The sequence below is a fragment of the Prosopis cineraria genome, unplaced genomic scaffold, assembly GCF_029017545.1.
Source record: "Prosopis cineraria cultivar Desert tree isolate PC_DT_omini unplaced genomic scaffold, ASM2901754v1 PC10, whole genome shotgun sequence".
Lineage (NCBI taxonomy): Eukaryota > Viridiplantae > Streptophyta > Magnoliopsida > Fabales > Fabaceae > Prosopis > Prosopis cineraria.
In genome coordinates this window covers 1458821-1515196 of record NW_026555341.1, presented here as the reverse complement: position 1 = coordinate 1515196, position 56376 = coordinate 1458821, and the positions used below count along the sequence as shown (strand labels likewise).

General features: G+C 33.9%; 3 protein-coding genes and 1 long non-coding RNA gene across 9 annotated transcripts; 3 read left to right on the top strand and 1 right to left on the bottom strand.

Moving 5' to 3' along the window:
- The first annotated feature begins 4180 nt into the window (after positions 1-4180).
- Positions 4181-6020, top strand: LOC129321767 (uncharacterized). Its single transcript, XR_008596095.1, has 3 exons — positions 4181-4311; positions 4884-4972; positions 5796-6020. It is a non-coding gene; the product is annotated as an uncharacterized LOC129321767 (long non-coding RNA).
- A 5351-nt stretch (positions 6021-11371) lies between these two features.
- LOC129322197 (protein MICRORCHIDIA 2-like) lies at positions 11372-26964 on the bottom strand. 4 transcript variants are annotated; one of them, XR_008596219.1, is made up of 18 exons: positions 26389-26964; positions 25738-25772; positions 23871-23949; positions 23687-23776; positions 23113-23188; positions 22525-22603; positions 22317-22445; positions 21674-21772; positions 17007-17114; positions 16780-16929; positions 15893-15985; positions 15591-15642; positions 15392-15503; positions 14208-14433; positions 12171-12238; positions 12029-12060; positions 11927-11969; positions 11767-11851 (listed from the first exon to the last, which is right to left on the bottom strand). XR_008596219.1 is itself a non-coding variant. In XM_054968340.1 (17 exons), the coding sequence occupies exons 1-17, from the start codon at positions 26723-26725 to the stop codon at positions 11741-11743; spliced, it is 1887 nt and encodes a 628-aa protein (XP_054824315.1). In that variant the 5' UTR covers positions 26726-26964; the 3' UTR covers positions 11372-11740. The 4 variants fall into 4 exon arrangements, 2 of the variants coding, with proteins under 2 accessions (XP_054824315.1, XP_054824316.1); XM_054968340.1 differs by lacking the exon at positions 12029-12060 and having other exon boundaries at positions 11372-11851; XM_054968341.1 differs by lacking the exon at positions 12029-12060 and having other exon boundaries at positions 11372-11851; positions 22525-22600.
- An 11924-nt stretch (positions 26965-38888) lies between these two features.
- Positions 38889-41912, top strand: LOC129322704 (protein WALLS ARE THIN 1-like). The gene is made up of 6 exons (XM_054969040.1): positions 38889-39352; positions 39461-39523; positions 39620-39736; positions 39998-40400; positions 40730-40881; positions 41469-41912. Exons 1-6 carry the CDS (start codon positions 39174-39176, stop codon positions 41671-41673), a joined length of 1119 nt encoding a protein of 372 aa, XP_054825015.1. The 5' UTR covers positions 38889-39173; the 3' UTR covers positions 41674-41912.
- A 1966-nt stretch (positions 41913-43878) lies between these two features.
- On the top strand, positions 43879-54566 carry LOC129322117 (protein RTE1-HOMOLOG). 3 transcript variants are annotated; one of them, XM_054968187.1, is made up of 3 exons: positions 43879-44030; positions 53410-53705; positions 54071-54566. In XM_054968187.1, the coding sequence occupies exons 2-3, from the start codon at positions 53436-53438 to the stop codon at positions 54491-54493; spliced, it is 693 nt and encodes a 230-aa protein (XP_054824162.1). In that variant the 5' UTR covers positions 43879-44030; positions 53410-53435; the 3' UTR covers positions 54494-54566. The 3 variants fall into 3 exon arrangements, with proteins under 3 accessions (XP_054824162.1, XP_054824161.1, XP_054824163.1); XM_054968186.1 differs by having other exon boundaries at positions 54068-54566; XM_054968188.1 differs by having other exon boundaries at positions 43880-44030; positions 53446-53705; positions 54068-54566.
- The last annotated feature ends 1810 nt before the right edge of the window (positions 54567-56376 follow it).

Below are 56376 nucleotides of genomic sequence, written 5' to 3'. Positions count from 1 at the left end.
AGCTCAACTTGGGCTTTGCTAGGGCTTGTTGTTGGAGTATATTGGTGATAAATTGAAACTCCTAAACACTCAAAGTAAGTAATCCATGTCCTTTTCTTCCATTCTCTCCCTCATTTATGAAGATTTAAGTTAGGGTTGAAGTTGGAAAGTTTATTTTCAGTCCATAAGAGTATGTGTCCGATTCCATTGATTAAAATGGATATAATGGGAGTTATTTAAGGTATTGGAATATCACATTAATGATTGTTGAAATAGTTGGTTTATGGGAGTAATAAATATCCAAAAATCAACATAAATGAGGTAGTTGGGAGAGTTTTATATCCATTAATGGTGATTTAATGACTCATTAGTGGTAATGTATGAGTCATTGAAACCTAATGAACCTATTGGGTATGGTTGGGTAGTGATTTTTGGATTGATAAAATAGAGTGTGTGGATATTTTTGTTGGTAAATCCTTAAAAAAATGAAATAATGATGGTATTATAACCTCCTTGAGGTTAAACCACAAAATAACTCAAAATCATAGTTATCCGAGGTTTTGAAAGAAGAATTTCTCAAAAGTCATTTCATAAGAATCCCAATTTGCTATTTCAAATCCCATATATAAATTTAAAGACTCCAAATCAGAGTTTTTAAAAACAAAGCGGAAGCTTGGAAACCAATTGAAACCTAAAAAGTGAGTTTTAAAACTCAAAAACTATTTCTGTGCAGAAAATGACACGTGCGCCGCGGCTTATGGCTCATGCGTCATAGCATGTTTTCTTTATACCATGCGCTGCGGTGCATTACATGAAATTTGACAGATCAGTGCTGTCATTTGACAGCACAGGAAACAAACTGCTGACACGTCTTCCAACACGTCCTAAATCTCCATCTAACGTTTGATTGAGGTGGTTTCAATGTTTACATAGAGCTTTCTCCTAGCTCTAGCTAATAGCACCAGTTTTACACTCAAATTCATTTTCTATCAAAAGTTAGACGCTAAAACCTATTTCGACACATTTTCACAAAATTTCTCAAATAAGGTGTCCAATTTAACCACACGTGCCAATAGCCTACACCAACCCTCCGACCACACTCAATGGACTCTTGCGGAATCGTGCAACACACCACGCACAACTAAAAATACTTATTTCACAAAATTACCACTCAACCCTAATTTTCACAAAGCATATAAGGGGAGGAAAAGTTGTAGAAAATCAACCATTTCATTTATATTTCTTAAAACTACATATGTTCCTACTTACACAAGTATTTTGGCCCTATCCTCGGATTCATAACAAAAACTCATTAACCGAGGACAAAATATACTAGTTAAACATAAAATTGTACAAGTAGTACACCATTCATGACAATTAATCCTAGTTGGCAATTACATTAGCAAATACACATGACAATAACTAAAGAGAGACATAAAGAGGATTTACTCCATAAATCTTAAGCCTCTGTATGTTTTTCCTAACTTGGATCCGATGAGCTAGTCCCTGAAAGTATTGAGAATTGAGGGATGAGTACAACCACTCAGTAACCAAGTTTTACTTAACCCTTACAATTATATATTAATTGTAAATAGATGAAAATAGGCACATAAACATATATTTCATATAGCATTAGGCCACGATTCACAAAACTAACAACTATGTGACCGAGCTTATCACAAAATACTATATCAGATTGTTTTCAAAACATAACTTAGGGTCATAAAAATAACAACTATGCGCACTTAACACGTGTCGGACCACAAAACTAACAACCATGTGGTCAGACTTATATACATGATCATATGCCAACCTTATATCGTCATGTTACATCTGACACAAAACTGGTAGCTGTCATGTGGCTACATCCTTCACGAACTAACACAGCCTTTTACTTGTGAGGAGTTACCGGGCCAGGGTTAACTCACTCACTTATATAATTCGATTTCTCCCAATACTAACAACTATAGGGTGTCGTACCTCTAATCTAGTCTCTTCATGAATCAGTAAAGACTAGTTAGGTTTGAGTTCCTTGTAGAATAAATGGGATAGTCCTGAATCAATCATGGGACAAGGGCTACCTCCTGATTCGAACGGTCGGTGCTAAGGCTAGTTCCCAATTCTAACAGTCATTGCCAATACCACTTGGATTTCAACCAATCTACTCCTCTCCTTAGGCAACCTCCCGCTAATAATCATGCTATACATATTTCACACATAATATGCATTTTAAGAATCATTTCTCAACACATACACTTACGTAACATAAATACATCACAATTTAACACTTAATTCATCACAATTCTCCACCTATAGTAATAAATCACAGGTAATTTCACAAAACATCAAGGGTGGTAGAATCAAAGTTTTCTCTTCTCTAAAACCATTTCACAATTAAGTATTTTCTAATATGCATCTCATAAATCACATTTCATAAATACAATTAACATTCAACTATAAAAATTAAGTTTTTCCCAGTTACCTTAAACCTTTGAGAGGTCAAAGGTTTACCCCTTACTATGTTAACTTTCCCAAGCATCAACGAACTTGAACGGTGCCAAGACGAACCTCTCTATAATCATATCATAAGTATATCATTATCATCTAGCTCTTTAAGCTTTATCAATATAAAACTCCTCATACACTATTTTACCAACTCATAACCACTACCCGTTCATACCCAATGTGCTCATTAGATTTCATTAATGCACATTATCATTAATAACACCTCAAACTATCATTAATGCACATTAAACTCTCCCAACCACCTTATAAGTACCAAGTTTTAGATATTAAATGCTCCCATGGACCAACCACTTCCAAAATCATCAATGTGATATTCCAATACATTAAATCACTCTTATTAACCTCATTTTAACTAATGAAATCAGACCCATACTCTTATGGACTAAAAATCCATCTCCCAACTTAAATCCTACCATAAATAATTATAAATGAGGGAGAGAAAGGAAGAAGAAGGCACTATGATCTTACCTTGGGTGTTTGGGAGCTCCAATCTATCAACAATAGGACCAAAATTTGTGCCCTAACAGAGCCAAAATTAAGCTTTTTGTTTTCCTTCTCTTTCTCTCTTCTATTTTCAAGCAAAGACGAATCAGATATATCTGATTTTTGGCCATACACCACAACGCACGCTGTCCTCCACCACGGTGTATGGCACAGAGGAGCTCGTTATGTTTAAATTGTGTCCGTGAGCCATGACGGACCAACCACACACCGCGATGTGTGACACAAAACACAACTCTTTACTTTTTTATCCTCTTTCCTTACCCAGGTGGCCCGCCATCAATCCGGATCTACTTCTAGGGTTAAAATCACAGTAATTATGCCAAGTTAAACCCTCTGGCCACACACCTCATTAACTCACTAACTACCTTAATTAAGTTAATAAAATTAGGGTTAAATTTTTTTGGATGTTACAAGTATTATTGTGTTATAAGTGTAATGTGGTTTATTTTGGCACCATTTAAGCTTGGGAGAAGCTTTAGAAGTGGTTTGTGTGAGAGGTAAACCTTTGACCTCTTAAAGGTTTGAGGTAACTGAGGAAAATTTAATTTTTATAGTTAAATGTTAATTGTGTTTGTGAAATATTGTCGATGATTTAAATTAATTATGTATATTGGCAATGTATTTAACTTGTGAAATGGTTTTGGAAAGGAAAACCTTGATTATGGTTTTTCATTATGGGTGGAGAACTTTGATGTGTAATGTATTGAGTATGTGGAGTATTTGAATATGAGTATGTGAGTTTATGTGCCATGAATTGATTGTTTGAAATGCATATTATGTGAAAAATGAGCATAGCATGATCATTGGCGAGAGTTCGCTTAGGGAGAGGAATAGATTGATTTAAATCCACATGGTATTGGTAGTGATTGTTGGAATCGAGAACTTATGTAACATCCTAAAAAATTTTAAAACTCAAATTTATTTAAAAAATAAACAAAAAAATAAAATAAAATATCTATAATTAAATTAAGATTTAGAATAATTTAATAGAGGCCCAGAGTTCGAATTTTACTAAGCAAAAGTTTGGTTTTATTTGATTTTTAACTATGGAAAAAATTACCAAAGTTGACCCAGGCTTTTGTGCAATAATAAAAAATGTTGGGCCCTTTCTTGTAATTTTCCCCAAAGTTTTTGACCAGCATTTTAAGGAGCAAACTGATGCAGAAACGCAGAGAAAATGAGAAAGGAAGCAAACGCACAAACGGGAGAGAGAGAGAGAGAGGAAGAAGAGAAGAGAAAGGGAGGGAGTTAGGCTTGGATCTAGGAGTCTTTGCGACCGTTGCGAGCTCGGCTACACGATAGGTAAACTCCCTACTTCAATCCTCTTCTCTTTCTCTTGATTTTCTTCAATTTTTGGAAGAGGAAATTTTTGGATTTTGATCCCAAAGGCTTTATTCTTGTAAGCTTTTGTTTCTTTGGATTCTAGGGAGCATGTTTTGAGTTTCTATATAGTGATCTAATGTTTTGAGTGAATAATTGGATGAAAAGAGGTGTTTTGGGCATAAAATAAACTTGAGAAATTGGGTTTTTGCTCCTCAATGGTTTAAGCCTATTGATTTAGTTATAATTTTGCTATTTAAGCCCAATAAGATTTAAATTAAGGTTTGGTTTTCATTATAAGGGTTAATGGTGAAAGTTGGTGGCACTAAGTAAAGGTTTTTAATTGATTAAAAAAATTATATAAATTGAAAATTAGCCTAGTGATGGCTAATAAATGGTTTTGGTGGTTAAGTGATACTATGTGAATGGTTGGTTTAATATATGGACCATTAGGGTGGATTATGACTCATTGACCTAAGTTGTGTGGTATAAGTTATAGTCTTCATTAATACTATTTGTCATGATAAGTGATGTGGATCACTTATATGTTGTAGAAAATTGTTGGTGGAACTTATTGAGAAGTAAGGAACAAGCCGAGCCCTATTTTGTACAAGGGGAACCCTTTTAGTACCAAAGGGTTGAGGTAACAGGGGAATTTATATTTCTTATTACTTTGTTTTAGCTATTTTTGAATAAATATTACTAGTTATCATGCATTACATGTTTTAAAAGATTAAATGTGCTTTATAAAGGGTTATGGGGTACTACTTTGATTATAGTGCAAATATGTTTTCTAATTGTTTAATAACAATGTTTTTATGGAAATGAGATTTATAAATATTATACTACTTTAGAGTGTTGAATGGTCAATACTCAGGAAAGGTAGACAAAAGTAAAAGGCATGATCTCGGTGGGAGTTCACCAATGAGAAGGTGTGGATTTTTGATATTCTATGGCACACTGTCAGTACTCAGTGTTGTCTTACGTATTGTGGGCTCAGTGCACTAAAGTGGTTAGTGTATTGAGTGTTCGACACCTCTCAGTGGGGGAGGGAATCCGACATATGAAGTGTGAGGTTGAGTGCCTAGGCCAAGGTAGCCCTCACATGGAGAGTAAGTCGGGCTGGCTCTGGGAGGGAGTTAGCTTTGACTGCTCAGGATTCACGTCGAAGGGGCATAGGCGGTTCGGTGGATTAGATCATGCCTTAGATTATGTTTTGTGCCTGTGGAGGTACAAGTAGGTATAAGGTTTACCTGCGAGTTAAAGAGTGCCAGGGGGCATTCTGTTGGTCATGAAAGGCCATACCGGCCTAGGTCATGCATTCATGCATTTTAAATGGCTAAATTATATACTATGTTGAATTTATTATTAATTTATTTAATTATGGCTTACTTTGTAATAATCAATATAGATTTCACTGTTACTGAGACTGTGGTTGTCTCACCCCTTTCTTTTTAATATTCTAGGTCCAGGCGAAGGATCCAGTGGTGGACGGGGAAAAGAGCAAAGCTAGGGGTTTGCTTGTGATTTGTAAAGAACTGCAACCCCTTTCTTTTGAGCAAATATATTGTAATGTATTTAAAATTAGGGTGCCAGTAGGATATGATTATGTGTGTGTGTGTGAATATGTGTGGATTGTGTGCTTGTGTATGAATTTTTGTCTGTTTGCAGACTTGTGGCTAGGAAACTTGGTTATGGTGTGTGGTTTTGATGGATTTACTTAGTAGACCAAGTTTCTATTACAAGCAGATCTTTATTTTGATATATATGTGATTTTATAAACAAATGCAAAGTGGTTGCATTGCAAATGGTGTGCTATGGGAAAACATACAGCTTGGATAGAGAGAGTGGGTGCGTGGGCCCCACAAGGAGCTCTGAGCCAAGTGAAAATGTTTAGCATATGTATTTATATAAATACATGGTATTTGGATTGATTTGTGACCACTCTTGTATGATTTGTGCATTTTGGGGGTTTAGGGTCCATTTTAGGAAATGGCACCCGGGTGGTCAAATTTTGATGTATGGGGGTTTTCCATCATTTGAATGTTCTATCAAGTGTTTTTAATCTTATTTGACGTGTCCAAAGTGTTTCCACAGGTTTGTGACCATTAGGATGGGATTTGGACAATTTTGAAAATGGTTTTTACCAAAAAGCTGCACTTTTGCATCCGGGTGTCCAAATCTTAATCCGACCGTTGGATTTCTCTAAAATTTGGGTCACAAGTAAAACCTTTTATAAGCTTCGTGTGGGCTTTAGAATCACGTCGATCGGATATCGGACGGAGAAACGAAGCACTCCAGAATTTGGTCTGGAGGTGCTGTCATAACAGCATTAAATTGCTGTCATGACAGCTACAGTGTTGATTTTGTAACCTGCACAAAATTCAATCCGTCCGTTGGATCTTTTCAAAATTTAGTATGCTAATAGTATTCTTTAAAAGTGACATGTGGGCTTTGGAATCACTCCGATCGGAGGTCAGATGATGAAATGGTGCACTCCGGAAGTTGGTCCGGAAGTGCTGTCATGACAGCTTTTTAGCTGTCATGACAGCAAAAATAGTCAATCTTTTAACGTGTCTAATTTTTAATCCGACCGTTGGATCTTTTTGAAATTTGGTACACTTATAGTACCCTTTGAATGTGACGTGTGAGCTTTAAAATCACTTCAATCGGAGGTCGAATGACGGAACACCGCCTCCTGGAAGTTGGCCCAGGAGGGCTGTCATGACAGCAATAAATTACTGTCATGACAGCATCTTTTTATTTCATTTTCGTCTAACTTGCTTCCGTGCGCTATAGGTAGAACCTATAATTATTTTTAAGGTTTTAAATGATTTATTTCTTAAGTTGGTTAGAGGATCAACTACTTAACCACACTTAGTTTGTTTGAATTATGTGATTTTTGGATAACACTCAAGGCAAGTGTTACAACTTACGTTGATTTAGGACAGTCTCACTTGTTTCATAAGGGACTAGAACCTAATTAATTTCTACCAATTCATGAAGAGGCTAAATTAGGGGTACGACACCCCATGATTATTAGTATTAGGAGAAATTAAATTATATAAGTGAGTGAGTTAACTCTAGCGTGATAGCTCCTCACAAGTAGAAGGTTGGGTTAGTTCGTGAAGGACTTAGTCACATGATAGCCACCGATTTCATGTTGGAGGTAACAAAAGGGTATAAGGTTGGCATATGATCATGCATATAAATCCGACCACATGGTTGTTTGTATTATGGTTCGGCATGTGTTTGAGGTGCATGGTTGGTATTATTGTGACCTTATGATTTGCATTTTAAATCAACATGAATATATGTGTTTTTAGGCTTGGTCACATGATTGTCAGTATTGTGAACCGTTCATCGTACGTGCCATAATTGTGTATTCTTGCCTATTTGCATTTGGTTATAATTGATATGCAACTGTATAGATTAAGTGAAACTTAGTTACTGAGTAGTTGTACTCACCCCTCAATTCTCAATATTTTCAAGGCCTAGCTCATCGGATCCGAGTCGAGAAAAAGACATAGAGGCTTAAGATTGTGGAGTAATCCTTTATGTATATCTCTCTTTGTTGTTTTTATGTGTATATGTTAATGCAATTGCCAATTAGGATCACTTGTCATTATTTTGCACTACTTGCATTAGCTTACTATATAACTTATGTATTTTATGCCCTGAGTTTTGCTTGGAAACTTATGGATATGGTCAAAATACTTGTGCAAATAGAAAACATGTGTATTTTGAAAGACTTGGAATGAAAATGATGATTTTGTGCAAGAATTTCCTCCCCCTTGTGTTTTGTGAATTTTGGGGTTGAGTGGTGATTTCAAGATATATGTGTTTTTGATTGTGTGTAATGCATTGCATGAGTTTGTTAGAGTCTATTGAGTATGATTGAATAGTCGGTATAGGCTTTTGGCACTTATAGTTGAGTTGGGACACTAAAGTGGTGAGATTTTTGTGAAAACTGGTACAAATAGGTGTATCTAACTTTTTATAGAAAAAGAATTTGAATGTGAAACCATGCCATTAGTTGGAGCTAGGAGAAAGCTCCGTGTAGACATCAAAACCACCTCAATTGAATATTGGATGGAGATTTGGGACGTGTCAGAAGTTTACTTCTTGTTCTATTAAATAACAACAACTAATACTATCATTTTTATGTAATGTGCCACAGCGCATGGCACAAAGAAGGTGAGCTGCAGTGCATATGTCTTATGCCACCACATACGTCACATTTTTTATATAAAATACTGTTTTAAGTTTTAAGACTTATTGTTTTGGGTCCAAGTTGGTTTTCAAGCTTTTGCACTATTTTCAAACTCTAATGTCAGCATTTTAAATACTTGTTTGAAATTAAAATTTAAATTTTGGGGATCTCATTGCAAATGATTTGAGAATTGTTCACTTTTATAATTTTACAACTTTGATAATCCTTTGAGAGTTAATCCCTTGATTACCTTAATTTATGGAGTTAAATGTAGTTTAGTAAGGGAGAACTTACAACAAGCATGTGGAAAAAAGCATGAGGAACAGACTCTATCAAATGCACTTTAAAGATTAACAGAAGATAATGAAAAAAATGATCAGCTCGGAGACTCATAGTGCATATCATAGTGAAAAAGAAATGACGAAAAAAGAAAGCTAGAAGATAATGAAAAAGGAACCACACTCATAGTGCAAATCGAAGATGAACAAATCAAAGGAGAAGGAGACAAACAAGGTGGTGGACAAAGACTAGATCAAAGATTGGGTGAGTAGATCAAGGCAATGCTGACCTTCTTTAATTATGGCTAAAGCTTACTGCCACTGGCTGTAGATTGGAGATGGCAAATGGCAACCAGGTCGATAGTAGAAGAGGACGAATCAAGAGGAGATAGAGCACACAACAAAGAGAGCACACCGAAGATTGTTGTTGTTGGCTATGGTCGGAGATGGTGGATGGTGGATGGTGAGAAGCTCGATAGTGGGAGGACAACGGCAGAGGAGAGATTCAAGATGGTAAGAGATGGGAGACTGAGAAACAACTCTGAAGACGTAAATAGAGAGGGTAATATTGGCAGTGGAATTCTTTGATAGCTTATTTATTATTTTAATGGTAAAATTAATTTAGATAAGTTGGCAGAACTCAAAATGTGATTTTTACCTTAATAATTAATTATCCAATTTATATGTTTTTTGGATAACTTTCATGCAAAAATCAATTTTGCCTTAAAAAATTGATTCTGAGCCCTATCCAAACAGGTTGTACCTCATCTAAATCATAATGTAAATCATTGTTAATTAATTTATATTTTTAAAAAAATTGGTTAAAATTTTGATTTTTCAAAAAATTTTATATCTTTTCAATCATATTTGTGTTGAGTATAATAAATATAATATTTGATCTATTCACGTTCATAATACTATCATTAATTACTCAATAAAGTAAAGGTGTGTTTCGTAAAAATATATAACACCTACACAGTATCCTATATTTTGGACTATGCAAAATTTCTAAAAAAATGATTATATTGTGATTATGAAGGAGTATGTGAAATAAATAGACATTTTATTATAAATAAATGGACTTTGAATGCTATTTTTGAAGTTTTTATTGTAAGTTTTATCTAAGTAATTTGTAAATTTCTCCTTCTTCAACAAGTATAAACAATGTGGATTATGGAAAATGAATAGCCATTTTTGTTGTTAATAAATGAATTTTGAATGTTATTTACTAAGTTTCTATTATAAATATCATCTGAATAATTTGTGATTTTTTTTCTCCAAGTATAAACCACATGAATTATGTAAAATAAATGAATGTTTTGTTATCAATAAATGGAGTTTAAATGTTATTTACAGATATTTTGTTATGTATTTCATAAAAAGACAATTTTGTTTTTTCACAACAAAAATTTAATTACAACTAGGCCTTTAAACCTATAAAATTATTTTAGATTTTATTAGACTTTTGATGTACATATGTTGATTCTAGAACCTGCAGTACAATTCTCCCTTTTTTTCTTGCCTCTAAGAATGGGTCGATGACATCCAATGACCCAAAAATAAGTTTATTTAGTTAGATAATATATTAATAAAAAAACTTATATACTTGTTCATATGTTTAAGATGATTGCTTTCAATTAAATTAAGATATTTTATATATAATTTACTCTATGACAAATTTTTATTGTTAATGTTATTAAAACATTGAAATTCACTTATCTTGCTATGATTAAATTGGATAAAGGTATACTTCCTCTATTAAAAAATATAAAACATTTTTTGAGAGGTCGAACGTTCAAAAATATAAGACATTTTTAATCTTTCAAGGTATAATAATTGACTTTTTTTAAAAAAAAATTCTATTAAATAAATCACTTTATATTTATTTTAAGGTGAAATAATATATTAAATAGAGGTAGATATGAAAAAATAAGATTAATTTCAATACAAATGACTGCTTTATTGAGAGTAAAATTCAATTAAAAATATCTTATATTTTTAAATGGAGGACTATTAAATATGTAAGGTTAAGTATTTAATTCTTTCTCATATACTTTTATCTAATTAAATTAAGATAAAATGATAATAGATAAGAAAATTTACTTAAAAAATGACACAATATCAATTGGAAATAAAAAAAATTCTAGTGAGAAATCATGAGAGCTCAATTAAAATTACTATTATTATTCTCATAAAATTCTGAAGTGTCATTTTTTTAAAAAAAATTAATATTGACATTCCCTCACTTATTTGAGTGCACTCATTTCAGCTTTATTGTCGTGAGTTGTGACTTACATAATAAACCCATGTATTAAAAAAAAAATAATTCTCCAATTGAGCTTAATATCTAAAGCAAGATCTCAGATTGAGCATTGTGAGTAGAATAAATTATCCTAGGAGAACTTTTCCCCAATCAAGACCCAGTTCAACTCTTATTTTAGTTAGCTAATACTGACTTATAGCAAAAAGTTGGCCAAAAAAAAAATTGTTTTTATTGAAAATTTTTTGCAAGTATATGAGCCAACTAAGATGATCTCACAGAGGCAGTGGATTGATTTCACAATAATTATTACCACCTTAAATGTAACCTGACAAGCAAACGACAATAAAATTGTACTGGAAATTAAAGATAGAATTTCTTTTCCCAATAAATTGATGGAATTAATGACAGAGCAGCCCAACAGATGAAATTTACAGAAGTTCTTGCGTTCGCGAAGCTCAAAAAAATACTTAGCTGGACTAGCGGTAGTCTAGCTCAATAAAGGAATCCAAAGAAATTTGGATCACTGACTAGTCCCCTCGAACAAAAAGAGGTCATCAAAGAAACCTCAGAAGATCAAAGAAGCAACTTTCAGGCTTCAGCAAAGATTCATCACTAACTCATTCATCCGCCAAAGCCAATCGTTGCTAAAACAGTTTCTCAATTTTTTTTCAGTTCTATTTTCTTCTGCCTCCTCTTAGCCTCCAAGAGCGAAGAAAGTTGAGCACACTTCCCTTGAGCTTCCTCCAACTCCTTTTCCAAGTTCTCAACCTTTTTCATGTTAACAACAGAAGCATGAGTGAAACACAATGATTTATCCAAACTTTCTGATCAAATTACTCTTACCATCTGTTTCAGCTCAGTCTCCTTACGCATGTGTTCCTCACACCTGCAGACAAGGGTCCTGGTGAGTAACAGCAAAATATGCAAACAAGATCCTAGGTGTACCTCAATTCAGCGGTCACTGTGTCTTGGTATTCCTAGGAAAAGGGAAGGAGGGGGGGGGGCGCAAGGGTACCAAACAGATGGAAGTAGAAATTGTTACGACAGCACAAATATTGGCCTGCATACATTTTGATTAAACATTTACCTCCAGAAAAGTCTCAAGTTCTCATCACGGATCTGATCAACAGATTGGGACCCTGGAGCTCCTACTACCTGTTGGAGAAACCAAGAAAGAGAATACTAAGAAACAGCTTTTTGGTGGGTAATAGCATATATAAAATGAAAACACTTGCATTCCTTTGTTGGAGTGGCCGAAATTGTCAAATTAATTATCAACAGGGAAATTACTAGTTACCTTTTATAAGGCCTTAATAAAAGAACAACCCACCCGGGGTTACATAGAACAAAAGATGCTTGTAGACAAGCACAAAGTATTAATTACAGCCTGCATGCAAATGCACGACAACAACCTATAATATGGTTTTTACATGGTAATTCACATTCAGTTTATGCAGAAGCCATCATTTATAAGATTCTACACAAATATCACTGGGTTTGTACATATTGACTGACTGGTCTTAGCTACAAAGAGTCACATGCATCATTCTGCTCTATGCACAGGACGTCCATGTAAAAGAAGGATAGAAAATCACCAAGGAGACACTGCACGCTTTTCAAGCATAATTGACTCTTTCAAATATGTGTACAATCCCAGAACAAAAAAGATTACACAAATGCCCTGACAGTTACAGCTGAATCAAATTAATCAACTTACTATGGATAAAATCTTCACGCAAACTAACTCTTGGTTACGGAACAGAAATGGGTAAGGAGAAGTAGCAAATACAGGAGGAGAATAGACTGCGTGCATTGCTTTTTACAATGCAGGAAAGAAGAGAACTCCACTTTGCCTCACGTAACATACCAAAGAAATTTGCTGTTTCTGATCACTATTGTGCCTTCAAGAAGTGGCTGGTAAGCCAAACTTCTCCACGCCAAATAAAATGAAGAAAAAATGAGGGGCAAAAAAAAAAAATATTGTTTGGGCTAAAGAATATTTTTGCACCTCAATTATTCACTCAAGAGTACTTAGTATTTTAAACTTTCATTAGGTGCAATTTTTTCCTTCAACTTTTGAAAATTATGCATTTAATACCCTACCATTAAAAAATTTAACTTCAACTGCTAGTTGAATGAAAAAATTACAAAAAAAAACTACCAAAAAATCACAGAAAATGATCTATAAAATTGCAAATAAATACTTTATAAGAAAATTAATATCAATTAAGTTCCTAAAATAATAGTTGCTCAAAATCATATTTTGACCTTTCACATGGTTAAGAAATAACATTGGTATCTTATTATTTATATATAATTTAGGTGATTCAATTGATATTAATTTTTTTATAAGGAACTTATGTGTAATTTTATGGGTCATTTTCTCTACATTTTGAGGTCCTTTCCTATAATTTTAAAATCAACTAACGGTCAAAGTTGACTTTTTTAACAGTGCTCAATGCATCATTTTCAAAAATTAAAAGAGAAAATTGCACCACATGAAAGTTTGAGATACTATGTACTCCTAAGCGAATAGTTGAGAAGAAAAAATGTACGTTAACCCATATTGTTTAATAGTTTGCTCATTTGAATAATCTGAATTGCGTATTGTGAAAGGTCATGCAATTAAATTTTTATATGATCAATTACTTGGAATGAAAAAGCTACAGGGCCACTGTTTTATACAAAGCCATGCATCTATAGGAATAGGAGCAAATAAAAACAATTACAGAATGGTCCAATTAGTTGCCTGTTCCATTGAATACACGTATCAAAACCAAATGCGTTCTCCTGAAGCGCTCTGCCATCCAATGCAACCTTAAATTAGTTAGACTTTAATTTTATATATTTTACGCCTTTAAAGTTCCCTCCCTTCGACATTTCTTGATGTTATATATTCACGAGTTCTGATAACTGACCCAGACTACTTTGAAGTCTGAAGCATCATCAACGTCTCTTGTGGGTCTCACAGTAGTATGCATCTACTCGAGTCAAAGTTAGTTATAAGATTAAAAAAACATACATGAGATAATAGTTTAAGAACAATGTATTTGATTACGCATGAAGAAAAAGTAATTCGGCTGCACATCAAACAAAGATTTAGTATATTACTTCAGCTACTTACATGCTGCTCCTGCAAGTACTGCACATTTGCTGGAAGACCTGCAATTGACTGATCTAAACTAGAATCTTCTTGATGCTCTGCCATACCAATAGCTCGTTGAACAGCAAGCGACTCATCTTGAGATTTACTTAAATGTCCAGTTGAATGTTGGACTTCGCTTCCATGTGGCACATTACGTGACTTGAAATTTGGTGGTTGATAGCCAACCAAGTGACAATGACTTTTCCTGCCAAACAAATTTCACCAAAACAATGTCAACATCTTATAATATTGAAAAGATTGATATTCAGGATAAGACCATCCAATTAACAATGGAGCATTAATTGATGGCACTGACGTGTAGATAACTTTTATGCATTGCAAAGATTATACAGCATCATACTGCCAGAAACCAATGCTTCCACTAATATACATTAATTCTATAATTTTCATGCAGGTAAATTTTATGTCCATTTATGCTTGAAATTTGATAATATAGAAGAAATCCCGGCAGACCTAAGGTGTAGAGATATGGATCTAAAATGGTAAACATAATAACATCGTCTGCCAACTTGTTCCACTACATTCTTTTAATGATTTGAACACCTTTGATGGGGCTTTGCCATAGAGTTAAGTAGCTACCACCATTAAAGTCAATTAGAGTACAACTTCCAGGCTCCAGCTGCAATTTAAGGATCCGGAAAATTTTGTAAATTGAACTGAGAATAGCTCCAAGAACATCAATATATCAATATACACTAAAAAGTTGCAGTAGGCCAAACACTTCCGCTTCACTTGCGTATAGTTACCATTTGGGGTTTTGTGCCATTACTTCAATTTTCACCTTTTTCATAATTCAGATATATTTACTGAAAGTCAAATATCCCCGTGCAACATACAGGAGAAAAAATCTGCCTATGAGAAAATTAACACCAAAAGCATCCATTTAAATCAGTCTGATTAGAATAGGTGCAACAACCCAAAAAGTTAAGTAGCCAGTGCATGAATAGTTGTGAAGACACAAATGGTTGGAGAGTGGTAAAAATGAACTAAGAAACTGCTGGGGAAACAAAAAGGACAAGCAAGTTAAATGAGGCATTCCACAAAATATGAACACCAGGCCATGCTCCAGAGGGAAGGCAGTATGGTTACCAGGAAGAGAGAAAAATTATTCAACAAAAAATATAAATCATAGCACAACAAACCAGTATTCCATTGTCATTTGTTTCAGCCTGGATTCCAGCCTAATGAACAGCAATGATCTCTCAAAATCCTGCTTGTCATGGGCTGGTTCTACAAAATTCACTTCAAGAACTCCTACAATGCACCGACAAATCAATAAAAAACAATTTGGAATAGGAATTTGCCAAAGAAACATAACAGTTCAAAAGAATAGGAACATACCTACAACACCGTTCCCTTTAGATGAACCATCTCCTGTTACTTTCCAAAAAGGCTGTAATAACCAAAGTAGATTGAGATATTTTGACTAAAAAAATCAGAAGTTACATTTACTTCAAAATTTTTTAATTAATTCAATTGATTTGATGACTAAAATTGAATGAATGCGCCATGTCCAACACCACATTTCAATTTTCAAAATAATATGCATTGTGAGAGAAAGAAAAGATATGAAAAATGAAAAGACTTGTAATGGCAGTAGGAGTACCTAGTGAGATAAGGCAGTTTAAGCAACCAGAATATACCTTGATCAGGCGATTTTTATGGTACACATTAAATCCAGAAACATTAAGAGAGGGAGCTTCCTTTACAAAACCAATGGTTGTCATCACTGTAACCTAAAGCAGAGCAAAGTCATTATTTTAAAATCTCAACTGTTGTATCGTTGATGAGATAAAAAGTTAAATAACGGAACAACAAACTATATACTTAAATAAGTGCGAGAATACAATGATCAAAGGAGTATATGCATCTCATGGAATTTGGAAAGATCAGAAAGCTCCAGTAAAGTATCTAGAAAAATATATCTTTTGATTTTTATTTTTTTTTTAAAGACCTCCACATACACACATGATAACAACCCCTTAAGCAGCAAAGACTGGAAAAAAATTGGAAAGTCATGAATGCATGATGATGCTATTATTTTAATATAAAACGTAAACAATTTCACAGCACATAAAGTCCTATGCAACTGGTGACTGTATAATCTATTAGGTCATAATTTCCAAAGAAGCCTTTCAAGAAAAATTCGGTAAACAAATATCAATAAATCTGGGAATAAAATCAAAATAGTGCCCACCCCTCCTGCATAAATCGTTCGTTCCAATCTTTTTCATCACTTTTTCCATTTTTGAAAGGGGAAAAAAAGGGTGGATAAGTACATTTTACATTTGATTCCCTATTGTATAGTAGAAAATTGAGTAAACCACTTGACAAGAAATTGGAAACCCTGCAAAGAGCTGCTAATCAATTCTTCATTTCGCAAGTTTTACAACTCAAGCACAATCAGAATTTCATTTGTCTATGAATCCATTTTCCATCCATCAGAAATAAATAGCAATGTCCTGGGTAGTGCCATATAAATTGTTTTAAGTCAAAAGTTGTATTCAAGCCCCCGTATAATGAATCTTGCCTCCTTTGATGCCATGCCAAGCTGGGGCTTATATGTAACTACTTGTGAATGTTTCAGCTCCTCTACAATGTCAAACTGTTCCACGGGTTGTCCCCTTAATATGATTTTGAAGTTGGGAAATTTTCTGAGGTACAGCATTGAAGCATAAGCCTGCAGCAATAAAAGGGTCATTAAGACTAAAAATGATGGCACTCATAATAGTTGAGAGTGGAATTATAAATTAATACCCTTAATGAATAATGGAACAGATAAGAAATATGTGACTGAAGCTGAACAGCTTTTTTGTTCAACTTTTTCACATCCCCACGATTTACTTCATCTCTCAGCCTGATATCCTATGCAAAAGGACAGAGAAACATAACTGCTTCGAGAATCAGTCAATATATAAGTAGCTCCTTCAGCATACACATCCTGATATATATACAAAACTGATGCACTGGCACAATATCTTTGTCAATAGTAACTGAGCTATCAGCAAACTGAATGTGCTACAACTCTAAACAACTCATATGATATTAAAGGAAAAGATAATGGACTTAAAGCAATTGGGAGAATTTTTGCCCAGAAAAAAAAAAGCAATTGCGAGAATTTATTAAAGCAATCAATTACTGCAATTTGTAACTAGTTTCAACCAGTCTCAAAACAATACACCTGGATCAAATCCAGAAAACCTGGCCCAAAAATATCAAATCTAAGTAACATCATATGGGTTGCTAACACACAGCTGACGCATATTTCCTTCATAGCTACTTGTAGTTTTGTGATCACACCCAGAAAGAGGGCTTCAATTATTCTGCCTGGATCGTCTATTTTATTCATTGACACTTGAGTACATTAAATAGAAAAGCCTATCTAGGAGATATATCAACTAAACAAGGTAGCCTCGTACTAGAATCCAGGAACAACTTATTTAAATGATAAAACCACAATCCAAACAGATAAAAAAAAACAAATATCATATCTGCATACATACATGGTTAGCAATGTAACATCCTCCCTCTCCAGGAAGTCCCTTAGAATTATTTTTGTTCGTAAAGATAAGTTGAAGTCACGTTTAAGATAATTTAAGACAATTTGGACTTAAGGAAAAATCATAACGTCTTAAGTTTTAGGATTTAATTATTACTAGGAAGAAATTATCCTATGGTAATTTGAATTTACCATGTAATTATTTGAGTAAGGAGAATTTACTCAAAAGGAGATAAAGATTGAGGATTTAATTTCAAAACATATTTTGGAGGAAGGAGAAATTTATAAGGTTAAGTGAAATTATATAAATAGAATCTTAACTTTTTTATTTAAGAGATTAAACTTATTTAAATATTTTTTTAAATTATATTAAACCCAAATATAGTTAATATTTAATTTTTTTTTGTTAAAGAATCTCGATTAATAGTAAATAAATTATACTAGAGGATTTTGACCCAAAAAAAAAATAACTAGAAGATTTAAAGTGTCTGAAAAAAATGGAGAGAAAGTAAAAACTATATATATATATAAATGATTTGAAAATAAAATGGGGGAAAAGATAAGGGGGAAAAGGAGAAAAGGCAAACTAAAAAAAAACAGAGAAATAAAACAAAAAGCAAAACAAATAACATAATAACCAAAGGGGGGCACGTGGCCCACCATTGGATAGCGAAACAAGGTTATTACATACATTTCCTTGTTTCACTCAACAAGGAATGGAATGCCAATTCATTTTTGGTGGAAGAATCATTGTGAGAGAGAGAGGTCACAGGAGAGAATGAACAAAAGGTGAAGAAAGATCTTAGGGAAGCCATATCAAATATTTCAAGAGTGGATTGAGGCTTTCTAAGACCAGGTAAGTGTCTCAAAATTTTTGTTCTAACTAAGATCACTAAATTTATGTTGATTTAAAGTTGGAGAGAGATTTAAAGGACTAGGAAGAGATGGTAAATGGTGACTCTAGGATTGTTTTGGGATGATAGAAAATTCTAGATAACTCTGAGTAACTCTAAGAATTGTAGACATTATTTTATCACCATCTAGAGAAATTTATAAATTAAAAGTAACTTTAGGAAGTGAATTATAACTAATTGGTAATTATTTTAATTATTTGAGAATGAAAATTTAGCATATTAGATGCTGAGGACTTATGAAACATGCTCAAGAGAACTCTAGAGTTAAAAGTAATGATCACCATAACTTAAAATTATTTTGGAAATTCGTTGGGATAAATTGAGAAGCTCCAATGTCAGAAAAACCTTCAATAGAATTAATACGAATTTTCTAGAGTTGTTTTAGAGTTACAGATAACTCCTGCGACTACTTTAGGATAGCCTTAGAGTAAGAAATAAATTTTATTTTAATTTCCCAATTTTCTATTTGCAAAGGGGTTAGGAGTTCCCTAAAAACTCCTTAATTTTTGCTTTGATATTTGAGCTAGTTGGAGGGCCTCTTACAAAGAGACCTCAAGTTCTTTGAGTGAACTTGAGCCCAAGTAATGTCGTTTTAGTTTATCTTATAAGTTAATATGGGTAAATAACTACAGCTTTTTGTATACTAATATCGAACTAAACTTAAATAGCATGCCTATAATAATGTTTTGCAAAAAAATCGACCTAATAGTTAACAAAGTAAATTTTTGAGAATTTTTTTGTGAAAATATGGAAAATCGCCAAAAAGTTTTATAACTACTTGTTTGGAATTTTTAGAACCAGATAGGCTCACATTGATCGTAATTTGACTGGTTGGAGCTTGATTGAGTTATTTGAATTAATATAATATATGAAGTTATTAGTCTGTAGAATGATAAATGTTGTAAATTTTAAGACATACTTGTGAAAATTGTAATTTGATTTAGAGCATATAGGAACCATGTTGTTATGAGGTGGCTACAGGCTATAGATTTAAACTAAGGAAATAAAGTTGGATCGTGATCACACACTTGCCCCTATGTGGCGAACACTAGGTCTCTTTGATCTATACCTGAGCTACTCCAATTCCTTTGACTAGGATCGGGACGAGCTTAGTACCATTTGGGCCACCCTTATGGTTGAAAATGGGAGGTCAAGACTTGATGAGAAGCGATGGGACCTTTAGCCAGGCACCATCTCCTATTTCCTAGAATCTTAACTTGGGAAAATAAGGAGAAGATAAGGAATAAAGAAAGGATAAAAATATGAAACTATTATTAAAAGGAATTTTTGATATATTATCTAGCTTGATATGTGAATCAATATAATCATAATTGTCATTTGAATGCTAAGTCTTGTTATGACATTTCCCTGAATTGTATGGTTTAAATTTTTAGTATGCTTGTACCTTTTTAATTCAATTATGAAGATGTGTTTATTCCTTTTCAAGCATGTTAGCTTCCCCAAATTATGATTTAAACTTTTCTAACATGCTTATTTGAAATATAATGTTATATATACATGTATATGTTTGGATATATGCCTGCTCCTTTCTCAAACATGTTAGCTCATGTTGTTATAATAACCCTTTAAAACATTTAGAGATTGATTGTATTATGTTGTGGATTGCTAATCGTCAAAACCCACTAGACCAAGTTATTCACCAACCTATTGTACATCGTGACCTTCCAAGAGGTTACTGAGACATTGCCTCCCCCTTGTTTTAAATGTTACAGGAATAGCTAGTGAAGCTCCAGCAAGAGAAAAGGCACAAGGATTACCAGCTCCTCGAGGAGTATGGTTCAAAGACCGACCCTGCTGCCACCTCATAGGAATAGCTGCATTTATTTTATTTTTTTTTGTTCATTTGAGATCTTTGTGTGTGTTTTGATTCGGGATAGATATCCTTTTATTCTTTGAGCCTTGGGTTGAGGGGAATTGACTGGACATCATGGGTTGTATTATTTTGTTTTCATTTATTTATTCATTATTAATTATTGTTATTTTCATGATATGAACGTGTGCCAGACTGTATGTTGTGAAATCTACATGTGTGCATGTGCTTGATATATGTATACCTTGGATAAAGAAACGTTTAGCCTTTACTATGATAGCTTTGAATGCTGCTTGAAAACATTTTTCCACTATAGTAGGGGCTCATGCTACTTAATTAAGCTTGCTTTCAATATCATGGTATAATTAAAACTAATCCTTTATCTACCATGATAGATTAGGATGTCCCATTCCTACCATGGTGGGTAAAGTCCTTTTCCACCATAATAGGGGACAATTAGGTGGATAAGGTTGTTTCAAGCAACATTGCCAATACAGAAGCTTTCATGCATTCATTGGATTATTAAATTATAGAAAATATATTAATTTGCAAGATACAATATTGACTTCCTTAAACCAGTTGATATCAATATTTGGGCATTTTTATTTTTATTTTAAAACAAGACCTCTTAGCATGATTTAGGATATTGAGTATTTTTCATCTATCTGTCAATTAAGATTCAAATAACTCCACAAAATAAATAGAGTAGTATCCAAATATAAAATGTACAAACATGATTATACCAAACAATATCACAACAGGGTGTAATCAAGAATATAAACAAACAGTTTAAGTTGTGTTTCCTACATCTCAGAAATATAGTTTGAAGAACAGCCAGACAAAGACCCATGTCAGCCCATATAGATAACCAGGAGTTTAACGTGAATGAGCTTAAGTTTTTGGCGTGTATGATTATGATAATTTCTACAAGTATGACTAAGGTTTCTGGCCAACATTCATTTAAAAAAAAAATCTGAAGAATTTTTTCAATATGCAATTCAAAACTAAAATGTATAATAAGGAATAGAAGTATTTCAAAGGCTTGACCACAGAAAAACCTTTTCACCCATGTTTCCCATTAATACAATATATCTGGAATTTTTATCACATGCAGAAATAATTTATGAAAATCCATTTCCAAAATAATCCCTACAACGAACAGCATATAAATGCAACATACCTCAGCATCATCATCAAAACTCAATTCATATACGCCTTCATCATTCAACCATAGATTGTATATTACAACTTTCGTTCCATGGGAACCAATATCATCAAACTGAAACATGTAAACAAGCTGATTAGTAAATGGAATCCACATCCCACTAACTTCTAGAAATTGAGAACAAGTGCCATCAATGGCTCCACCAAACCTCTTATTGCAAACATAAAATGGGGGTTTGCATGCTAGTATTTTGGGAGTGGTGCAACAGATTTTGGCTGTATATGATCATGAGAATTCATGCCAGCATAATAAAAAAGGCTATGAGATGCAGATAGGTCCAGGAAAGTAAGGTTCTTGCTGCCATAAAAGGCAAGCATGTAGTTAATTCTTGATTCTTGAAATCAACAAGCCTTGTGAGATGTGCATAAGCATGATTTTCATTACATTTAAACAGGGCATAAACCTCACAGCTACATGGTGAACAAGTGCACGTATCAGACAATTTATAATCTATTCAATAAAATATGACACATGGTGCTTCTCTAGCTAAAAGCTCACTGAAGACAAAGATCTGTTACTTGGAATTTTATTAATTATAATGCCTGCCATAAGCACCAAATAGTAAGCATCAATGGATATACAGTAGAATGAAATGAACCTGAAGCATTAGTTCCTCCTTTGAAGCAAATGGAGACCAATCAAGGATTGTTTTCAAATTGGCTGACCAATCTTCCTCTGAGCTATAAATAACTGGCTCTGCCCAGTGGCCAGATATGTCGAAATCTATCTACAAAGGAAATAAGGGTGAATATATACAAATATGGAAGTACAAAAGTTCACTTATATCTTTGAAAAGCAAATATTACCAGTGGAACAATAACGTGATCTTGCCCTGTTCTTCGCAGAAAGGTATAGGACAGTAGACCCACACTTTGTGTCTTCCTACTGAGAGAAAAAGCGTAAGATAATGAAGACATAATCTTATCAGTAAATTAAACTTAAAAACTGAATATTTTATTGGAGAGGATACAAAGCACCATAAAAGCACAGCAGCACTCAAAAAAGACATATAAACTGCAAAAACACATGCACAATGGTGAAACTTGCTCTGCTTTTATTTGTTTGCATGTGCATAAGCTGAAATCACCTCAGTAAGAGATGTATTTGCAGATGAAGCAGTGGCAAACTAGAAAGAAGATGAAGAAGAAGAGGAGTATCTATCATTTGAGAGGCTAGTCTCTCCACAAACCATTGAAACCTTCTCTCCCTTCCACTTATAATCCACACCTCTCGTAATCCTAACTGTTCTCTTGCATTCTCTCTCTTAACAAATAACATTCAAGGCATGAAACATAGAATAACAATAAAAGAGAGAGAAAATTTTTCAGAATGACTTCAAGAGATATATATTTGTTTTAAAAACATGAGGTGATTCAAAAGATATTGAGATATACCTTGATCGCATAGCACGACTAAAAACAATGACATCTGCACCTAGTCTCATAGTACTAGTCTTGAATCCATTGCCATCTAGAACCGCACAAGTGTTATTTTATTTAGAAAGATGCATTTCAGAAACCATCACATCTAATAACATTCACGACAATAACAAGAGGAAATTCTTGAAAAATTGACAGCTTAAAATAAAGGGGAAGGGGGTTCATTGGGAATAGACAATAAAATAAATGCATTAGGAAAATAACTTTGTACTGCAAAACATTACAATATAAATACATGTTTCTTATTAAATCATATGTGGTCAATGAGAAAAGCATATTAAAGTTAGTAACACTGTCCAATAGTTGTCTTGGACTTTCTTCCATGAATAAAAACATTCACAACAATAACAAGAGGAAATTCTTGAAAATTTGACAGCTTAAAATAAAGGGGGAGGGGGTTCATTGGGAATATACAATAAAATAAATGCATTAGGAAATTAACATCGTACTGCAAAACATTACAAGATAAATACATGTTTCTTATTAAATCATGTGTAGTCAATGAGAAAAGAATATTGAAGTTAGTCACATTGTCCAATAGTTGTCTTGGACTTCTTCGATGAATAACCCAAGCTCATGCATTTTCGTAATGATTCAGGATCCATCCCGCCACCATCATCTGCATGGGAAACAATCCCCCAGTATGTCTTCATTGCCACGTAAAACCAACAAACATCATAACAGATTAAACTATAAATGTTTAGATAGCATACCCAGGACAAGCAATGCTGGTGAATTATCCTTCATGATATCAAGCTTATCAATCTTTACAAAGGTTGCACCATTTTGAATCTGAATGTACACATAAAAGCAGTCACTAGTCATACTTTATCACAGCACAGTATATTGGCAGACCATCATTGACGGAGAGTTATAAGTAACGCAGGCAAGCAAGAAAATTTCCAGTCTTACAACCAAGAAACTTCCCTCAAAATCAGCTTATATCTCTCCCTAAAACCCATTTTAGACACCTAAAAGGAAGCAACAACTCTGAGAAGGCTGTGACCAACAGGCCAAGGGAATATTCCCAGGTTTCCAAAAAGGCAAAAGAGAAGGGAGACAAGAAGGGGGATTTGTGCTGCCAAACCAGCAGGGCAGTGTGATAGGAGCAGTTGGAGCGGACTTGCTCAGATCTCAACTCCAGTGGAAATGGGAGATCACTTTTTGGAAGTTATTGATGTGGAGAGGACAGGCCTCTAGAAAGCCAGCTTGCTGTTCTTACTTTTTTTATATGTTCTTGTTTAATTTCCTCAAAGGATCCTTCTTTACAGAGTTCTGGTGTAGTGCAAGAATGTATATCACAGGGAACTAACAGCAAATAGCATACAAAATTTCAGTTAAATGCCATGAAATGGGGAGAACAAATACTTCCATCTCCCAGGGTGTAGCAGCAATAAGTCAACACCACAAAAATATAGTTTAGTTATCAAAAAGGAATACCCCGTATTTCACTTGTCTGTTCTCACCTCTGGTTTCCCGCATACTATACTTCAGAAATTTACTCAGTTTCACAGTCTCCTTCAATTGATATTAGAGTTATGGTAAGTAAAGAAGCCTGTGGGCCACGTTTGCCCCATGAGGCTGACTCAAGTGATAAAAATGGGGTGAAGTATGAGGTAGCCACTAAGGTTCAAACCCTCTTAATATAACCGAAAGACCAAAAAAGGTCCAATGTTTAAATGCAACATCAGATAAACATGCAAGAATGTGAAGGATAGATATCAAGAAAAAACAAATCCAATGGAAGGATTCAGAATATTCAATACCTGATGACAGATATTTGATAGTCCATGTTGTAGATAAGCCTCAATCAAAATCCCACATAACGATAATTAAAAAAAAATGAAAGGCATGTAAACTTGTGGTAATTCTACCCAAGTAACTTAAACTATTTTAGTGAAATGGACAAGCTCAATTACAAACCCATAAAAAAATTAACATGGTATTAGAGCAAGGAACGAAAAAAGGCCTAACTGCCACAAAATCTAGAAATAAAAAAAAAATGTTGGACTTGAGATTTATGAGGTTCAGGAGGATGAGCCCAAGCAATGAGAAAAATAAATAAATATAGGTGGTGACCTAAAGCCTCAGACTCAGAGAACAGAAGTCCCTAAATAGAATTGAACCCCAATGATAATCGAAATCAGGAAAGTGGGGAAAAGAGACATGTCAAGTTGCATTTGAGGGGAGTGTTGGAGATAAGCCTTGATAAAAGTATCCAATATAAAAATGACTAGAAAATGAAGGACATATAAGCTTGTTGTAATCTTAACAAAGTAAATTAAGCTATTTTTGGAGAAATGAACAAGCCCAATTATAAATCCCATAAAAAAGTTAACAATCTATTGAGTAGCCATGAAGATAGCAAGTTTTAGGTGCTAGCACAGCCGCTGTATCTTTTATTTTTGGCTTGGTCATGTTGCACTGAGTAAAGATATCAATGCAAAAAAATGAAGTTCAGTTCAGGGAAGGCACCTAGGCAACAACCATGAATGAAGTTACATTTTTTTCATTGTGAATTTGTGATAAAGTAGTATTATCTGCTCAGGAAAGAATAAATGACTTTGACTTAAACCATACCTCATCAACAGCATTATCCATGAGCTCAGCAATTGCTGCCAAGAAAGAAAAGCACATATCAAAACAATCAGAAAAATGTAACCTTTTCAAGGACTGTCATAGGCAAAGAAGCATCCACATTCATACAAAATTTAAAGAACGCGGTCAAGTTCTCCAGATACTCTTCTTCCTCCTATCTGACAACAAGAACTTTAAAGCATATTAAGTGCTATGCTTAAAGAAATGCCACCTAGAAGCAACAAACGCAACCAGTAAATTATAACTAAATATAAGCAATTAGTCAGCCCAGTCGACAGTAGACGCACCGAGATTCTGAAAATGTTCACTAAATACTATATATTGTAACTAAGCATTTCTTCAAAGTAAAATTGACCATTCAACTTGAAGGTGGTTCGTGGAATCACCACGTCGCACCAAAAAAAAAAAAAAAAAAACAACCGTAGATATATGGGCAGCAAACATAAAAGTACCTAACCCACAATTTGTCCATCTAAAATTTTGTTGTGTCAAGCTAATTCGCGGATTAGTATTACTTGAAGGAGATGGTTTTCGAAAACAGAAACTTTGTAAGGATTTCTCGGTTATTCAACCGAAATAAGGCACATGACAAGCCAAAAATATACAAATACGGTTCAGGTAGCTAGATCATACCCCCAAAAGCCCACTTGTGAGAGGTTGCGTTAGAATGAAGAAACTTGGGATGGACACGAGCGTGCTCCAAGTAACCTTGAACAGGAGGTGGCTTCACAATTGGACCAACAACGTAGTCCCCAGCTTTCCAGAAGCTACGGGGCACGACATTGCCAGGCACCAAGGATACTGTGTTTGATTCAAGGTTGTTCTGTTGCTGAAACAGTGACAGTGGCCCCGCCTCTGACGGAGTTTTGTTGAAAGCCGCATTACTTGTTCCAGGCACCGCGCCATTCTCGTCGTCGCTGCTGTCAATAATAACGACTTGGGAATCGTTTTTCTCTATCTTAGGCGGCATGGAAGCAGTGATGCCGAGAACTCCGCCACTCAAGTCCTATCTTGCTCGATGACTAGGGTTTACAGTTTTTTGAAACTTCGTTGAAAATTTCGTGAAATTAGTTCGTCATCGTAATCAGAGTCACAAAATGCCGCAGCAGCGCCACTGACGGTTGGAACCAGCGAATAAATATCGGCGGGCCGAGCGAGCTGGAGGCAAGCGGGAAAGCAAACGGGAAACTGATCATTTGTTTCGTTAGAGAAAATGGAAGTGAAAAGTGAAATATAAAAAGGAATTAGAGCATGGCCGGATTGGTTTAATACAACAGAAGTTAGAAATCAACCGAGGCTCATAAATTAAAATTAAAAAAATTATAATTATAATATCATTTAGTTTGGATTTAAAAAAAATTAATTGAACAAATTAAAATTTACTTAAATGATTATATTCAAAAGTAAGTTGAGATGTATAATAATAAAAATAGATATAAGTTTTATTATATATATTTTTTTGATTAATTTGATATTTTTAGGAAAAAATATTAAACTTAAAATTATATTTTTAAAAAAAGTATATTACAAATATAAAATGCATTAATGAGTCAAAAATCTTAATTTTTTAAAAAAGGTGGAATTAAATAATAAAATTTAAAATATTCAAAAAAAACTAAAATAAATTTATAAATTATAAAATATTCAATTCATATTATCTGCAATTTGGTCTTAATTTGCAAACTTACAATCTAACCTTATTATATTTTCTCCCTCTATTTAATTTTTACATATAAGGTTATATTAAATGGAGTGTATTTTAATTAAATAATCAAACAAGATTTTAATTTTTTGTCTTCCTTTACTTTATCTTAAGTCATAAATAATAATTAAATATAACATAATAAATAAAACACACACGATCATCTTGTTCTTCCTCATATGCGTGCGCCACACATACACACTCAAAAATAAGCACATGGAGCACTTTCTTCTTCCTCCTCTTCTCTACAAAGCAGTGTCATCTCTCTTATACACTCTTTCCCTCCATCTTCTTTTTCTTCTCCCCACCACCAGCATCATCTCCCTCTCCCACCACCAGCACATTTGCCGTCTCCCTCTTTACCTCAACAAATGAAGGAAAGTAATAAAAAAGAGCATACGCGATGACTGATAGCAAGCAACATAGTCAATGAAAAAAAAGGGACTAGAGTGGATAGAATTAAGTTTGGTAAAATTCCAAATATTAGATGCACAAAATTACACTATGCTCTATGTGCTGAAATTATTAAAGCAATTAACTCAGCAATTTTATCAATATCCATTAAAAATGTGAGCTTGATAATACAGGAGATGTTAGTTAGAATGGTAATAGGATGGCCTTGTGGAAGTTGTTGAGAAAGTGACAACTAGCAATAATTACTTATATTTGGAATTTAAGAGGACATATGATAGAAAAGGGTTTATTCACTTGAAGAGCATGCTCATGTCAAGGGAGTATGATAAAATGTTTAAGTCATTATTTATACTTTTCACTTTTGGGACGTTATTGTAATGTCTTCATAGCAAGCTAAAACAACCTCATAAAATAATCACCATTAACAATTTAAATCTATGATAATTAAGGGATTACCCTTTATGGAGATTGCCAAGTTTAAATTTCAAATAAAGAGATCCTAAATTTTTATAATTCAAATGAGTTTAAACCATTCATAAATTTTTAAATCAGAGTAAAAACAAGTTATAAAAGTATGGGATGCCTCATAAGAGTGAAAGAAATTGAAAATAGTTGAAAAACAATATGTTTGCTGCAAAACAAGACAATGCATCACAGCTTGTGTACTCTACATCGTGGCATGTTGCTCACTGTGCCACACATCGTAACATGTTGTAAGTTTTTGACAACAGATTCTGCTATCATTTGATAGTAGAATTGGGCAACTTTTAGTGTGCCCCAAATTTTTGTTAGACATTCAAATGACATGATTTAAATGTCTACAAAAGGCTCTTTTCATAAACTAGCTAATGACATAGGTTTTACTTCCAAAACAACTCACACCAAGGAGTTGGACACACAAACCGATTTTTACCACTTTTCTCAACTTTTCACATCAAAAAGTGTCAAAAACTTAAAACAAATGCCAATTGCCATTCCAAACACCCAAATCATATTCAAAGGACTCAGGACAACATGTCACATGCACATAATTACTAGTATAACACAAAATCACTCATCAACCCCTTTAATACTAAAAACAGAAAGGAAGGTGAATCCATTTCATTGTATCAAAAGTCAATCATCTCGTCTTTAAAATATTATTTATACACCTGCACTAGTATTTTGACCCTATAAACATTTATAATTATTCATAGTCACCCTCAGGGCCCAAAATATGTTCTAGACAACAACAACTTAATAGTGCAAGTGTAAACTAAAAATGCATCCTATAATTGGCAATGAAATTCTATTATACAAAATAACAATGCGTAAAGGCATACATTAGGAATGTATGGATTCTTAAACCTCAGGAACTTTATCACTCTTAGCACCAGAACTATAGCTTATAAAATGTTAAATGGAAGGAATGAGTCTAGTCACTCAGTAATCAAGGTAAAACCTACCCTATACAGTTATATATCAATTGAAATAAACACAAGAGCATGAGAAGTAGCTTTTCTTGAAAAACATGCATTAACACATTGTTTTGCTTATTTCACAGCTCATCACTACTCAATTAATCTACTTCCTTTTTAATCACATGGTACATAGCTATAAGACACTCAGATATGTGACTATGACCTAATATCGACACGATTTGCCACAACTCAATCATGTGACACGTCATATAATTTCATAAGCAATGATCAACCAATTTTATATCTTCCTTATTTTCTTCAACTGAAACTGTGGGCTATAACACTAAATAGGACTTCGTCCGTGTGACTAGACTACTTAAGCTTACCAATTGTAAAGTATAACCCAACCAAAGATCACATGACTCACTCTCGAATCATAGTTTTCCCTACACTCAAATCTCTGAGGTGTCATTTACCTTAAGCTATTATCCTCGATAAATTGATGGAGAAAGATATGTTCTAATTCATCGATAAAATATAGGACAATCTCTTGACAAATTGTGGGACAAGACTATATCCCTATGCACAGGAGGGCAGCCTAAATACCATATGAATTTTTTTCTACTCCTAATCCTTAAGTGAACTTCTACCCATTGATCATGCCATGCATGATACTTACTCATTTTCACAATCTCATTTATTCATTATCGAAATCAACACATTAGGCTCACAACCGTGTACTGCCTGAGTAAGCATCGAGTCTTATTTCATATAAACACATATATTCTTATTTTCAATCATAGCACATTCATCATTATCATTCTCAACCTTTATCAACATCAATTAACCATCAACATAGAACTCAAAATTCTTTTTGAAATCTCTTTGCATCTATAGTTCAAACTGAGGCACTTACATAAACGCATTGATTCATAACATGTTATAGACATTCATAAAACACAATTGTCATTCCAAACACTTACATGACAATGTAATTAACATATAACTACCAAAAATAAGTTTCTCTCAATTACCTCAAACCTTTGAGAAGTTAAAAGTTTACTCCTCAATATTATAGTTTCCAAGCTTGAATTCTCAAGCCAAATTGGTATTTAAGAGCTTAATCTACAATTTAATAAGTTAACCTTTCATTAACAATGTCAAGAGCACACTATCAACTCATACTTTTACTTTTCAACTTTCATAACAACATCAATTTTCACCTTTAAGCTTACCCATTAAGTTTATTAACTTCTTTAATTCCCAATAACATTCATAAGCTAATAAACTCCCATTGATGACATTACCGCTCTTCTAACAACCCTCATAAATGTTAAATTTATATATTAATAGGTCCAACAATTAAAAATCCCAAAACTCATTATTTCTAGGTTTAGATACTCAATTATACTCCTATTAACTCCATATGAGTCAATGGATTCAAACATATAATCTATATAGATTAAAAATCATCTTCCATTATCAAACTCTAATCATAAACTTCATAAATGTGGAAGAGATAGGAAGAAATAAGTGTAAGGCACTTACCTTTGATGTTTCATAGCCCCAAAATACTCCTAATATCATCAAGGAACAAACCCCAGTAGAGCTCCTTGTAATTCTTCATTTCCTCTTCCTTATTCTCTATTTTTTTACTTCAGTTCACGACTCTTAATCTATAGAAAATGGCCATGTGCCATGGTGGACACTAAACATGCTAAGGTGCATGACATAAAGAGGTCCCCTTCTTACATCAATTGTATTTGTGAGTCATGACGAATACACTCCATGCTGCGGCGTGTGGCACAGATATACTCTTTCCTTGTTTTCTCCTCTTTTCAATGCCTAGGTGGCCTAACTTCTCACTAGACCCACAATTAAGGTTGAAACACAATCAAAACTAGTCATTAGACCTTCCTAGTCATACACCACATCAATTTACTTTATTATCATAATTAACTTTAGTTAATCAGGGGATTAAAGTTCAGAATATTACAGTTGTTGTGTCCTCCTGCATGAGGAATTGTCACACAATGGCTATTGAAGATTATATGTTATGATAAAAACACATTAAGTTCAAACAATTGGTCCAATCTTATAATGAAAGATGTTGGAGTTTATCATGATACTTTAAAAAGAGGGAAATATTTTAGTAAATGCCTTTATTTTTTTATGGTAAGAATATAAGCATGTGTATTTTAATTTAAACTTTGTCTTGATTTAGTTGGTTAGTCATGTTAACTCATATATATTCATGTGGATATTGTTATTTTTTTTATGGTAAATGCCACCATCGTCAGATAAGCCACTTATGTATTAGGATAATGATAAAGTAAACGAGATAGTTCAGTGTAAGGGCCTTTGTGTTCTCTTGTTGGTACAAATCCAAATGTGAAAGTCCATGTGGTTCATCTAATAATACCTCAAGTCATAGTATTTGATACTCCAATGAGTAGAGGAATTTATTCATATGTAATGGGAATACTTGGTCATAGTCTTGCCTTCTCCTTCTCGACTTTGCCTCTTCAAAAACCTAAGGCCTCCCCCACTCCACGATTCCATTTAGGTTAACCTACCTTCTACAATCAATTTGTTATTGTTTTTTTTGTTTTTGTTGTGCTTTTAATTTGAGTTAGCATTCAAGTTGTCAATATAATTCAACTATCTTTTGCATGAGTACATTTAACAGAATGCTTAATACCTTTGGTCCCTATTTAATTGTTTTAAAGAGGAGGAATTAATATATCTAACACTAGAAATTTAAAGGATCTAATAATAAAGGGGGAAAAGATCAAGGACTTAATATAAAATAAGGATAACTATAAGGATCCCTTTGCTAATTTTCCTTTATTTTATCACTCTATTCTATCTCGAGGTCAGGTGGGGTCCAACTCAATACTTTTTGGCTATCTACCTCCATGGATACAAAGGAGTAACTCTCATGTTCATTCTATTCTTGTGGAAGGGGTGATCCAAACACACCTACCTAAAACTAAACTTTAGAATTATGTTGATAAAAATACCTAAGATATTAACCCCTAAAGTTTAGTGAGAAACTTTATTCTCTTGAATGGACTATGTAATCATGATGCTCTCTTATACTTTTTTCCTTGCTGGGTGGTGAAGAGAATTTGCTTATTGAAAGCCCCTTGTACTTAGAAATGGAAAATAAGTGAGCTTTGCCTATATAGGCTGGCCTTTATGAGCTTGGCCTTTAAGGGCTCAAGCCTATAAACATGATTTTCTTAAAATTATTATTTTCTCAAACTTGACCCTTATTCAAAAGGCTCAAGGCTGGGTCTATAAGATCTTTTTTTTATTTTAAAAAATTAAAAAAAATTAATTATACTGCTTCATATTTTTTTAAGGTGAAAGTTATGAATAATAGAAATTCTTATATTAAAGCATAAACATATATTCTAAAATTTAAATTCAATTTAAAAATTGAAAAATATTTTATTTTAAAGGGATAAAAATAAGATGGGCCTAAAAAGGTCGTTCGAGCCCGATCTATTTTTCAAAGCTTACTAAGACTAGGCTTTAAAGGCTCAATTTTCATACAAAATGCCATTTTTCTAAATCTAAACCCTTATAAAACAAGATTAAATAAGCAATTCGCTATACCTGACCCTTATTCTCAACTCTACTTGTGTTGATGATAATGATAGTTTTCGGTAGAGATATGCCAATAACGGTGAATCCAACATCAAGTCAGCTTGCCATGTTATTGACTCCAATAGTTGTCATAATAGTGACCCTTTGTGTAGAAAATTTTGGTGATGGCCCATCTAATAAAAAGTGAAAATTTTCTCTCGGCAAGTGATTTATGAGAGACTTCTTACTAATTCTCTAAGAGCCCAGTAAGGTTTTATTAACAGAGCATAGTGTCCTTTTGAGTGTTATGGTGAGGAAAATATTATCCATATATTGAGAGACTATAGGGTGGCAAAATAAGTGTGAAAGCTCATTATTTCTCCTAACCATTATACTTTTTTTAAGACTGAAGGCATGGCTATGGGAGAGTACTAGGAAATGCATAGGGAAGAATTCTTTCAATTAATAGCCATGGATTAAGACCTTCTATACTAGTTGCCAGATCCTTTAGAAAAGAATGTGTAGTAAAGTCTTTAAAGGACGTGTCAATTTAGCAAAACAAATCATGCACTCTACTCTATTTAGTTTAATAGAAAACACTAGTAATGGGCAATACAAGTCTATTTTTAACCGAGGAACTCAAAACTATAACTCTCTCTTTGGACTAGACTAAGGAACGATTTTGTTCGGGTTGATATGGATGAAACATTCTTACTCCACTAAACATAATTAACTAATATAACATCTGGTAATAAAGTTCAATAAGATGATTACTAAGTTCAATTTAAAAGTAAGGGATTTCAAGTTTTCTAAATAAAAATGAGTTTAAATCAATTAAAATTTTTCATATCAGAGTAAAAATAAGTTATGAAAGCATGAGATATCTCAGAGGAATGTAAGAAGTCAAAAACGGTTGAAAAACAAGACATGTACTGTGAAATAGAGCAATGTGCCGCGGCGTGTTGCTCTTTGTGCCACACACTACAGCTCAGGTGCCATGAGTCGTGGCATGTTGCATGAGATTTCAACTGATTTTGCTGTCATTTGACAACAAAATTAGGGACTTCCGACTCACCCTGATTTTCCGTCCGACGTCCAAATGATGTGATCTAGGTGTCTATGAAAAACTCTTTACATGAACTAGCTAATAGCATGAGTTTTACTTCTAAAACAAGTCACATTAGGAAGTTGGATACCTAAACACATTTTAACCACTTTTCACAACTTTAACACAAAATGGGTGTCCAAAACCCTCATCATGTGCTAAAAGTTTTTCCTAACACTTGGACCATGTCTAATAGACTTAAGATTACCAGTATAACATATTACAAGCACTAAAATATCAGTATAGCAAAAATTTACTCCTTAACCCCATTTTACTAAAAACAGAAAGGGAGGTAAATTGTCATTAAATTTCACCCAAATCATTCAAAACATGGTCGAATCATTATTTCTACACTTGCACTAGTATTTTGACCCTATAAACATATATATCAACAAACACCAAGACTAAGGGCCTAAAATACAAATCTAACATTTTCAACAATAAAATAGTGCAAGTATGATAGTACGCATCCTAAAATTGCAAGTCATATACTATTATACTATTTAATCTAAACTAGAGGCATACAGTATACTAATTCCTAGCTTCTCAGGCCTTCTCTCTCTCTACACCAGAGCTAGAGCCTGAAAATGTTAAATAAAAGGGGTGAGTATAGCCACTAAGTAACTAAAGTTAAACCTACCCTATACAGTTATGTATTAATTATAAACCAAATACATGTACAAGAAAATCAAGTATAGAAAACATGCTGGCATTTATCATATCTTGTAATTGATTATTAAATAACTTCTTTAACTGCCATAACTAGGTGCGTTGTCATCATATTCTTAAATATGTAACATGACCCATTATTCATGTGACATGCCACCATTTAACACGTGTGACACGTCATATATTTACTTAAACAATGATCAACCAACCTTATATCCTCCTTATTTTCTCAAACTAAAACCGTGGGCTATAACACTGATTAGAGCTCTGTTCGTGTGACTGGACTACCCAAGCTTACCAATCGTGAGGTGTGACTCGGTCAAAGATCACAGAACTCACTCTCAGACCACGGCTTCCCCCATTCTTAAATCCTTAGGGTGTCTTATACCCTAGGCTATTTTTCTCATTAAACCGGTGGAGATAGTTAGGTTTTAGTCTCTCGACAAACTATGGGACAGTTTCTCGACAAACAGTAGGACAAGGTTATATCCCCGTGCACCAAAGGGTAGCCTAAACACCATATGAATTTTTCTACTCCCAACCCCTAGGTGAACTCTCGCCACTGATCATGCCATAGTCAATACTCACTCGTTTTTACTTTTTTGCTTTCATATACTTATTATTACAACAATCACGTTAGGCTCACGATTATGCACTACCCAAGTATGTATTCTTCTTATTTTCTCAAAATTCATTTCTCATCAATACATATCTGTCTCACATAATCACCACATTCATTTTTCTAAAGACATATGCAAGTTTATATTTAAAAACATCTTAATTAGGCGTTTGCAGTTCAAATCAAAATAACTTTATACACATTCAATTTTTCATATGCTCATCAAAAACTAGCACATGCTTTTCACATTGAAAATTAACCCATACATGCCACACTCATAATAGAAATCCATTTACAATCAATTAATATATGACTACTAAAGTAGAGTTTCCTCCAGTTGCCTTAAACTTTTATGAGGTCAAAGGTTTACCCCTTAATTACAAGCTTCAAAAGCTTGAATTTTCTAATCTAATAGGTGACCAAGAGCCAAAACTATAATCAACCAAGTTAAATTTCATCAACATTACCACTTCAAGCATTTACAAATTGCCTAATGTTCACTCTACATGAGTTGGAGCCTATCCATTGGATTTTATAATTACCTTTAGTCCCCAATAACATTAATAAGCCATTAAATTCTCATTAATGGCATCACAAACTTCCAGTTACCTATAATAAATGGGATTTTCAGATATTAACGGTGCCTAATAACTTAAGACACCAAAACTTATTATACCTAGGTTTAAATACTCTAATGACTCTTATTAACTCTATTTAAGTCAATAAATTTGAACCTATAACCTATATGGATCGAAATTTCACTTCTATTATCAAACCCTAATCATAAACTCATAAATGTGGAAGAAATGAGGAAATTAATGAGTGTGGTACTTACCTTGGGTATTTGTAGCCTTCAAAATACTCCTAACATAATCCATAATTAAACCCTAGCATAGAATTGGCGCGTCTCTCCATTTCTTCTTTTCTTTCTCTCTATTTCTGTCTCATTTCACGTCTGATAAACTGTAGAAAATGGTCATGCACCACAAAGGTCACATAATTGCATGGCACAGAGAAGTCCTCCCTCGTTCAGAAATGTCTTTGTACCGTGACAAATGATCTCTACGCCACGGCATGTGGCACAGCAACATCAACTCTTCCTTTTTTTTCTCCTTTTGATGTTTGGGTGGCCTGCCTTGATATCAGACCCACAATTAGAACTGAAATACCATCAAATATGATTATTAGACCTCTCTAGCCACACACCTCTTCAACTTACTTAATTACCCTAATTAAGTTTAATTAATCAAGGGATTAAATTTTGGGATGTTTCAATGGACACATCTATTAGAGCTTATAATCAATTAACCTGTGTTGGTGTGATTCACAACTATAAAAGCCATTGCATTATAGGCTTTTGTCATAAGTTAAATGTTGATTCAATTTCAATGATTGAAATGATGGCAATTAAGACAAGATTAAAGGTCTATAAACATCATGGCTTTAGTAAAATCCAACTCTTCACAAACTCTTTAGAGGCAATGAATATGTTATTTTGAGATAGCAGTGGAAATCATCCTTATGGACATTATTGGTTTAACTAGAGATCTTATTTATTATGATTGGGATCTAGAAGTTACCTATAGCTATAGAGAAATCAAGAAATGTACAAGCTAAATAGCTAGACTTGGGACATTCTTCCAATGAAGACACTGCTTGTTGCTTGATAGCTCCAAATGATTGTATTCAGCTTCTCCTATATGTTTTGGTTAATAGTATTTAGGCTGTTTTATTTTTTTTTTCTTTCAAGCTTAGCTTGCCTTTGTATTTAAAAAAAGGTTCAGGTAGAACTATATATAATGCTTTCTAAAGGAAGATATTTGCCTTGCAAAATAGATCTTGACAGTCCTCTATAAGACCAAAGGCCTTACGTACAATTACTTTATAAGTTAAAAAGACTAAACTACTCTTAATGAGTGAGAACATTGTACTGCATATGTTAGCCAAATAAAATTAATAACAGAAGGTTTGTAAATGATAATAAAAATTAAATTATTTATAATAAAAAAGAGTTAAAGTGCAAATTTACCCTTAAAAGTATCACACGAGGAGTGCCTAAACTCACCAAAAGGTCAATGTTGACCTTTAGGTATCCGAAACAGTGTAATGTTGACCTTTTTTTAATGTTAAGGTAATGTTGATTGTTAAAATGGTTCATTTTGATCAAATTTGCCCAGTAAGCACACCACATGTGATGAAGGTAGCGTAACTTGACTTATTGACATGGCACATATGGATGGTGATTTGATTGTCATTTTGTTCTTATCATCTAAGGCTAACCTAAATAGTGCTCCTGCTGCATGCTGCTGTGCATTGGGGAATCCAATTTAGGATGTCAACTAGTAAAGGGATGCATCTAGACCTTACAATTTTCACTTTGTTAAATCTCTCTAGGGAGAAATTAACTAGTAAAGCGACAATGTTTACTTACACGACTTAATGCTTCGACAAGATCAATGATAGGGGTGATGAAAGCAACACAGGTGAGTAAAGAGAAATTCTCGTGTCCTTTCTTGTCTTGGTGATGCTTTTCAACTAAATAATTGCTTTTTCTTACTCACCTTTAGCACTAATTTTTCCTTTTCCTCAAAAACTAGACCGATAGGCTTCTGGTTTTGTTGTCTATTCTCATTAATTTCAATAGAAGATGATGAAGAAGAGTGATAGATAGGATGACTCATGACAGGTAAAGGAGTTTGGGACACCCCTCGATGACTGTTGACACTTTGGAAGAACTTGTTTCAAACGAGTTTTCACGCGATGACACCATTGCTACATGGATGAGCCTCTACATAAAGAGAAACCTAAGTCTCTGTACACCTTTAAAATTTGAACCCATAACTAGCTACCTCCTTGCTCGAATCATGTTGTTGGCAGCATCGGCGTCTTTATGACTCTTGATTTTCTTTAATTATATTTTAGATTTTTCCAGATTAGATGGTTTTTCAAATTTATTAGATTTTTTCAAATCTGTTGATTTTTTCCAGCTATAATAAATATATTTCATTGTTGATTGATGTTTTGGATTTCATGGCTCTTGATGATCTTGCTAATTTTAAAGCTTGATTTCATGGTTCTTCCTCCTTATTGGTTGTTTATGATGATTCAATGGTTGTTTGAAATGTTAATTGATAGGTAGAAAGGAACCAAGTTTTCATATAATCTTCAAAATTTTCTCGGCCATGCCTTCGAGTAAATTATAGTCAATTGATATTCATGCTGATTCCTAGAAATTGAAGGATGCAGCTTGAGTAACAATGCCGTGAAACCAGTGTTGAAAAATGACACGGCAGCAACATGAACAAATATGAAAAATGACGTGGCAGCTAGCTTAGCTTTAACAACTTAAAATATTCTCCAACTAACGGTCAACTGTTAGTGTATGTTAAAATTGGGTGACATTACTCTTTTTTTAAAAAGTTATGGGCAACATTGGCCTCCTCTTTTGTCTGAGACACCTGATGCCTTTTGTGCGATCCTTAAGAAGAAGCATATTTGTACCTTAACCCAATAAAAAATCCATTTGCTTCCTTGTTTACACGCAAGTACACGTTTGAGACCTTTTCACTTATTAAAGATAGTGCAGTCATTTCAATTTTGAAAATAATTGCACATTGCCCGCACACGATTATCAAAATCCACGGACCCTGCAGATTTTCTTGGGGGCCTTAAATGCTATTCACCCTAGATTTTAGACGTCACTCTGAATAAGGACAAGCAAATCCTGCCGGGTCATATGAAAAATGCCCCTCCAGCCAGACGGGGGCCGTCAGAAATATTTTCCCTCCTGCTTGACTCTTCCCCTTTCCAATGGTCCAACACAGCCAGCTTACGAATCTATAGTGCATTCAAAGGGCCTGAACACTCTCTTCTCTGTGCGGATCTGAATCACCAAAAATTCCAGAAGCAGAGAATATGGTGCTTGAACGAGCCAAGCTGCACATAATCTTGACGTTTTTACAGTTCTGTCATGCAGGAAACCATTTTTTTCTGCGACTTGCACTTAATATGGGCGTGAGCAAACTGGTCTTGCCTGTTTATCGAAACATCATTGCTCTGATTCTTCTGGGTCCCCTTGCTTATTTTTCAGAAAAGTATGCAGTTTACCCCTTGATTTATTGGATTTATTTTAATACCAGTATTCGCTCTTCATCATCCGCCTCAGGTCACCTAATTTTCTAACCTGCTATTGTCTCTGTTAGGAACCAAAGGCCATTGATAACCATTTCTTGTGTGATACGGTTTTCCTTACTTGGACTTGTCGGGTATGACCATGATTTCTCCACGTTGCAGCTCCGTTGATTCATTTACTGACGCGACATAGCAGTCTAATTTTCAAATATTGATTTTCTCTGTCGCAGAATAACAATGAAAGAAGGATTCTACCTCGTGGGTTTGGAAAATACATCCCCTACATTTGCGTCCGCTATGCAGAATTCTGTTCCGGCTCTAACCTTTCTCATGGCTGTAATACTCAGGCAAGCAGTAATTAATACATAGTCTTAAGGACAAAAGGCCTATAATTATGTACTTAATGTTAGAAAGATGTATCATAACTCTATCACCAAGAAATTTAGATCTTTTACGTCCCATTTTTCATATCAGCAACAGGTATGGTGCCCTGTATTACATCCACGCTTCAATTACAGAGGATTTTATGCGAAGCTTAGAAAAAACTTTCGAGTCAAAATGGTCCTCTATACTTACCCTGGCAGCCATATGTATTTCATTTAATACAGATTTGAGAGCGTACGCCTAAACAGGGTATCTGGGGTGGCTAAGGTCCTTGGAGTCATTGCTTCTGTAGCAGGAGCTTCAGTGATTACGCTGTTCAAGGGACCTATCATTTACAATCCACGTTCAGCTTTACATCAGAAATACCTGTTGCCGTTATTAGTGGGTGGCCACGGGAAAAGCTGGACCTTGGGTTGCATTGGTCTCATTGGTCACTGCCTAAGTTGGTCTGGTTGGATTGTTATGCAAGCATCTGTGCTGAAAAAATTCCCAGCCCCACTCTCCGTTTCAGCGTCTACTTGCTTCTTCGGTATTATGCAGTTTTTGATGCTAGCAGCCTCTTTTGAGCATGATTCTGAATCCTGGCATCTTAACTCTAGCGACGAGCTCTACAGCCTTTTGTATGCGGTTTGTAAATCAAACTCATGCTCAAACTGCTTCTTGCATTTGAAATTGAGCATATAACTACAAGCCATTGTATATTAGCGTAATCCCTATATTTTCAGTGTTTTTTTTTTCCAATTTGATGACAAGGGCAGCACATTTATATCGGGTACAAGTATAACCTGTCAGAAATTGGGACTCATAGTTGATGGCCTTCACAACCTAAACACTTATTTTTAGTCACACATGCAAAGGGAAGATAATATACTATCCTCTTGCTTGCATTCTTGGCACAGGTTGCTTAATTTCTACATGTCATCCAATAGTGTGACAGAAAAGACTGGTTGTTTCAGGGAGTGGTGGTTTCCGCGCTAGCAGCAGCATTACAGATATGGGCTATTGGCAAGGGAGGGCCCGTGTTTACTTCTGTTTATCAGCCTGTGCAAACAATAATTGTAGGTTTAATCACATCTTTTGCTTTAGGTGAAGAATTCTTCTTGGGAGGGTGAGTTCTCATTATCCAAACCACTTCACTTGCATTTTGTTTTATTCAAAATTTTTCGGTGACAAAATGTGTGATCTACTTTTGAAGAGCTATTACTGACTCAGAGGGATAAAACTTTTCATAGTGAACACTCTTATTTTTGGCCTGAAAGCTTCTCTTAGCTTCAAATCTGGCTTGATTAACATATTTATATGCCGTTTATTACTCATGAAGTAACAGCAATAGGAGAAAAGATAAAGGAAAGAAATTAACATTTAAATGGTAACAAACTAGAAAGCCAGGATGATAACCGACAAACTAGGATGTTCTGCGCTCTTATTTATTTAGGTTCTAAAGTGCTTTTGTAGCCACCAGCTAATGTCTCATTCTTTCACATTGAGGTGAGCTAAATTTGCTGTCTTGAGTTTAATCCCTATGTCCAAGCTGTCAAATGATTAGTAATTTTATTTACCTTTATCTAAGCTCTGTCCAAGATAAAGACATTCACATAGTCAGGAAATAATGATTCTTGGATTAACGAAATGAATGTCAAGCTTCCTCGTTTCTTGTGCTACAGAAAGCTTATTTATAGTACTTTTGTAATGCAGAATTCTTGGAGCTTCTTTGATCATATTTGGATTATACCTTGTTGTCTGGGGAAAAAGTGAAGAAGCCAAGCCTGGCAAAGAGGTCACTGTCCCCCTTGCTTCGGAGAAGCATGTGGAAGAAAATTTTGAAAATTCTTCCCTCGTGCAACCGTTGATTCCACCACAAATTCCTCAGAGGGCAACGAGTTCCATAGATTTATTTTAAGCAACGTTATAATTTGTTGAAGCAATGTTATAGCTTGTTTCACAACTTATTCATGGACGTAACAGGCTCCACCTCTAGTTTTTAAGAACAGACATGAATAAGGGCATTTAAACATCGACGCAAAGATAAGAGGCTCTGTATATAACGATGCCTCGTGATCTTGTGCCTAATTGATCAGAGTTTTATGTATAGATTCAGTTCAGATAAGCAAAATATTTAACAGCTGTATTTCATTGAAACACATAGGTGGGAAGTTGCAAGTTTTCTCATGTCATGAATGGATAACCAAGTAAACAGGAACAAGATGGTTCCTGACCCTGACTTCAGAGCTTAAACCAGGCTACCTCTCATTACTTGGTATTTCTCCTATCAAATGATTAGACAACCAAACCAGGGAGGAAGGTCACCCCAGGAACATCCTTACTCGCGCATTTCGATAATATGGAAACAACTTAAATTTTTATTCTATAAAAGACTGCAACTCAATCTGAGATTAAAAAAAAAAATTAAAATGTAAATAAAAAAAGGGGGAAAAAAAAAGGTTGGCAGGCAATTTACCAATTAAAAAAAAAAGGGTTGTCAATTAGTAGCTCATTGAAGTGAAATTTTTCTATCCCATATCAAAGGCAGGCCCATTTTTTTAATTATTTATTTTATTTTTAAAAAATAACCTTTTATTTTATATTTTTTAAGTATCATCTTTATTTTATGTTGGGAGCTTGGTTTTATTATTGAATTTCCATCTTTAGATTGCTTTGTTATTTATATATTGATGACATTGATAGATTAACTACGTAAAATAGATTAATGGCTATACTTTCAAGTTGTAAGGTCAATATAACCATATAACTTTATGATAATATGGAAACAACTTAATTTTTTATTGTAAAAAGATTGTAATCCAATTTGAAATTAAAAAATTAAAAATGTCAAAAAAGAAGAAGGAAAAAATGGGTTAGCGGGCAATTTACCAATATTTTTTTTTAAAGCGTTGTCAAAAAGCACCCCAGTTGAAATGAAATTTTTTAACCCATATAAAAGGTAGGCCCATTTTTTAAAATTATTTTATTTTATTTTCAATGAAAAACAACCTTTTTATTTTATATTTTTAAGTATCACCTTCATTGTATGTTGGGAGCTTGGTTTTATTATTGAATTTTCAACTTTAGATTGCTTATGCTGATGATATTGATTGATTACTTGCGTAAAATAGATTAATGGTTATACTTTCAAGTTGTAAGGTCAATTTAACCATATAACTTTATGATAATATGGAAACAACTTAATTTCTTATTCTATAAAAAATTGTAATTCAATTTGACATTAAAAAAAATTAAAAATGTAAAAAAAAGGGGGTGTTGGCAAGCATTTCACCAATGTAAAAAATTCCTACATTCCAAGAGGGGAGATTAGCCTTCTTTGGCATCTCATATTAAGAAAATTTATTGTTTGTGGGACTACCTATTTTCCTAACTCTAATCCATATAAACCCATTAAATTGAGTTTATATGTGAATTTCATTGGATTTGAATTTAGTATTTGTCTCACACTAAGTGTTTGTCTCATTTAAATCATTAAAATTTAAATCAATTATTTAAATAAGTTCACTTATTTATTAATTTTAGATTGAGTATGAATTAAAAATCTTTGATATAAATTTCAACAATTTGTATGGAATAAGTACTCAATGTCTATATCAAGGACAGTCACTAAATTTAAATCCATATTTTATTAGCTGAATTTTTTATTCCAATGTGCTTAATGAAGATTGCTAGGGTTACGTTTGAGGCAGCCAACTCAATGCTTATGTTGGGCTTCCTTTCCAGGGCATGATCAAGGAAATTAGGAGATTTAAATGGTGTTCAACCAAAATAAAGGTATATTCACTGCAAGGTTGGCTTGCACTGAATGTCTATTGACTTAAACTGAAGGCCTAGTTACTTATATTTGTCTGGGGAATAAGGTTATCAATATTTGGCCTCTCTTCTTACTGTTTCGTCAATTATTATCCCTTTCATTAAAAAAAATTTAAATCAATAATTTTTATAGTCTTTGATCATTTATAGATTTTTCAGTGTAGTTGCATGTCAATTTATTTATGAATGTCTTAATTAAAAAATGTCAAAATTAACATCAATATTATGTATCTTCATTATATAAAAAAAAGCATGAATAAGAATAAGTGCTCCTGATTAACCACCAAAACAATGTATAATTTTTAGCGTAAAGCAAGTCCTTCCTCCTCCACGGCAACAGAAACAAACAACCTCTGCGCGCGCATCCATCGGTATCTGCAGAAGCAGCCGAGTAACCTTTCTGGCAGATCGGGCCTTTTTCACCTTCCGTATTCGGGTCCTGTAAGTCGGTAACTGTAATCATATTTCTGCGTTTGTTCTTGTTGCATTTTTCTCATGGCTGCGTTTGCCTTTTTTTTTTTTAAGGCAATTTCGACAAATGTTAAATCCTTTTTTGTTTGCCTTCCCGATGGTGGGGAGGGCACAAGGGCTTTCTATGTTTGTTGTTGAGAACAACTCGTAAATTCTAATCTGTTTTCATTTTGTCCGCGGTAAGGTTTCTTCAACACCGAGTCATGGAATTCGCTGGATTCTATTTATCATCTTGTGTATTTTGTGATGGATCGGAAAGATTATAGGCCCATTCTAGATTGTAGTTATTTTATGCTTGAATCTATCTATTTACCAAATCGGATATTGCTTGAATTTTCTGAGACATTTCTTTCAGTCATGGCGGGGAAGCTAGTTTATATTAGGTTAACTGATTAGGAGAGAAATTTGAGGAATGTCAATCGTCATGATCAGAAGCCTGTTTCTGAAACAAGATCAGCCATGAAAAGCCACATTTAATCCCTTTTGCGCTGAATGCATCACAGTGCCTCCACATATTGAGACTTTTCGAATTCGTAGCCATGAATGTTGCCCTTGGAAACCTTAAGATGAAGGGCGAGAGTGTTTGTTAGCTCATGTTAAAAGGGGGCTATTATTACGACTATTAAATTGTTTCTGAAATTATGGGTATCATTATGGGACTTGAAATTTGCTGGTCAGCAGGTTATTGAAAATAGAAATCTACACTGATTGTGTTAAAGCCATTGATCTCCTAACTAGAGGATTTAACGAGGATCACCTTTTTCAGGACATCCTATCTTATGCTACTAAGGTGTTAAATAGGAATTGGTCTCTTTCCATCAATTTTGCTTTTAGGAATGTTATTATTACTGCTCACAATCTAGCCAGGAGAGCTCACTCTGAGGAGGATTGCTTTCGCATCTTTGATCATCCACCATCTTAGGCATTTGTAGGAGGTGGATGATGATTGTTTTAGGTTTCCCTTTAGCCTGCTTTTAGTTTCTTGTTTGTTCAGTTATTGAATGATATTCAGTTTCTTACTCAAAAAAACAAAAAAAAAAAAACAAAAATTGTTTCTGGACGGGAAACCAGGGGAAATTGGAACAAGGCTAGAATCGTCAAATTGAGTCCTTATGAGCAGGAGGAATTTTGGAAGACTGTTATATATATAAACTACATTACACACACACACACACACATTATGTGCTATGGTCATCCTCCATTAAAGGTGTCATATCTCGCTTCTAAGAAAATATAGTGTTGACTCAGCTTCAAGCAACTGTCAAGCAATGCTGACGGTGCATTAGCCATGCTTGTTTGTGCTTGGAGAAAGGGAGAAAAAAAGCATATGTGATAGGGAACGCGGAAGCAGAATTGTGTTAGTTTAGGGATAAAAGCTGAAACACAACAAAACACAAGAACAAAAAAAAAAGGACGAAATTTATGAAGAAAATAAAAAAAACAAAAAAAAATAAAGGAATAATAATCAAGGAAAAGATCCTTTAAAGCACTTGCCTCTAAAAACTTCAACATTTGAAAACATCATAAGAGTTAATCACACTCTTGATCACATCTACTGGATGCCATCACAAAGTACTAAGGCTCACAAGAATTATAAATTCTAAAATAAATAATTTCATTCAACATTTCTTTCGTTTACAAGAGGGAGTACGCCTTATATATATAAGCTTATAAAGAAGATTATTTTCTAAAATTAAAATCTTAATTTTCTAATACTAAAAAGAGAATGAAAACAATTTGAAATAAAGGAGAAACTATTCAACTACATAATTTAGATGATGTGATACTAAAATTATGAAATTACAAAATTTAAAAAATAATATAATTAATTATAATATTTGACTAGACTCAAATAAAAAATTATAACTAGTTTTGTTCCTTAAAAAAAGGAGTTAAGTCAAATGACCACTAAATTAGGAAATAATTAAGGAGACAATCAAGAGATCATAAGGAACTCAAAATCACACCATCTTTGACCTCTTCAGTGGGGTTTCATGCCTCTTTGCTTGCAAGAAGCTCCGCTTGTAGTCTTCCATGCATTGGGCTAAGGTTTGCACCTCTTGGACTTGACTTTTTATGGATTTAAATCTTAGGCACATTATATACACCTAAATGCTTTCTTTTGGGCTTGAGAGGAGTGCTCCAGTGCTTTCCAAGTTCTTGGACTTCTTGCATGAAATTGAATAAGGCTTGGTTCATGGTTTTAGTTCGTGCTCTTATCATTGAATTTTCAACATGTTGTAAAGGGTCTTTAGGCACGTTGGATTGGAAGTGTTAAGCTCCTTGCTCCATGTCTTGGGCTTCTTTTATGTCACCATATTCATGCTTGCCATCCTCAAGTTTCGTTGCCATTAATGTCATATCATTCGTGCCATGGGATCTATCATTCCCTCTCAGTTGGAAAGAATTTGTCCTCGAATCTACAGAATCATATAAAAATATATCAAAAACATTGAATGTGGCAATAACATTGTCATAAGAGTTAGGCAAATCAATCTTGTAAGTAGTATCATTAATTCTTTTGAAAACTTAAAAAGGTCCATTTTCTCGAGTTTGAAGTTTGGATTTTCTTTAATTTGAAAATCTCTCTTTTCTTAAATATAACCAAACCCAATTTTTAGACTCAAAGATCACACGTCTTTTGCCTTTATTAGCTTGCTTAGCATATTGCTCATTCTTTCACTCCATGTTTGCTCCAACCTTAGCATGTAGGTCTTGTATAAACTCAGCTTTTCTCTTGCTATTAGTGTTAGCACGCTCAAAAAAAGTCAAAGGTAAAATATCAATAGGAAATAATGAATTGAAACCATAAACAATTTCAAATGGAGAGTAAGAAGTAGAAAAATGAAAAGTCCTATTGTAAGCAAATTCAATATAAGGTAAACAGTTTATCCAATTTTTCAAATTTTTTTAAATTATCACTCTCAGTAGTGTAGTTATAGTTCTATTGACTACCTCAATTTAATCATCAATATATAGATGGGTAGTAGTGAAAAAAAGTAACTTAGTCCCCAATTTATGCCATAGGGTGCGCCAGAAATGACTAAGAAACTTCATATTTCTGTCACTCACAATGGTTTTAGATAAATCATGCAAACGAACAGTCTCTTTAAAGAATAAGGCAGCAATGTTAATAGCATTATTAGTTTTAGTATAAGTAATAAAGTGTGTCATTTTAAAGAATTTGTCAATAATAACAAATATGGAATCTTTGCCTGCAGAAGATTTAGAAAATTCAATTACAAAATCTATAAAAATATGTTCTCAAGGATGAGAGGGAATGGGTAAAGGAGAGTAAAGTCCATGAAGTTAGACCTTAGATTTTTCTTGCCTACATTTAATGCATTTATCACAAGCAAATATAATATCTTTCCGCATATGAGTCCAAAAGAAATGATTAGACAAAATAGTTAAAGTTTTCTCTATATCGAAGTGTCCTATCAAACCACCACTATGTGCTTCTTTAGTAAGCAACTCATGCGTAGAACATATATGAATGCACAATTTTTTTTTCTTAAAAAAAATCCATTAAATCTAAAGAAATCACTAGATTCATGATTTTCACAAAATTTTTAAATATTTTCAAAATTAGAATTAGATTTATAAAGGTCTTTTAGAATTTTAAAGTCAAGCAATTGAACATGCAAATAGAAAAGTAATGTATACATCTTAGATAAGGCATCAACAACAACGTTTTCTATGCCTTGCTTATGCTTAATCATAGAAGAAAAGGTCTCAATAAACTCCATTCAACGAGCATGTCTGTTGTTCAACTTGCCTTGAGACTTGAGAAACTTTAAACATTTATGATTAGAATGAATGATGAATTCTTTAGACCACAAATAGTGTTGCCATGTTTTTAAGGCTCTCTTTAGAGCATAAAGTTCTTTGTTATAGGTAGAATAATTCAAAGTTACAATATGTAATTTTTTACTAAAGTAAGTCATGGGCTTAAAATCTTGTATTTAAATAGCACCTATACCAATATTAGGAGTATCACATTGAATTTCAAATGACTTAAAGAAATTAGGTAAAATAAGTAAAAGGACATTAGCCAATTTATCCTTTAGGATTTGGAAAGCCCTTTCTTGTATTTACTCTATGTGAAAGTCACATTCTTTTTAACAAGTTCATTAAGAGGGGTAACAATACTAGAGAACTCTCTAACAAATTTCTTATAGAAGCTTGCTGAGCCGTGGAAGCCTCTCACTTTACTTGCATTCTTAGGGGTTGCCATTGATGAATAGCCTTAACTTTCTTCTCATCCATATGGATTCTCTGTGATCCAACAACAAATCCCAAAAAGATAACAGAATTCATGTAAAAGAAACACTTTTGAAAATCAACATATAACTTATATTCCCTTAAGATGTCAAACACAGTTTTAAGATGATTCAGATAATCATTCAAAGATTTACTATAAATCATAATATCATCAAAGTAAATCACAATAAACTTCCCTATAAACTTTTTAAAAAATGATTTATTAATACCATAAAAGTACTTGGAGCGTTGTTAAATCAAAAGACATAACTAACCATTCATATAATCTAAATTTAGTTTTAAAGGTAGTTTTTCACTTATTACCCTCTTCCAAGCAAGTTTGATGATATTCACTTTTAAGATCAATTTGAGAAAAGATAGAAGCACCATGCAACTCATCAAGCATATCATTAAGTCTAAAGATTGAGTAACGATACTTTATAGTGATTTTGTTGATTGCCCTAAAATCAACACATCTTTCAAAATCCATCTTTTTAGGCACCAAGAGAACTGCGATAGCACAAGGACTAAGGCTTTCATGCAGAAAGCCTTTCATCATCAATTCCTCTACTTAGCTCTGGATCTTCTTAGTCTCTTCAAGGTTAGCCTTATAAGCAAGCTTGTTTCGAATAGCAACTCCGAGCAAGAAATTTATCCTATGCTCAATTCCTCTTAAGGAAGGAAGTCTATCAGGAACCTCATTAGGGAATGGATTTTCATAATTCTGCAACAAAGAGACAACATTAAAAGGCAAAGTAAGGTTAAAAGTATCAGTAAACAAAATAAATGTTATTGGGAATTACAATAAGAGCTTGCTCACTCATCAAAGTATCTTGAATCTCACTTTTCTCACACAATAATATTTTCTTTCCACTATTTTTTTTTTACTCCCACCATTATATTTTTCTCTTCTCTCAATTTCTCACTACTCTTTTTTCTCTCTTTTGATTCACTCTTAAGTAAAGTAATACTCTCTTTTTTTTCTCTTTCACTTACGCCATAATCAAGGAGATCTCTCCTTTGCTTGTAATCTTGAGCAATCTTCAGTTGATCTTCATATGTTTGAATGAGTCTAAGAGGATTTAATACAACAGTCTTGCCTTTAAAAGGCATCTTGTAATAATTTTTGCAACCATCATGGGTAGCCTTACTATCAAACTGTCAAGGCTTGCCTAATGACAAGTATCCAGCAAGTGTAGAAGCTATTTTATATTATACATCACAAGTATAAATCCTAACAGAGAAAGTAATCAATACTTGCTTCGAAATTCTAATTTCAACACAACCATCCAACTATTGCATTTTATAGGGCTTAGGGTGTGGAATTAAAGATAGAGACAATTTATCTACAAGTAAAGTGCTTGGTACATTAGTGCAAGTGTCACCATCAATTACAATGCTACACATTTTTTTTTTTATGAAACATCTAGTGTGAAAAATATGTTCATGTTCATCATCCTTCTTTTGTTGAATGTTAAGAGCTCTTCTTGCCACCAAGATAGAGTCAAAAACACCATTGCATTCAAACTCATCATTTGATTCATGAGAGATAGAATTATCATTAACATTATCAGCATCATCTTTATCACTTTCATGCACACTATCATAGCCATCATATCTCGAGAGCATAATTTTTTTATTACTACAATCTCTCGCTATATGGGCCACGCCATGGCACTTAAAACACTTAAGAGGAAAAGTGTTAGATAAATAAGAAGGTTTAGGGTTATAAGTTTTATCCTTATACTTGGGTTTAGTTTCTTCCTTGGCCTTAGATGTATCTTTGACTTTGGAATTCTTCCATTTTGAAGTTGGCTTGGAGTTTTTCGAAGAGAACTTGGAATATTTGTTCTTATTTCGCTGCTCCAGCTTTATAGCTCTCTGTTCGAGCTCTTCCTTATCTATAAAAGTGTATAAGTCAAGCTTATTTCTCAACTCTAGCCTCAAGCCATCCATAATTCTTGATATTGCTTCACATTCATTCTTTTAAATGTTTGCACGAAATTTCAAGATATTCAACTCGTGCACATACTTCTCCACAATCATAGATCCTTGAGAAAATATTTTCAATTTTCTATTCAACTCTATGTAGTAGTGGCTAGGGACATAAGCCTTTCTCATGTATCTTTTAAGCTTCTCCCACATTTTAATGGGCTTTTTCTCAAGTTGGCTTTTTTTGTACTATAAATCTTGCTGCCAATAAATGGCATTGTCAGTGAAATTCAAAGAAACAGTTTTTACTTTCCTTGATTCAGACAAATTAAGAGTCATGAAGATGTGGTCCATCTTTATTTCCCAATTAAAATATTTGTTTGAATTGTTACTACCCTTGAATGAATGATACTTTACTTTCTGGTCTGGTAAGTTAATATCACGCTTTGAGAATTTCTTTCCATTAGGAGAAAGGAACTCTTCATACTCCTCATCATCATTGGGGGTCTTACACTTCTTCCCTTTAGAAGAGGAAGTCTCCTGCTCATCCTTATCCTCCTTATGAAATCTATGATCAAGTTCTAATCGAAACTGCTGTAACTATATTTTAATAAATTCTAAAACTGAGTTCATATCAACACTAAGAGATTCATTCTTATTACTTATGTTCACAAAAGTATTAGAAATCATATAAGATAAAAATAGATCCTCATGCACAAAAATTCACGTGTTTACTCTCAAGAAAAATAAAATCATTCGTGTTTCATTAAAAAAAAAAAATAATGGCTTTTTTAATGATGGAAAATACATTTGTCTTTTACCACTCACTAAGCTTGTAGATAGAATTCAATAGTGAAACCAAATACAAATCAAGAAATTAAGAAACAACCAAGCGATTATCTTCTAAATTAAGGAAATTAGAAAACAAGCAAGAAGATTTTTTTTGCAAATTTTGAAACAAGTAGGAAAGCAAAATTTTCAAATAAAATCAAGCTTGCAAAAGGAAAAATCACATGTGATGAACAAAAATAGGAAAGAAAAAAAGAAAAGTCAAATACTCAAATATTCAAAGACAAAAATAGGAAACCAAACAAAATAGGAAAGTAGTGCAAATAGCAAAATAGCAAAATAGAAAATTTGAAAAATGCTACTAAATAATTAAAAAAGAAAAATGAGCAAAGTAGAAGACTTTGTTACTACTCAAGTTGACTTTTCCCTTTAGGCAACTTCGTAGTGACTTGAAGTTCAAGAATAACCTTTTCCTATAATCACAACTCACAACAATATATATATATATATATATATTTGTAATTTTTTTTTTGAATTTTCAAGTTTTTTCATTTTTTTTAACACACTAAACTTTTTTTGGCCTTTTTTTTCACCATTTCTTAGGTGTTTTTTCTTTTTTTTTACTAGGTTAATAAAATAAAAGACTCACATAAGATGAAAAGGTCACAAAGGCGAAGAAGAGGAAAATCAAAAGATAGAAGTAGAAAGGGTAGATAAAAGATAGTTACAAAAAGAAACAATTCAAGATAAAGAAGAAGATGAAAGCAACGAAAATCAAAAAGAAGAAAGGACAAAAATTCGAATCACAACTAACAAATTAGCAACCAAAGCTCTAATATTAATCTGATAAGGAATGCGGAAGCATAATCATGTTAATTTAGGGATAGAACCCTGAAATACAAAAAAAGCACAAGAAGAAAAAAAAGGGATGAAATTTATGAAAAGAACACAGGAAGAAATGAAAAACAAAAGGATAATGACCAAGGAGAAGATCCTCTAGAGCACCTATTTTTAGGAACTTCAACCTTTAAAGATATTACAAGAGTTGATTACGCTCTTGATCACATTTGTTTCTCACACGGGATGCCACCACAAAGCATTAAGACTCACAAGAGTTATAAACTCTAAAATGAATAATTTCATTCAACTTCCTTTTCGTTTACAAGGACTATGCTTAATATATATAGGCTTGTGAAGAAAACTATTTCCTAATTTCCTAACACAAAAAGGAGAACGAAAATAATATAAAATAAAGAGAAAACATTCAAATACATAACTTAGGAGATGTGATCATAAAATTATGGGATTATAAAACTTGGAAAATAATAATAGGAAACTATGACTAATCTTGCTCCTTAAGAAAAGGAGTCAAGTTAAAGGACCACTAAATTAGAAAATAATTAAGGAGATAATCAAAGGATCATGAGGAACCTAAAATCATGCCACCTTTGACCTCTTCACTAGAGTTTCATGCCTCTTTGCTTGCAAGAGGCTCTACTTGTCGTCTTCCATGCATTGGGCTAGGGTTTACACCTCTTGGGCTTGACTCTTCATAGATTTAGATCTTAAGCACATTATACACACCTAGATACTCTCCTTTGGACTTGAGAGGAGTGCCCCAATGCTTTCTAAACTCTTGGACTTCTTGCATGAGATTGAATAAAGTTTGTTTCATTGCTTTAATTCGGACTCTTATCATTAAATCTTTAATATGTTGTAAAGGGTCTTTAGGCACATTGGATTGGAAGTATTGGGTTCCTTGCTCCTTGCCTTAGGTTCCTTTCATACCACCATGCTTATTCTTGCCATTCTCAAGCTTCATTGTCATTAATGCCATGTCATCCACATCATGGGATCCATTAATATGGATGTAAGCTGGTTCAAAAATGGGCCTTTCGCCTATATACTCTATGCTGCACGAAAGAGCCAAGCTGAGCACGATGAATACAATATCTCTGACAAAAAAAGATACAATATCTCTAAACTCTAACTCTAGACAAGCTATACCCTATCTTTTTTGTAATAAAAGCTAAGCAGACATGAACATGGAAGACATTGAGATTACATTGAATGTTGTTCTGGATTGGAGTATAGAAAGGAAATCGGGCTAGTATCATAGTTTCCTAGTGTAAATTGCCTAAGTTGCCTTGCCTCTGGAGCATTTGTTGGCTATCTATGTCCTTCAACATTTTAGATGAACCCAAGGTGAACTGCAACCCATAAAAACACATTACACTTGCATTCTTGCTGTATCATCATCTTCATAATTGATTTGATTAAGATTCAAATCGTGTTTGTGTGTGCGCGCGCACGCGTGTGTGAAAGGATTAAGGGAATCCCTTTTGATGCTACTTGCTGTCTTTAGGAAAGTCATTATTCTTCAACTTCTCAATGGAATCAGATTTGGACCCTGAGCACCAACAGATCATGGGAGGAAGTTTTTCTCATCCCATGCAAATTGATCCCAGTCGTGCGCGATTTCCATGTTGTATTGTGTGGTCTCCTCTTCCTGTTATCTCATGGTTCATTCCTTTCATTGGTCACATTGGCATCTGCAGAGAGGATGGAGTAATATTGGATTTTGCAGGGCCTAATTTTGTGTGTGTAGACAACTTTGCATTCGGAGCCCCAACTCGCTATATTCAAATAAGTAAAGAAAAGGTATGTGAAATTATTTTTTTTTATCATCAGATTGGGTGGGGAGAAATGTTAAGGTTTTTTCCCCTTAGTAGACAACATTTTTGCTTGAAACCTGAACCAAAACTAGGTAGACACTGTTATCAGTGGAATTGATAAAATAAATTAGAGACCCTCGCTTTGTTGTGAAATGACTGCAAGCCTGTGGTATTTGTATTCCTTCAGTTTCTTGCATCATGCTCTGATATATAGTTATATACCCTAGCTGATCTGTAACAATTGTGAAGACCCTAAAATTTAATGTTACTTCTACTTAATTCATGTTGTTTGCCCACATTTTTCTGCTCCTTATTGCTTCTCATATGTTCTTTTGTAATCCCTGCCAGCAGTGTTGCATCCCCTCTTTTCAGTCTGCTTTCGGTGGAGAGGATCAATTCATGCGGGATGAAACCAGTGGGGACTTGAGGACTTGGGATGATGCACTAAGGAAGAGCACCCAGGAATTCCAGCATCGATCTTACAATCTTTTAACATGCAATTGTCATTCGTTTGTTGCCAATAATTTAAACAGGCTGGGCTTCTTGTCTGGGGGATGGAACGTGGTAAACCTTGCAATTTACATTTTACTCAATGGTTCTTGGGTCTGCACAGCGTCTATTCTGAAATCTGTTTTACCATTTACTGTTGTGGTTTTTCTTGGAATCACGTTTGGGGGCTTCACCTTCCTAGCTTATTGGTCATTCTTCACCTTTGCTCTTTTTGGCTGGTTCCTCCTCGGTACTTACTGTTTCAAAAACTTGATTTACTTGTAGTATGTATTTTTCATATTGCTACACTGTATCATACATTAATTCAGTTCAAGTCTGGTAGATATCCAAACTGTCATTTATTTTCTGTCCAAGTGATTTTTATCCCCTGTTTGATTGGAGGGGAGGGGAAGGAAAATTTTTCCCCTCCCCTCTATTAAAATCCTTTCCCTCCCCTCCGCCCAAACATAGCTGGTTGCAGGCACCTTCCCCGCCGGCCAATTTCAGGATAGATAAATGGTGCATGGTGTTGACTCATTACCCTTCTTTTTGGGTTTAATGTATTACATGCATGCGTACAAGTCTCATATCCCCCTTGTTGAAGTCTTGAAGATCGCTATTCATGACACTGGAAAATATTTGGCAGCTATTTTTGAAATGTTTGCCATGTGATTATTTAATGAAAGTCTGACGCAGATAAATTTTACTACTGCGTATAATATGATTGATCAATAAATATTTAATGCATCCAAATATCAATCTCTTCATTATAAACAAGTCGTCTCTGCTATATATGTGAGTGTGTGTGTGTGTGTGTTTGTGAATATCAGTCAGTGAAATTACAAGACAGACTTGTATTCAAATTCAATCAATAGGGGATGAGGGGGGGCAAGATGGGTTTTCCGCCAGGATTTTCCAAGCGGAAGCTGCTGTCATGTCTAGCAACGACGGTATCAACTATCGGTTGACAAAGTCACATGCAAAATCGAGTGCCCTTCTTTCCGTTATCCACAAATATCAAATATGCAATTGCTAGTTGGGAGAGCCCGACCGTGCCTTTTAGTCATCTTAAAACAAAAAGAAAAAAGGACAGACAGAAGGACTGCACACATATAAAGGAGTTGACCGTGACAAACTCAAGAAACCATTCAGGAGACTGAAGAAGACAAGAAACGATATGGCTTGATGAAGATGTACTAAAATTAGGCGGTGAGGGAGAGTGTTGGAAAATCACCGACCAATTTAGAAAAAATCTAGAGTTAGAATAAAATCAAGAACAATATGAAAACTTCGGGCAAAACAACACAAAGGCGATAAAATCAAAATTCTGAAAAGAAAACCGACTATAAAAGGCGGTGCAACAATGGTATAAATATGGGATCTTGGCTTGAGGTCTTGTGTAGAGCAAAGAAAGAGCAGAGTGAGGTGTGCCAAGTGAATAACGTGAGAAAGAGAAGTGCGGGCATGTAGAACGTCGGAAAGTAGGGTGATGAGGGGAAGAGTGAGCGTGTAACGTGAGAGAGGTGTGTGTGTGTGGGTGTAGTGTCAGAATAGATGGTGAGAGAAGTGAGAGAGGGTGAGGTGAGGAGTTCGGTGTAAATTGTTGTGTGCGTTTAAAATAAAAGTTATTTTTAGCTTAATCCCTCTCTTTCTCCATCCCAAAATTTCAACACCTTCCGGTATGTTGTCCTTAAATAGATGTTGGATTAAGGAAGAGTTTGAAGGAGAGCAAAGTTATTCTCAACAAAATTAGAAGTGAGGGTATAAAAGAAGAATTGGTGGTTCAAATGTCTTTGATGATTATACTTAATACAAGCAAGGAGTATCTGTGCTATTTGAGTTATTGAAATTCAAATCAACAATTCAAATAAACTCATTCATTTATTAATTTTAAATAAAATATAAATTTATAATCATTGATTTGGATTTTAACGACTTAATTAATATAAGTACAGTTACCGAATTCAAATTCACAAGTTTCCTTAGCTATCTTTTATTGTTTTCTCGCAAAAAGCCCCAACGATTTGTCCTCAACTGTGTGAATTCTAAAATTTGCCTCAATGTGGCAATTTTTGCTAACAATTAATGCCATTGGCAAAGCAATAGGAAGAAAGCGGCAATTAATGTAATTGCACGAACCACATTATGGTGCGGTATAATTTATCCTA

Excerpts from the sequence above, each read along its gene's own strand:
- LOC129322704 (XM_054969040.1), top strand. The coding sequence starts at position 39,174 with ATGGTGCTTGAACGAGCCAAGCTGCACATAATCTTGACGTTTTTACAG. Across the intron at positions 39,524-39,619 it reads TCCTTACTTGGACTTGTCGG|AATAACAATGAAAGAAGGAT; the intron begins GTATGACCATGA and ends TCTCTGTCGCAG. Across the intron at positions 39,737-39,997 it reads CTCATGGCTGTAATACTCAG|ATTTGAGAGCGTACGCCTAA; the intron begins GCAAGCAGTAAT and ends CATTTAATACAG.
- LOC129322117 (XM_054968186.1), top strand. The coding sequence starts at position 53,436 with ATGGAATCAGATTTGGACCCTGAGCACCAACAGATCATGGGAGGAAGT. Across the intron at positions 53,706-54,067 it reads TTCAAATAAGTAAAGAAAAG|CAGTGTTGCATCCCCTCTTT; the intron begins GTATGTGAAATT and ends AATCCCTGCCAG.
- LOC129322197 (XM_054968340.1), bottom strand. The coding sequence starts at position 26,725 with ATGCCGCCTAAGATAGAGAAAAACGATTCCCAAGTCGTTATTATTGAC. Across the intron at positions 22,604-23,112 it reads AGTCGTGCTATGCGATCAAG|TAGGAAGACACAAAGTGTGG; the intron begins GTATATCTCAAT and ends TTTTTCTCTCAG. Across the intron at positions 11,852-11,926 it reads AGACTGAGCTGAAACAGATG|GTTGAGAACTTGGAAAAGGA; the intron begins GTAAGAGTAATT and ends AACATGAAAAAG.